General features: G+C 37.7%; 1 protein-coding gene, 1 long non-coding RNA gene and 1 pseudogene across 3 annotated transcripts; 1 reads left to right on the top strand and 2 right to left on the bottom strand.

Annotated features, from left to right (window-relative positions):
• Nucleotides 1–12,911: 12,911 nt before the first annotated feature.
• On the bottom strand, nucleotides 12,912–15,009 carry LOC118492368. The gene is made up of 3 exons (XR_004893375.1): nucleotides 14,457–15,009; nucleotides 13,525–13,599; nucleotides 12,912–13,081 (listed from the first exon to the last, which is right to left on the bottom strand). It is a non-coding gene; the product is annotated as an uncharacterized LOC118492368 (long non-coding RNA).
• Nucleotides 15,010–43,931: 28,922 nt separating this feature from the next.
• On the top strand, nucleotides 43,932–50,190 carry LOC110941747 (U5 small nuclear ribonucleoprotein 40 kDa protein). Of its 2 annotated transcripts, none has more exons than XM_022183409.2 (7): nucleotides 43,932–44,139; nucleotides 45,168–45,540; nucleotides 45,775–45,931; nucleotides 46,639–46,683; nucleotides 47,720–47,885; nucleotides 48,375–48,745; nucleotides 49,733–50,190. In XM_022183409.2, exons 1-7 carry the CDS (start codon nucleotides 44,011–44,013, stop codon nucleotides 50,049–50,051), a joined length of 1,560 nt encoding a protein of 519 aa, XP_022039101.1. In that variant the 5' UTR covers nucleotides 43,932–44,010; the 3' UTR covers nucleotides 50,052–50,190. The 2 variants fall into 2 exon arrangements, with proteins under 2 accessions (XP_022039101.1, XP_022039100.1); XM_022183408.2 differs by having other exon boundaries at nucleotides 43,933–44,139; nucleotides 47,714–47,885.
• On the bottom strand, nucleotides 50,159–54,058 carry LOC110943878 (annotated as a pseudogene).
• Nucleotides 54,059–72,089: the final 18,031 nt, after the last annotated feature.

Here is a 72,089-nt window from a genome sequence, read left to right as displayed (position 1 = left end):
AACCAAATGAGGAACAACTTGAAAAAACAGTCAATATAAAGCTAAAAACCGACACAACTGATGAATTACCAGATAACATTGATGTCACGTTTACCTCGTCTGACACTGATCATGAGTCTGAGTTAATCAAAAAGTGTAGGATCGTTAGACGACCTGACGAGTCAATCAGAAGAGTGCTTAGACAGAATCAGAGGCGGAATTCATTGATTCGGTCTTCGTTTAGCTTGATTTCACTAATTTGTCTCTGTTTATTGCACTTTCTAACAAGTTATAAGCTCTGGAGATGATTTGGCATGGCTTCGCCGTACCATACAAGACCACACACACCACTACCTAGGTTCGCTTATCAGTCACCTATTTATAGGCTGATGGGTTCGCTTATACGGACATGTCCATATAAGCGGACCTATATCATTGTCATATAAGCGGACCTACATGCTTTGTCCATATAAGCGGACCTATCATGATGACACATAAGCGGACCTATGACCAATGACATATAAGCGGACCTATCTAACTCATGTGTTTCTTGATTTCCGTTCACTGTACAATCAGCCCTAACCTAAGACTCGAACTAAGATGTAGTCGACAGACAACTGCACCAACAGACTCCCCCTTGAATGTTGACGGAATCTTCAGTGAGAGTCTTCAAACATTAACAGCTCTTCACTCTTAATCGGTCTTCTTCAGGAACTCTTCCTGGAATTATGTACCCGGATCTTTCTCTGGCTCTAACTCTCATCAGACTCCCCCTATCATCAAGCTGGGATCGCCGTCTGGAATTCGTTATCACCATTGAAATCAACTCCTGGCTTTATCAGTATAAACTTCTTCTCAGGTTCTGATGTATCTCCTGGCTCTCCGTAGCAACAGGATCAGAAACCTGCACAACTTAAATACGCTATCACAAACAAACACAATTGTGATTCAACTTAATGAATCAACTAATCATTTAAGAATATTCAAGAATTTTTCACATTTAACAATTTATTAAACTTTCCAAAATCTGATTAACCATTTCAAATCAATTTAACCAAAACTTTGATCATCATGTTTAGCCTTTGAGATTTTGAATTTCAGCTCTCCAACATCAGTTGTCAAAAATCTTTTTGAATTTTTCAAATATGAAACACAAATGCAATAACAACAATTAAAATGCAGAAATGAAATATATACAAACATATTTTTGTGAGTTCGTGCAAGAGGATCATATCAGCTGTTGACAAGACACTAGCACCGTTAAGCTGTTATTTCATTTTAAGCTTTTAAACAGTTCGCGTTGATTGTCGATATTTTGATCCACTTAAATTCTCACAAAATGTTCAACCTGTTCGGGATACAGATTTAGTGTTTTAGAACTTAAACGTCTACATGTGTTCCACCTCAGTATATACTCCCGTATCGAGACCCCAGTATTCAGTCTTACAGGTGAGTATACCACAGCTGATATCTGTTAAAGGGGTAGGTGCGAGGGCCGTGAGAGCTCAGGTCGATACTTCCGTATACGCAGAGAGATGACGGCTTCGACTTTAAGGTGTGTCCCCTTTAGAGGATCTTTTGTTTTCAACAGCAGCGACTATCAATTTTATTGTTTCATTAGCATGCTGAGGGCGAGCTTATATTTCAAAGCTTTTTGCAGAAAATATTATCCGGGGACTAGGTCAGTACTTCCATACATCAGAAGTCCCGGGATAATACCCCAGATATCACTGAGCATAAAGACCTAGTATCTCAGAATACGGGACCCTTCAAACAGGATTTCAGGGGTTACCTATATATCCTGGAGGTGTTCCCCACGTAGACGCAAGTGAAATTTATGTTTATATCCCAAACTGATACTGATCTACTAATTCTGAGAAAACCTACCGGCACATCTTTAGCGAGACTGCTTAATTGCATTTATACATTACAAATCTTTAGCGTACTGTGCCAGTCTAGCTGATGTACTATCATTTCCCCTATTCGCACTTAAAACTCATTTTTTAATTTTTCGATGTTTTTGACATTTTCAAATTTTCTAATTTTTTTAAAATTTTACTCCCCCTAAAATCAAAATATGTTTCAATTTTGATTTTCTGGGAAAATTTGAAACAAACTGTACAAAATTTGACAACTTGATGAGAATCGCATCAATTCTCCATCCACATGGCGTAAACAATCAGAACTTCCCCTCTCAACAAACTATTTTCCCATTGTGATTTCACAACACTTAAGTTTGTTTTAATCAAAATGGTTTTTCCGAAAAATTCGTTTTGTTTACCAAACATTTTATAGGTTCGGGGTTACTTCATCACATTGTTTTCTTCATACACATGATAGATTTTACAACTTCAGTTTTAGATCTCAATCATCACTTGTAGAAAATCAAGTACAACTTAATGTCCCTGATTTACCACATGTAAGTCGAAAAATCACCAAAGTGAAATTTCTCAAGAAATGTGCCGATTCATGTTCCACGCTTACCAACCTGGGAACTCCAGCAAGTCAGATTTTTCATTTAAACAGATTCACCCAAGCCTGGCGGTCCTTGGGTGATTTCGAATTCTTGTTCAACAATGGTGGAAAGTTTGCATCATCCATTGTTAAACCAGAATTCTCCTTTTTTACCTCAACCAATGGCTCCTCTGGCTTTGACGGACCAGAATCATTGCCTGAGTGTGGCTTGTCTGACTTAGATGAGCCAGATTCATTGCCAACACCTTTCATCTTCTTCTTTTCTACTTTCGTCCTCAGATTTGTATCTAATGAATTCGTCTTGTTTGACTTTACCATCGAGGGAGTCGATTCATTAGAACTCTTAATCGATCTGTTCAGTGAACCCGAGGACAATATCTTCTCGAGATACTCTCTTGCCTTCTTCCCCTTTTTCCTCAGTCTGTCTTTCTGCCCCTGTGAAAGTTTAACTTTCTATTCTTGACTTGTCTGATATTGAATTTAGGTTTTAGAACCTTCTGTTCATGGGGCTTGACAATGACTTGAATTTTTGCCAATTTCTGAGACTTAGCCCTCAATCTTTCATTCGATCTCCTTGGGCAATCTCTGGCAATGTGACCTTTGATTTGACAGTTATAGGATCTTCTCATCTCAAAACTCCAACTCTGGCAGTTAACAGCAATGTGTCCTTGATAACCGCATCGGTAACACACCCTGTTATCATACCAATCACCATTTTCAGCCCAAATACTCAGATCAAAGCATTGTTTGGCTTGGTGATATTCCTTTCTCCTGTTGATTGCTGGATTTGACTTTTGAGCACTGTGGTCCGACTTGCACAACTTATTACCAACAATTTTTGAGTTTTCATTTTTTACTTTTTGTAATTTTTGATTTTGATTGGATGATTGATCTGATGAGCTATTATTTTCTTTTTGAACCTTTTTCTTCTTTTTAATTTTTTGTTTCTGTTCCACTTTCTTCTTCAAAGGTTTTTGCTTAGAGCATTCTCCCTTTTCAGTCGATTGTAGAACAGTTTTCTGAAATTTTTCTTTTAATTTCAAAAACAATTTTTGTTTTTCAATTTTTTCATCTTCATCATCAGATTTCTCATCACAATCTTCAACTTTGACATTGTCAAAGTTTGTGACATCGTCACTTATTGGAATAGAATTGATCAGTTTTGGACAGGGAAAGTTCAAACTATCTGATGAAGTCACAAAACCTTTCAATTTCTTTTCAAGTACATCAATTTTGCTTCTGGAATTCTCAGCTTCTTTTTCAAGCTGAGATATTCTTTCAAGATGAGACTTGATTGAATTTTCATTCTCATTTTTCATGTTTTCAAGAATAGACTTTTCATTTTCCAAAACTTTTATCTGTTCTTGAAATTTCGTTTCATTTGCTTTCAGATTCTTGTTTTCCAGCTTAATCCAGAAATCCTCATCTTCTGAAGATTTCTTTTTGCTTTCAAAATCTTTTTCTAACTCTTCGATTTTCTTTCGAGCACATTCACCTTCTTTTTCAAGTTTAATAATTTTCTGAAGATGGGAATTTATCATTTTTTGTTTTTCAATGTTGTTTTTGCTAAACACATTTCTCCCATCTTCAAGAATTTTCATTTGATTTTGAAATTATTTTTCAATTTCTAAATTTTTAATCTTTTCTTCAAAGACTTTTGCCTTTTCTTTCTCACTTTTGTTTTCAGATTTCAAACTGTTCAAACCATCCAACAGTTTGTCATTTTCAGCTTTCAGTTTCTCACAATTTCCCTGCAACATAAGAATCTGTTTAAAATCAGCTTGCTTCTCGTCTTCTAACTTTTTGACTTTCGATATCAAACTTTCCGCATCCTTCAAGAGTTTGTCATTCTCAGTCTTGAAGTTGTCACATTTGAAGCACACTGATGCAGAACTTGAAGTTTCATACTTCACAGATTCTTCAACCTTTGGCACTTGTTCTTTCTCTATCTTATATGTACCTGCACCAAAGATTGTAACAAAATCAATAGGATTTTCATTATCATCAATATAACAACCTTGTTTCATATCATATATCAAATTTCTTTTTTGCTGCCCAACAAACATTGATTCTTTTGTTTATTTCTTTTATCACATCTAGATTTAAATCTTCCAAATTCATTTTTATCTTATCCAACACATCTCTCTTCTTTTGATAATTTTCATAATCATGATTTTTATGTTTTCTAATGAATTTATTCAGAGATAATTGTGAAAAATTATAATTTTCTCTCAAATTTTTCAAGCAATCATCCCATTCAGCTGATAATCCATTAGCAAACTTTGATATCATGTCAGCTTCTGTTATTACTATTTGATTTTCCTTCAGATAATCAATCAAACGATCAAAACGTTTCTCCAAATCATCCAATTTTTCATCTTTCTTGCTCAGAAAACATTCAAAACGTTTACTCCAAACCTCTTTGGGACATTTCTGATAAGAACCACTAAGATATCCTCGATACCAATCATTCAACCTTTTAAGATCATTGTTTTCCTGCTCATCAAACCTTTCTGCCATTGTTCAAATAAATCCGACAAATCTTCCGCTCAAAATGTCACAAAAGCGAAACAAGTAGTGTCCAAATGAGCGAAACTAATCAGGTTCACAAGAGCGAGACTAGTCAAGTCCTCAAGAGCAGAACTAGTTATGTTCACAAGAGCGGACCACCTGTAATGTTCACAAAAGCGGACCTAGTTATGTTCACAAGAGCGGACCACCTGTAATGTTCACAAAAGCGGACCCAACTGATTGTTACAATGAGCGAACCACAAGAGCGGACCTCAACTAAATATAACTACAAGCGGACCTCTTGAGCGAACCTACAACAATCAAGTCCCTAAAAGCGAACCTCTTGAGCGGACCTACAAATAAAGTGTCTTTGGAGCGGACCTGTGATGCAATTTGGAGCGAACCTTCTAAAAGATGTCCGAATAAGCGGACTTGAACTTGTCAAATAAGCGAAACTATCAAATGTCCGAAAAAGCAGACCTAAGTTCGAAGATGATTTCACCCATTTTTAGTCCGTATTTCAGTCTGAAATTTTCAAGGGTTTATCATTGTCCAATAACACGCAATCTGTGCAATTTTGACCCAATTCTGACCGGTAAAACACCCTGAACTGATGAAAGAAGGTGTAGAATCAGAATTTTTGAGCGAAAACAAGCTAAACTGTAAGAACTCTTCCTCCTGAGCTCTGATACCACATGTAGGATCGTTAGACGACCTGACGAGTCGATCAGAAGAGTGCTTAGACAGAATCAGAGGCGGAATTCATTGATTCGGTCTTCGTTTAGCTTGATTTCACTAATTTGTCTCTGTTTATTGCACTTTCTAACAAGTTACAAGCTCTGGAGACGATTTGGCAGGGCTTCGCCGTACCATACAAGACCACACACACCACTACCTAGGTTCGCTTATCAGTCACCTATTTATAGGCTGATGGGTTCGCTTATACGGACATGTCCGTATAAGCGGACCTATATCATTGTCATATAAGCGGACCTACATGCTTTGTCCATATAAGCGGACCTATCATGATGACACATAAGCGGACCTATGACCAATGACATATAAGAGGACCTATCTAACTCATGTGTTTCTTGATTTCCGTTCACTGTACAATCAGCCCTAACCTAAGACTCGAACTAAGATGTAGTCGACAGACAACTGCACCAACAAAAAGGTGGTCGATCAGGTGTTGGATACTGATGAGGATGAGTCAAAGTCAGAGTATGGAGGGTCAAATTCGTCAGTCAACAGTTCAAAATCGTCGGTCAAACGGTCTTACAGTAAAGAATTTTTGTTATCAAAAGCAAATTTGGATGATGATACATTTGAAGTAGCATACACTTTAAATGATTCGGACAAATTATACTATGATAAAGAGTTTCCAATAAGAAGTGTTCATTTTGACTTGATCAAAAAGGTTTTCAAAATGACAGAAATTAACATTTCTGAAATAAAAAATTTAAATCTTACTGGAAAACCTAAAAAGTACACTTCAAGAGTTCAACAACGTCTAAACAAGAAAAAGGGTTACAATTCTGGTTCTGGTTTTCAAAAGAAATCTAACCAAAATCGTAGCTACAAAAAGAAAGGTCTTGGATTTATTCCACCAGAAAATCATAAAAATATAAAAAATTCTAAAACAAAAACAGAATTTGTGTCAGGAGGAAGTTCAGAAGATGAGCAGAAGAAACCGTTCTGGAGACAGTCAAATCAAGAGTTTCTTGCTGATAAAAGAAAGAATGGGACTGAAGTGTGGCAACCAAAAGAAACTCGTACCTGTTGCAGATGCAATGAAGTTGGTCATATTGCATGGAATTGCAAGAAAAATGCTAAAACAAAACAGGAAGTTTCTCAGAAGTTGAAAGAAAAGGTTGTTGATGTTGAATCACCGATCGAAAAACTTAAAGTTTTTGAAAACTCAACTTATGAGGTCGGTGAGTGTTCTAAAAAGAATATTATCAAACAGAAAGCTGAGAACAACCAAGTGTGGGTTGTAAAAAGGTTAGTGAGAAAGTCGGCGATGAATCTGGTTCCACAAAGCCAGAGGAGCCACAAGGTGAGAAGAAAATTTCAGTGAATGATGAAGAATTTCCATCACTGAAGTTTGAAGAGGTTAAAAAGAAAGTTGGTAAAATTGAAATCTCGAATCAGTTTTACAAAGAGAAAAATGAATTTGATGTCGAGAAAACATTTAATGGAAGTGTAAAGAAAATTTTTGGGAAAATGTTGAGTGGGAAAGCAAAGGGGGTTAAAGATTTTTATGCAACTAAAAAAGCAACGTACAACCTTACTGCGCAAGAATTGAAAGCCATCAAGTCTGAGAAGACTTGGATGGAAGTCTGTTTCCCATAATAGTCTTAGGACTATGCCGGAGATCCCAAGTTTATATCGTGGATCAGGAATCGGCATCATTCTAGTGATTGTAAAGTTTGCATGAAAGATTTTGAAAATGTTTAAATTTTACAGGGGAAAGGACTACGCCGGAGCTTCCAGGTTGGTAATTGAGAATCAGGAATCGGCATCTTTGTGGATAATCTTACAAGTGGTAAAGAAGTTAATTTAGATGACTCATTCCTACAAGTGGTTTTTGATTGGTCATACCTACTAGTGGTATTGATTGTGATCTTACAAGTGATTTTTTTAAGTGGTACAGTAATTACTTGAGTACAAAACGGTAAATCAGGGACATTAAGTTGTACTTGATTTACTAACATAAAAACTGACAAGATGATGAACCATAACCCCGATTTTAATCCATGTGTAATCTACAAGTGGTAAAAACAAACTCATTTTCCTGAAAAATCATTTTGATTAAAACAAACTTAAGTGTTTTGAGATCTAAATGAGAAAATGGTTTGTGAAAGGGGGAGTTCTGATTGTTTATGCCTTAGTGGATGGCGAATTGATGCAATTCGATGTCAGTTGTCAAGTTTTTGTACAGTTTGTTTTGTGTTCTAGTGGGTCTAGAGCTTAGTGTGTTTTCAAGTTTTCTTTAATGTGTTTGTATTTTAGGGAGAGTAGTATATTTTCAGAAAATCCAAAAACATTAGAAAAATTTGAAAAATACAAAAACATGATAAAATTCAAAAATGAGTTTAGTTATGAAAAGAGGAAATGATAGTACATTAGTGGACTGTCACAACATGCTAAAGAATTGAAAAGTTAAAATGTGATAAACAATCTCACTGCGGATATGCCAGTAGGTTTTTACACATTTAGTAGATTGTGACGAGATATAAATATAAAAACTTCAAACCTGCTTGTTCTGTGGGTTAACGACGACTTGAATATATAGGTAACCCCTGAAATCTTGTTTGAAAGGTCCCTTATTCTGAGATACTAGGTCTTTATGCTCAGTGATATCTGGGGTATTATCCCGGGACTTCTGCTGTATGGAAATACTGACCTAGTCCCCGGAAAATGCTTTCCGCAAATGCTTGAAACATAGCATCGCCCTCAGCAAGCTGATGAAACAATAAAATTGATAGTCGCTGCTGTTATAATCAAAAGATCCTCTAAAGGGGACACACCGAAAAGTCGAAGCCGTTATCTCTCTGCGTATACGGAAGTATCGACCTGAGCTCTCACGGCCCTCGCATCTAAACCCTAAACAGATATCAGCTGTGGTATACTCAACTGTAAGACTGAATATTGGGATCTGGATACGGGAGTATATTCAAGAAGTGAGACACACGAATAAGTTAGTATCTAAGACATTAATATCGTATCTCGAAGCAGTTGAAATTTGTGTGAAAATTTAAGTGGACAAACATACTGACAATCTAGGTGAATTGTTTAGAGCTTAAAATGTAATCAAGCTTAACGGTGTTAGTGACATGTCTCATAAACTGATATGATCCTCTTACACGAACTCACAAAAATATTGTCTGTAAATATTTTAGATTCTGCTTTATTCTGATTCAACAAATAGTGTTTACTTTCTTTCAGAAAATCCAAAAAGATTTTGTGTGTGTTTTAGCATAAACTTTTGAAACAGTCAAAAAGATTTTCAACAAACTGATATTGGAAAGCTGATTTTCAAAGTTCCTAGTGCTAAACATGATGACATTGTTGTGAGGGGGAGCGTGTTTTGTTGGTCAAAATATGTTTTAAATCAACAAGTGGTTCATCATGTGTGTGTAATCTGAGAGAGAGTAGGTGTTGATGAATATGTTATGAGAGAATGTTATCTGACTATGTCAGGAGTTGGTGCACTACAAATTGTTAAATTTAGAAGATTTACTTCTGGGTAAAGTATGTGCAGGTTTATCCAAGTTTCGATTCTGGAAATTGAAGTCTCTATAGTTTAAGCCAGGTCTCGATCTTAGAACATGAAGAAGCAGACAACGATCCTGTATCAGATATTGCTGAAGAACAAAAGAATGCCAGCAAATCGAGAAGGGGAGTCTGAAGATAGAGAGAAAAGCCCAGAGACTGATCAAGACTGAAGATGTGAAGACACAGCGTTGTCGTGACTCGATGGACGACTCCGTCAACATCTGAGGGGGAGTCTGTTGGTGCACTACATCTGTCGACTTCGTCTTGGATCGAGTCATACATTGTATTGTATAGATTAGGACACGTTTTACGAGAAAACATGAGATTGTATGTGTTTAGGAAGTTAGTTTCGCTCATATGGTCATAAGCATGTAGTTTCGCTTATGTGTCATATGAGGTTTCGCTTATATGGACATGTCCATATAAGCGAAACCATCTGGCCTATAAATAGAGGTCTTTTGAGCGAAACCAAACAGAACGATCACCTTGTATTCCACGCCGAAGTGCTGCCGGTGTGAAGAACTGCATGTAATCAAGTGTTAATCAATACAATCAGCAGTTTTAGTGAAGATTCAGTTGTTTCTACCTACATTTCTTGTAATTCCGCACCTGAAACGTAGTTGAACATCTCTGAACGACTCAATCGGGTCAGAACACGATCCTACATTATTAAAAACCTTCGTTCCAGATTAGGAGCCCAGTAAAAGCTACATGCACTTGCTGTATTTGATTTATACTTTGCTCAGGTAAATACTCTTAACTTATTTTCCCTATACGGGCTTGGGATACGGTACTATAAGAGAACTGCTTGGTCGGGTGTGTGTAGTTATTTAAATCGGAATGTGATTAATGTATTTGCATGACCCGTTTAATATGTATTATTTGGTGTATGGCTTTTGGGGGTTAAATGACCATGTCCCGGATATCCTTGGCATCATTCAAAGAAATGGCCACGAACTAAGCACGGGGTGTAGGCGTACACCTGACAGATGCATTATGTAAAAACTGCTATCCCACTTAAAGGAATCAACCTTGTGGGCATTATACCTGTGGCGTGTCAGTTAACTTAAGTCCGGCCCTACAAACCGGCCCTAATGGACGATAAATGAGTAAAACTGTATACAGGATTATTTTTAAATAATTGTCCCAAGTTATAAAAATATTTTTGCCGAAGTGCATTCAAATCAATTTTCAAACCATTTTCAAAATGAGTCAGTTAAGTTGTATTTACCAGTGTAAACTGACGTATTTTTCAAAAAAAAGGCTAAGTGCAGGTACTAGACGAAATAGGTTGGTTACTCCAGGCATCATTACTCAAGTCTCGCAAGCTTTAGATGCCTTTAAATTTGTTGAACAGTTTCCTCTTTATTTTGATCCTCCTGTGGATATTACGCAACCATGATGTGATACTTAATATTACACTTTTATTCGGTTGAAATAAAATCTATCTTTTGCTTTCGCTGTGCATTTAAATATTGTGTTGTTTGACTATGATGATATCAACTACGTCACGATACTCCCCACCGGGCCCACCGGTAATACGTGGAAATATCAGGGTGTGACAGGTTGATATCAGAGCCAACACTGAGTGAATTAAACACTAGCCTTTTGTGTTTAATCTCAGTTACACAGTTGCACATTCTTGAGTCTAGACAAGAACATAGGACTAATCCTAATTCGTTTTATTTTGCTCTTATTTGGTTCCTTTGTTATTTTCTGATTAGCCCTTGCATGGGCAAATCATTTTCAGTTAGAAGTCCCATTTAGGGCAACCATTCCTATTATAATATCATTCCTTATTATAAGATCTACCATTATAATAAAGTGACAAAATCTAAAAAAGGACAAGACCTAGCCATATGTCACCTTAAGACAGGGCCAAGATGGTAGTTCCACAATTAGATTCAGATCCTTGTTAACATTTCAATTTAGGATTGTTCTGCGTTAAATATTAAAAAGAATCTTAAAGGTAAAACCTAGCCTAAATGTCGTTGCAGACATGGCCAAGATGGTAAAACCTATTCAAAAGATTCAAATCCTTGTTAAACATCTGAAAGCATATTAACATGCTTGACAAATGTGATTCGATAAAATCACATAAGTCATTCTTAGATTGGGTTATTCTAAATCCCCTTATTTATATAATCATCCCTTAAAGATGAAGTGCCCACGGGCTATAATTAACGTCCTCTGGGACTAAAGACAGTGGTAGCCTACAACTCTCTATCAAGAAAAGGTAATGAACTTTGATTCAAACCTTAATGCCTCGATCCCATAAAAATCAGGGCTTATAAATTAAACTTGTCTACGTGACTAGGCCTTTTGTGCTATTATTAACTTATAATTTAGGATTATGATAAAGATCCTGAACAATTATATATTTAACAAATTAACTAAAATGTGTATTAAAAACCATTGTTAATAAATCGTTTAAAACGATAAAACTGTATAAGCTTCCGTATAAACCATGTCCTTGTTTGATTTTATGTAGCAATTAAAGCTACATGGCTAGGTCAGAGGAAGTGAACAATCATCCTTTGGAAAACCACGATGATGATTGGATTAATATAACCAGAGGAGAGCTCCGTACACTGATTGATACAGCTGTATCAAAAGCTGTAGAGGAGCAATTCAGGGAGTTTAGTGGGACGCATAGTAGAACTTCTTCAGTACCCCACTCTAAGTCTGTTCCTAAGACTCATTCAGAAGCTCACATCAAGCCACCCTCTAAGAAAAATGAACCCAAGAAAGAGGATGTTGAACATTCCTCAAACCAACACAGTGTTCCATCCAAGAGGATAGTGTTCTATGATGGAGCGCGTACCAAGTCCTGTACTTATAAGTACTTTGTTTCCTGCAAACCCCGGGATTTCACTGGGGAGAAAGGGGCAATAGATTGTAAGACTTGGTTAGATGAAATGGACACTGTTGTTGATATCAGCGGTTGTGCTGAAAGGGATATAGTGAAGTATGTATCCCAATCATTCAAGGGAGAGGCATTAGCTTGGTGGAAGTCTCTCATTCAAGCTGCTGGGAAGATCCCACTCTACAATATGTCATGGGATCAGTTCGTTGTCCTCATCAAAGAGAATTATTTCCCACAGCATGAGGTTGAAAGGATTGAGTCTGATTTCCTATCATTGGTTATGAAAAACCTAGATTGCCAAGCTTACCTCACCAGTTTCAATACCATGTCTAGATTGGTTCCTTACCTGGTGACACCAGAACCCAAAAGGATTGCTCGCTTCATTGGGGGTTTAGCCCCAGAAATCAAAGCCAGTGTTAAGGCTTCAAGACCTGCTACGTTTAGGTCAGCAGCTGATCTCTCTCCGTCCCTTACTTTAGATGCGGTCAGGTTGAAATCGCTAAAGAATTCTGAAGAAAGTAAGAGGAAGCGTGAGGATGATAACTCACGAGGGTCAGAGAAGAAGCACAAGGGAAACACTGATTCTAAGAAGTTTGGGTCTGGAAAGAATAGTCAGGAAACAGAGGAGAAGCCAAAGTGCACGACTTGCCAAAAACGCCACTTTGGGAAATGCAGGCTTGAGACCAAGTCTCAATCAGGACCACCTGCATGTGGGTTGTCACACCCCAACCGATGGCGGAAACATCGGAGTGAGACGAAGAAAGATTGCTCATCACTCATAACGCTAATTGTGACAATAGAATTAAAGATAAATTGGTTTCATTCATGAATAAATGTTACAATACATTAAAAATACAAGAGAACAATACAACAACAAATATGAAATTCATACAATATATTTGACCTAAGACGTCTAAGTGAGTATCTAGGCATCTTTGCTAGTCCGTTTTCATAGCATCATCAAACCTCAACCTGCAACATGTTTAATATACAATTCAATGCAAAAGCAAAGGCGAGTATACAAGTTTAAGCATAAGTATAAGTATAAAAGTTTAAAACGAATCCACATGGCAACTTAGTTCATACGAGATCAACCTAACGTGGCATGCAATATTTCTAGCCAACCTCTGTTTACGCAAGAAAGTTTAATTAATTCAACCTGACCCAAGTTTAAGGGGGGCGGTGCGTTACTCCTATATCGCTATACATGTCGAAGGGAGGCTCGTGAGAGCTAATGACTAAAACATATCACATAAGTATGGTCCACGTAAGCATCAAGTATCATAACATAGTATTCATGTATAAGGATTGTTTTGTGCATTGCATAAAGAATAAGTTTAAGTGTAGTTTAATAGTAAAACATGTTACACCCCAAAAAGGGGAAAACATAAAAAGGGGGTTGCGAGTATACTCACTTCATTGCTAAGCCTTCCGATTATCCAAGCGTTGATGAGTGTAAAAGATTAGGAGGTTGGAACAACGAGGTCACCCTATACGGGCAAACGATGGCGTATGAGTAAACGAAATTTCAAAAGAGTGAACGAGAGTGTTTAGCCTAGATATTTAAAATAGCACATAACGAGCTCGTCATTGTTTATTGGTTAAAAGTAATTCCTAATATATATAAATTTGTCACATTTATTAGTTTGTTTTGTTATAAAAGAATTCCTTTTTGTAAAAGGTTGGTGTTATTATCTAAATGTTAAAGGTTTTATTATAAAAGATAGAATACATAAAAAAAAAAATAATGTAAACAGTTGAGGCTTAATGGTTCTATTAAAGAAAAGAATTTAAATTAGATTCCTAATATTTATTATTTTATAAACTAATTTTTTTGTATAATATGGTTTGTCTTATGATAAAGAATTATAATAAAACGTTGGTTAGTTAAGTTATTAACGAAATCCTACAAGTTTTATTATTGACGAATTAAAGTATTCATTTATTTATTAGTTTTCTTAAACACCAGTAAATAGGTTCGTAACTTTGATTGCATCTTTCTTATCTATTATAATAATTATTATTAAAAGTAATTATTAATGTATTATTCTTACCATCCTAATTCTCTTATTCATACTAACCTGTATTATTTCCATAAAAACAAGTTTGATCGACAATTAAAAAAAAAAGGTAACATACATGTAATAGGAGAATTCTAGCTTTTTTTTTCTATGAAATGATACTTGACCACTGTAGGAGTGGTGTGTATATAACATGAATTCTTTTTACTCTTCTTTATAAAATAAACAATCAACAGAAACCGTTTGTATATCTATATTTTCTTTTTGTTTCCAGAGAAGATCATCAATTAATTAAACGAGGGAATGAAATAGGAAACAAGGTGTACCGAACACGATGAAGGACAGTTTTTGTCGACCTCCGTACCGAGTCTGAACAGGAACGGATGATGACCGGAGTAGACTGAAGTCGAACAGGACCCGAACCCGAGGCCGGAAGCTAAACCAAGTCGGAACATGACTGAAATCGACACATAATCTGAATCGGAACCCGAACCGACTGGAACCCAACTCGAGACTCGAACCGGAATCCCTGAACCAGATCGGTGAAACCCGTCGGAGCAACGAAATCACGCATCACCGCCGCTGCAGACGGCGGCGCTGCCGTCTGCCGCCGCCGCGGCTCTCCAGAACTCAACGTCGGCCACCGTTTCCTCTCGCTCTCTAGTTCAGCTTTTCTTTTCTTGGTAATGGTAATACCCTTCTCTCACAAGCTTAGGTGGGTGTGATGCTTGTGTGTTGGATGATATTGCAGAGGGGATGGGGAAACGAGAGGGTGATTAGCTTGTGTTATGTATGAGTGCCTCAAATGGTTTTTGTGTATGTGTGTGTATGCTTGGATTAGCAGCAAACAAAAGAAAACAATGGGGAAGCAGTATGTGCGGCTGACTAAAAGGAAGGATAGGGTTTTCACAAGTTATTTATACATAGGGTATCTAATTAGTGGGTTTGGGCTTGGGCCAAAGGCCCACAAGCTCAGTCCCCGTGTTTAGTGGCCCGAATTCTCTTATCAGCCCGTTTACAAAATCTGAACACTTTGTAACGTCGTAAAATAATATTTTAGTATTTAAAACACCTAACATACGGTCGATTGTCGTTTGTCATGTTTGTTCGCCGATCACAGTAAACCTCACGAAAAATTACGTTATCGCCGTTTTAAATCCGTTTCTCAATCTGATTTCGACTGCGATTCCAAAAATAGAAAACAGACACGAATTCTCTAAAAGTATAGAAATACGAAAATGCAGGGCGTTACATGGGTTATGCAAGTCTAAAGAGCATAAGACTATTGACTGCAAGAGGATTAAAGATGCTACCTGCTACAGCTGCAACGAGAAAGGGCACATTAAGACTAACTGCCCCAAATACGCCAAGAAGCCTGAGGAAGCCAAGAAGACCAATGCTAGGGTCTTCCAGATGAACGCACAGGAGGCAATTCAGGACGACAATGTGATAACAGGTACCTTCCTCATAAATGATGTCTATGCAAGAGTACTTTTTGATTCTGGAGCTGATAAGTCTTTCGTAGATAATAAGTTTTGTAAGTTGCTGAATTTACCTGTTAAAACCTTAAGTGTGAAATATGAGGTGGAGCTAGCTGATGGAACCTTAGAAACCGCCTCAACCATGTTAGTTGGATGTGTTATATCTTTTAGGAACCACTCTTTTCCTTTGTCCTTGCTTCCTTTGAAGTTAGCCGGATTTGATATAGTATTAGGCATGGATTGGTTATCGCATAACCAAGCCCAGATCATCTGTAACAAGAAGCAAGTGGTGATTAAGACTCCGTCTGGTGAGTCGCTTACCATTCAAGGAGATACCCAGTATGGATTGCCTGAGCAAGTGTCTATACTCAAGGCATCTAGGTGCTTGAAGAAGGGTTGTGTCATTTATATGGCACAGGTGACTATTGATGAGCAGAAGCCCAAGATTGAAGATATTCCAGTCATTTCTGAATACCCTGAAGTTTTCCCTGAAGAACTACCTGGTTTACCACCAGATAGGCAAGTAGAATTCAGAATTGACATCATTCATGGAGCAGCACCGGTTGCGAGAACACCTTATAGGTTAGCATCAACAGAGATGAAGGAATTGAGGACGCAGCTAGATGATTTACTAGCCAAAGGTTCCATTAGACCTAATTCGTCTCTATGGGGAGCGCCAATCTTGTTTGTCAAGAAGAAGAATGGATCGATGTGTTTATGTATCGATTACCGTGAGCTTAATAAGGTCACTATCAAGAATAGGTATCCTTTGCCCAGGATCGATGATCTGTTCGATCAATTGCAAGGGGCAAGCTACTTTTCTAAGATTGATTTGAGATCAGGCTATCATCAACTGAAGGTGAAAGATGAAGATGTACACAAGACTGCATTTAGGACTCGTTATGGTCATTACGAGTTCCTAGTGATGCCTTTTGGACTCACCAATGCATCAGCCGCATTCATGGATCTTATGAATCGCATCTGCAAGCCTTATCTGGATAAATTTGTCATCGTCTTCATCGATGACATCCTCATTTACTCAAAGAGTCAAGTCGACCACGAGAAGCATCTCCGTTGCATTCTGGTTAGCATCAACAGAGATGAAGGAATTGAGGACGCAGCTAGATGATTTACTAGCCAAAGGTTTCATTAGACCTAGTTCGTCTCCATGGGGAGCGCCAATCTTGTTTGTCAAGAAGAAGAATGGATCGATGCGTTTATGTATCGATTACCGTGAGCTTAATAAGGTCACTATCAAGAATAGGTATCCTTTGCCCAGGATTGATGATCTGTTCGATCAATTGCAAGGGGCAAGCTACTTTTCTAAGATTGATTTGAGATCAGGCTATCATCAACTGAAGGTTAAAGATGAAGATGTACACAAGACTGCATTTAGGACTCGTTATGGTCATTACGAGTTCCTAGTGATGCCTTTTGGACTCACCAATGCATCAGCCGCATTCATGGATCTTATGAATCGCGTCTGCAAGCCTTATCTGGATAAATTTGTCATCGTCTTCATCGATGACATCCTCATTTACTCAAAGAGTCAAGCCGACCACGAGAAGCATCTCCGTTGCATTCTGAAACTGCTTCAACAGGAAAAGCTCTATGCCAAGTTTTCAAAGTGTGAATTCTGGCTTTGTGAAGTCCAATTTATTGGACATGTTGTTTGTGAGCGTGGTATCCAAGTAGATCTCGCTAAGGTTGAAGCTGTCATGAACTGGCAAGAGCCGAAGACGCCTACAGAGATTCGTAGCTTCCTAGGTTTAGCAGGATACTATAGGCGATTTATAGAAAACTTCTCAAGGATTGCTGCGCCCCTAACTTCGCTGACACGTAAGAATATTAAGTTTGACTGGGGGCCCAAGCAGCAGGAATCCTTTGACATTCTTAAACAGAAGTTGAGCAATGCACCTGTGTTGACATTGCCAGATGGAATTGACGAGTTTGTAGTATATTGTGATGCATCACACACTGGCATAGGATGTGTGCTTATGCAGAAAGGCAAAGTTATTGCCTATGCTTCGCGACAATTAAAGATACATGAGAAGAATTACACCACCCATGACTTGGAGCTGGGTGCTGTTGTATTCGCACTGAAACTGTGGAGGCATTACTTATATGGAACTAAGTGTGTGATCTATTCTGATCACAAAAGCCTTCAACATCTGTTCAATCAGAAGGATTTGAACATGAGGCAGTGACGATGAATGGAAACTTTAAATGATTATGATTGTGAGATAAGATACCATCCAGGCAAGGCAAATGTAGTCGCTGATGCCTTAAGTAGGAAGGAGAGAGTGAAGCCTATAAGAATCAATGCCAAGAGCATTGAGATAAAGAATAGCTTGAACGAAAGGTTGTTAGCTGCACAGAAGGAAGCTGTTTTGGAAGCTAACTATCCTTATGAAAAGCTAGGAGTAACTGAAGAACAGTTATCCTATGGCAAGGATGGAATCCTGAGATTAAATGGACGAATATGGGTTCCAGTTTATGGAGGACTTCGGGATGTTATCCTCCAGGAAGCCCATAGTTCTAAATATTCCGTTCATCCTGGAGCAGATAAGATGTACCAGGATCTAAAGGCAAACTATTGGTGGATAGGCTTAAAGAAGTCTATAGCTGCCTATGTAGCTAAATGCTTGACATGTGCACAAGTCAAAGCTGAACATCAGAAGCCGTCAGGTTTGCTGCAACAGCCTGAAATTCCCACTTGGAAATGGGAAATGGTGACAATGGAGTTCATCACCAAGTTGCCAAAGACAAAGAAAGGAAATGATACTATATGGGTGATAGTAGATAGACTGACTAAGTCAGCACATTTCCTACCCATTAAGGAAACTTATAGTTCCGACATGTTAGCCCAATTGTACGTAGATAAGATTGTATCTCTGCATGCCGTGCCAGTGACTATTATTTCTGACAGAGATACCAGATATACGTCACACTTTTGGAAAAGTTTCCAACAGTCTTTGGGCACGCGCTTAAACTTCAGTACGGCTTACCACCCTCAGAAGGACGGGCAGAGTGAACGTACCATCCAAACTTTGGAAGACATGCTACGTGCATGTGTAATTGATCTAGGTGGTAGTTGGGATAAGCACCTGCCTTTGACCGAGTTCTCCTATAACAATAGCTACCATACAAGCATTCAGGCTGCGCCTTTTGAGGCATTATATGGTAGAAAGTGCATAACGCCTATTTGTTGGGCAGAAGTAGGAGAAGCTCAGTTATCAGGACCTGATATAGTCCTTGAAACGACGGACAAGATTGTCCAGATTCGTGACCGCCTAAAAGCTGCCAGGGATAGGCAGAAAAGTTATGCTGATAAAAGGCGAAAACCTCTAAAGTTTGAGGTTGGTGATAAAGTGTTGCTTAAAGTATCACCCTAGAAGGGGGTGATGCGATTTGGTAAGAAAGGTAAATTAAGCCCAAGGTATATAGGACCATTCGAAATCATCGAATGTATCGAATCAGTGGCTTACAAGTTGAACTTTCCTGAAGAGCTCAGTGGTATTCACAATGTATTCCACATCTGCAATCTGAAGAAATGCCTAGCTGATGAATCGCTAGTCAAACCACATACGGATGTGCACATAGATGAGAGCTTGAAATTTGTGGAAAAACCTTTGTTGATTGAGGATCGACAGGTTAAGAAGCTTCGGAGGAAGCATGTGCCTATTGTAAAGGTTAAATGGGATGCCCGCAGAGGTCCCCAATATACGTGGGAGTTAGAGTCCACTATGAAAGAAAAGTACCCTCAATTGTTTCAGTAAATCTCGAGGTCGAGATTTCTTTTAAGGGGGTGAGGATGTAACACCTCGTAAAATCGTACCCAATAAAATAAAGACACGTGTTATGTAAGATAAACGTGTCAGGAATCCCGGATCAAGTAAAAGATGTATGGTAGGAGTTAAAATGTCGACATGTTATTAAAATACCTCTGAGCGACAAAATTTTAAGTCCCGAGACCTGAAATCATTTATGATAAACATCTGATATACTAAACCGGTTATTCCTAAATGAATAAATTCAATCTATAAAGGAATTGGGTTCTTTAAAATGTTACTACAAGGTTCATAATTAAAATTCTTGTTCAAAGAATTAAACCTCATTTAAAAGCATGGCCAACCCTTCCATAAGGATCCAAGTTGTATAAGTGCATGGCTCACATGCAAGGGCATGCAAAGTATGGTCAAGTGGTCCCATTCTGTTGCTAAAAGACACAAGATTCGGACTAGGAAAGTTACATGGTCAAAACCTTAAAGTTTTGCAAAGATTTTGCCTTCTGATGAAGGCTTACGGACCGCAAAGACAAGAGCTTATGGTCCGTAAGAAGGTGCTTACGGTCCGCAAGAGATCTGCTTACGGTCCGTAAGGCAGTCGCTGGCAGCAGAAAATGGCAGTTGCCTGTTATATCCGGTTACACCGCCTTAGATGGATGGTTTTCGAATTCAGGGGCTCTTGCAAGTGGTTTTGGCATTATAGGGACACCTGGGATGATCTTGCAACACTTGTAGAGTGAGTTGGCATGATCTTGTGCATTTGGGTTCACTATATATATGAACTTGAAGTTGCAACATTTTTGTTCATCACTTCAAGCTGGTCTCTGGAGCTCCCCTGGTCAGCAAGCAAGTTCCTTTAAGTCCCTAATCATAATTAGGACTCTTGTAAGTGTCCTTAATCCTTTTTAATTCAGTTTAGCTTAGTTATTTAGCTAAAAGTCAAACCGTCGTAATTAAGGTTTGACTTCGAGATTAATCAATAATTGTCCAGTCAAATCTCGAATTAAAAATACCTATGAGTTGGTAATTGTGTGGATAACAAACCCTTAAAAGGGTACCCCCTGATTCCCAGTCTAACTAGGTCAATTGTCGGGTCAAAGCTAACTGTAAAAAGTCAACAGAATACTTATTTTCAAAGTAATGCATAATTAGCAATGTAGGATCCATACAACCTATTTTATCATTAATATAACTTGGTAACTAATGTAAGAACATGTCTAAACATGTTCACCCCGCCAATTTTCAGTTTAGGCCCGGTTCGGGACCGAAAGTCGCATAGTTTGACTTCTACTTTGACTTTCAGTTCTGACCCGTTTAAGCCTAGTTTAGGATTTCCTTAGAGCCTCTTTTGGACCTAGTTTCATGTTAGTATAACCCTATGTGATTATACAACTTGGTTCATTAGATATCCAATTCATATGCATATTTCCGTTAATTGCCTAAATGTTGACTATTATGCCCTTTTCATCTTAAAACATGATTTTTGAAAAAGTGAAAGAATAGAAACCTTCACTACTAATTTATAAACTTGTCCCTAAAATTTGATATCAGTTTGAGGTCTAGATTAGGAGTTATGCTCATTAGCGTAATTAAGAAGCTTTTTAGTAATTAAACCGCATAACTAGCATATAACCTATCTAAACCTGATTTTCAATACCAAACTTTTTACCCACTGATGTAATATAATATTTTGGGATTTTTGGAGATTTTTATTTATTTTTAGGCTGAGCATAACTTAGAGTTCTAAGCTTGATTCGGTAATTGCCGGTTTTGCCCTTTTGGGCTATACAATGAGTTTTACAAACCCTTTTGATACCAAACCTTTTGATACTGATCTAATATGATAAATAAATTATTTTGAGCCTTCTGGAATTATAAAAATATCAGCTTTCCTTTGAAAACCCGGAAATGGCTCCAAATCGCCTTTTTAAGCGTTTTTAACGCATAGTATGTATTAAAACCATTTTATAAATATAAGGTTTGATGCCTACTGATATTTTTAGTAAATATTTGTATTCTAACAGTAAGCAAAAGTTTTAAACTCAGATTACTGTTTAAACTCTTTTATAACCTTTTAAATGACCAAAATACCCTTACGGGGCATAGTTTGAGTTTAAAATCATTTTGGGCATAATAGAAGATATCTTACTGATGTCATGACATATTTATGGCATATTAACTTAGGAAACTTGTATATAATTTATATGGTTACTCGTTACACTTTTCGCGTTCGGATCGGCTTATGTAACTAGTTTACATATATTAGCCGAAGCGGGTCAAACCATATCATTTTTGGTTTCAAATCCAGAATGTGTTCAAGTTACCCATATTAAACAAGCACGCAAGCTTGTCGGGTCAAAACCACATTCTAAACCGGTCTTCGCTTTATTATGCGTTTGAACCGTGTCTTCCTTTTGAAAACTAACCGGTCTAAGTCTAAACTTAATTAAAGACCCGTTAGGATTCTAATAGGTTATTAAAAACCTTCGTTCCATATTAGGAGCCCAGTAAAGCTACGTGCACTTGCTGTATTTGATTTATACTTTGCTCAGGTAAATACTCTTAACTTATTTTCCCTATACGGGCTTGGGATACGGTACTATAAGAGTACCGCTTGGTCGGGTGTGTGTATTCATTTAAATCGGAATGTGATTAATGTATTTGCATGACCCGTTTAATATGTATTATTTGGTGTATGGCTTTTAGGGGTTAAATGACCATGTCCCGGATATCCTTGGCATCATTCAAAGAAATGGCCACGACCTAAGCACGGGGTGTAGGCGTACACCTGACAGATGCATTATATAAAAATTGGAATCCCACTTAAAGGAATCAACCTTGTGGGCATTATACATGTGGCGTGTCAGTTAACTTAAGTCCGGCCCTACAAACCGGCCCTAATGGACGACAAATGAGTAAAACTGTATACAAGATTATTTTTAAATAATTGTCCCAAGTTATAAAAATATTTTTGCCGAAGTGCATTCAAATCAATTTGCAAACCATTTTCAAAATGAGTCAGTTAAGTTGTATTTACCAGTGTAAACTGACGTATTTTCCAAAAAAAGGCTAAGTGCAGGTACTAGACGAAATAGGCTGGTTACTCCAGGCATCATTACTCAAGTCTCGCAAGCTTTAGATGCCTTTAAAGTCTGTTGAACAGTTTCCTCTTTATTTTGATCCTTCTGTGGATATTACGCAACCATGATGTGATACTTAATATTACACTTTTATTCGGTTGAAATAAAATCTATCTTTTGCTTCCGCCGTGCATTTAAATATTGTGTTGTTTGACTATGATGATATCAACTACGTCACGATACTCCCCACCGGGCCCACCGGTAATACGTGGAAATATCAGGGTGTGACATGTTGTGAATGTGAACTACGTGATTTACTTGCATACAAGCTAACTGTCTTTGGTAACCGCGGTAGGATTTGGTTGGCCAACTTGGACGTGTAACATAGCATAGCACACCGAGCACTCTAAGGTGAGTTCATTTCTCTTGAGCATGCGTCCCGGTGGTTGGGACAGTCATTGGGTATCCCGGGGAGGGATAGTTTTTGGGTAAATCAACTGGGTATTCCGGAGAGGAGTACGTCTTGCATATAAAACTGGTATGTTGGATAATACACTTGTCCTATCACCTTTAAGTCCCATCTTTTTGTGTTACCGGAGAGGTAACGGGTATTAGTTGGTAGCGCTACTTAGGTTTGGCACCCTCACCCCGTACCGGAGAGGACGGGTGTGAACTAATGACCTAGTCATGACCAATGCTTTGATAGGAGCATTGGGGAAAGGGCAAAATAAATCAGGAGCCGTCTTGTATCCGAGGTATTATCAACCTTGTAATCAATGAACTGGATTAAACACTTGGTAACTAACGTTTTCGTAAAACTATGAACTCACAAGCGTTGTCTGGTACACTTGTTGCATACTCGTAGGTCGTTAGATGTCTTGGTTTGGAACTTGCTGTCTGGTGTAGCTGGAGTGGTCATGGGTCGATCTGGATGGATACATGTGATGGAATTATTGATGCTATATATTGGTTTGAAACAGTTTAACTATGGTTTTCTATTTTGCTTCCGCTGAACATGTTGGTTTTCATTTAAACTTATTGATAGTACTTTTCAATATTAATTGGCAATTTCATTTTTAAACTTGTGATTGGTTCAACATGATTAGTGGCTCGTTATTGTTTTGTCACACGCCTAGAAGGGTTCTCCATGGGTGGTATTTTGGGGGTGTGACATGTTTGCTGCTCCCTCCAAGATTACCGACCTTGAGGCTCAGAATGCCACATTAAAAAAGAAGGTTGAGGATGCTGAAGCGGACAAAGGGCATGTTGAGGTTCACCACTTAACCCTTTCTTCATTATATTGTTTTATACTTAATAAAAACGTTGCTTAAGTCGTTTTCATTTTTCGCAGGTTGAGTTGAAGGAACAGGTGGCCAGTAAGGATAAAGACTTAGCCGCTAAGGACGTGGAAATTGCAGAGTTGAAGCGTCGTCTGCATGCACAAATCGACAAGAATGAGTCCTTAGAGATTGACCTTGAGGCTGAGAGGGTGAAACCTACTACCGCTGAGGAGGCCAAACAGAGGGCCGAAGAGGCGCGAGATATTAGCACTTCCGCCCTCAATGTAGCGTATAACAATTACGCCGAGACCCAAGGAATCGTTGACACGCTGATCTCAGAGGCTGAATGGATGCACAGTAGAGGGGTAGCTCTGGTAAGGTTCCCCCTCTCTTAACTTAGGCATTATTTTTGTTGTCTTGATCTCATCCGTTGCCTCTTTGTAGATGACTAACTCTATTCTAAATGCCTCTGAGCTGGATGCGACTGTTGCCGCACTCATAGATGCCTCACGTGCGGCTGGGCATCGTGGAGGTTATCTACAATGTGCTCATCACCTTGAAGAGTTCTTTGGACAAGAGTTCGATATCAGCCATTGTTCGGTGACAGATCAGGCTGATGCTGCGTTAGCCCGCGCTGAAGAAGTTTATGACCATCTATCATTAGCTGTGATGGATTTGGTCACCGAAGCGTTAAAACACGGCGATTGGTGTGTGCGGCTGAAGACTATCCTAGACCCTCCACAGACTGTGGAGTTATCTGACGAGGAAGAAACAGCCGGCGGAGATGGCGATAGTGATGGAGATGGCGAAGGTGGTGATAATGAATAGGTAGTTTTTGTAGGCTGGTGCCTTGTAATTTTTTGCTTTTGACTTATGTAACTGTTGCGCAGGTGCGCTTTTTGAATCGAACTGATGATGTTTGTTACTTTTTATGTAATTATTGCGCGGTCACGCTTTTTCGAATATAACATTTATGTTTGCTTTCTATTTGTCTAGTTACAATTATTGCATTGTTGTTAGAAACTTTGATTAAATTAGCTCGAATAAATGTAAGTGTGGCTCGTGTATAAGTGTAACTGCCCGGTCTCGCGCTATGATCGCGGAGGACCTTGGAGGCATAACTCAAGAGCTCGTAATTTACTGAAGTGTTTTCGTGCTAATCAAAAGTTTAACATGCATTTGTAATGTAGTGTCACACCCCGATTTCCACGTGTATCACCGGTGGGCCCGGTGGGGGATTACCGTGACGATGTTGGCAACAATATAGTCAAACCACACAATTATATAAATGCACAGCGGAAGCTTAAAGATAAATATATACTTCAACCTCTGGTTGTAATATCAAATGTATTACAGAAGTCGAATGTATCCACAGCGGATCAAAAATAATAAAATATTGTTCATTCAGATACGGCATCGAGTTTGCGAGACTATTCGTGATGCTTAGGAAGCTAATACCAGCCAATTTCGTATAGTACCTGCACTTAATCTTTTTGGGGAAAAATACGTCAGTTTACACTGGTAAATACATTCAACTGACACATTTGAAAATGTTTATTAAAATTGATTTGAATGCACAAGGCACAAACTCTTTTATAACTTGGGAAAATTATTAAAATCTTGTGAACGTATTACATGTTCTTTTATGCGTTCAGTAGCCCGGGTCGTGCCGGGTTAAAGATTTATAGACACACCACATTGCGTAAAACCGTAGTATAAAAACCAACGGCTACGTCTTTTAATTCAATGTCGACAATATATACCGGGTGTACGCCTACACCGGGATGTCGATGGTCGTGGCCATTTCGTAAAATGATGCCAAGGATATCCGGGACAACGGTCATTAAACCCCCCAAAGGCTTTTAAGAAACAAAACTGTTTAAATGAGCCGATCATATTATTTAATTAACCACCTAAGCGATGGAAAAATATAATGCTCAATCAAGCGGTACTAACATACCGTAACCCAAGCCCATATAGGGGAAATAAGTTAAAGTATTTACCTTTGCAAGTATTATTCCTTAATTTGATTAAATTGCCGATAGCTTTTACTGGGCTCCTAATCTGGAACGAAGGTTTTAATTAACCTCTTAGAATCCTAACGGGTCTTTATATTGGCCGTAGCCTAGACCGGTTGGTTCCGGAATATAAATATGGTTTAATCGCGCGAAAATGCGAAAACCGAGAATGGAGTGTGATTCTGACCCAACAAGTTCAGAGACTTGTTTTATATGGGTTTATGGTTCACACTCTGGATTTTGGGGTTCAAATAATATAATTTGACCCGTATCGGCTAAATTATGAAAACTAGTTTCATAAGCCGAACCGTGCGCGCAATAGGCGAAACGGTTAACCATGAGAGTCTTACGCTTATTTCCTAAGTCAATATGCCTTAAAGAGGTTGTGGTATCAGTAGGATACCTTCCGTGATGCCCGTAACGAGTTTAAGTTGATATTATGCCCCGTAGGGGGTTTCCGGTCATTTTAAAGACTTTTAAAGGGCTTTTCGAGTTCTACAGGAAATCTGAGTTTCCCGAACAGTTTATAAAGTCTAAAATACTTTATTTATTATTTAAAATCAGTAGCAACTGGAATCGGGTCAAAAGACCTTGTAGAACTCATGTTTTGGCCAAAAAGGGCATATTCGGTATTTACCGAACTGTAGCCATAACCGCAGGTTATGAGCAAGGTAAAAATTATTAAAAATCTCTAAAATTCCCAAAATATTATTTTATAACAGTGGGTAAAAGTTTTGGTGACGAAATCTTGGTTTAGATAGGTGTTATGCTAATTGCGCCTTTTATTACAAAAGTTTATTTTAATCGCGCTATTTAGCATAACTCTCATTCTAGACCTCGGATTGACGTGAAACTTTAAGGACATGCTTATAATTTAATAAGCAAGGTTCTGGTCCGTTCACGTGTCCGAAATACTCGTTTTATTTTCAAAATGGCGTTACGGTCAACTTTTAGGCGATTAACGGAAATGTGCAAAAGACTCGGATAACTCTTGAACCGATCACAGAGGTTTATACCATCATGTAACCTGGTCCTAAGAGAGTCCTAAGGCATATCTATACCTCACTAAAACGGGTCAGAACTGAAGTCAAAACAAAAGTCAAACTTTTGCGACATTCGGCTCCGAACCGGGTCAATATAGCAAATGGTCGATTCAAACGAGCGCAAACAAGTTTACATACTTATTATCATGTTTTATGATTATCAAAACAGGTTTCATAGCATATACATTACAGATTATGTACAAAATGGCAAAACAACTTTCTGTTGACTTTTTAAGTGCGCGTTTGACTCGATATTTGACATAGTTAGAGTGGTGATCAGAGGAAACCCTTTTAGGGGTTTATTACCCACATAAATACCAACTCAAAACTACTTTTGATTCGTCATAAGACTGAACCATTTGTGATTTATCGCTATGACAACCGTTAGTTACGACGGTTGAGTTTATAAGCTAGAACTATGGAAATGTAAGACCAAAATGGGTATGAACGACTTACAGAAGTTATATCTTGCTTAGAGAGCAGAAGAGAATGCTAGAGAGCTTCTTAGAATGATCAGATAGAAGTGTTTGAGTTGTGTGAATGTTATGACCACAACATGGCTATTTATAGTGAAAAATGAGCTCAAGATCAACACACAACAGCCTACAACTGATCATGGATGATGGGCATGTGTCCCCTGGAGCTATGGGTCAAGTATAGGGTGCCCATGCCTCATTTATTGGTGTTTGATCGTTCATAATGCTCAAAAGGCAAGAAACTACAAACATTCTGCATCTGGGCGTCCCACGCGGCCCGCATGGGAGTTCCATGCATGTTTAATGCGGGTCGCCTGAGGTTTAAATATCAGGCGAGTAAAAGAGGTGGCTCGCGGCCCGCCTCAACTTAACCCGAAACTTAATGCGGGTCGCGAGAGGTTGGATTTTCAAGTTTTTAAAATCTTTTATAATCATTACGAAATCCTGGTAATTAATAACGAAATCTTTCGTAATGATTAACCTGACCTTTCGGGTTTTGAAGGGGTAACTTTGCGGTTTGGCCCTCGGTTAATTACAACTAAGGACCTCTTGTTATTTACCCGCGTTGTTAAGTCCCCGGTTAGTTTATTAATTATTCAGAAAGTCTTAACTTTCATTGTTGACGCTTTTAACCCTTCTCATACGAATTCGATCGTAACTTTCTCGTTTCATAACGAAACTTCGCGAATTTTATATATTATATTTTAGTGAGTGTATAATACCGTTACAAAGCCTTGGGAACGTCAAAGGGTCACTCAGAGGTATAATTAAACATGTTGACACGGTTAACCCCTGTAGCTTGTAATCTCTCACTTTCTTTCGCGTTTCGCTTCTGTACGATCTATGATTTATTCGTTTGAAGGTTCAAGCATTATTTAGGGTTACTATACAGTATATTTACCCTTTGTTGACATTTATAACCCTCGAATTTACATACTTTCAAGGTTTGTCAAAATTAGTCCTTTATTTAATATCAATGCCACGTGTAAACTAATGACACGTGTTAACACATTATTAGACACAAAAATTCGAGGTGTTACATCCTCACCCCCTTAAAATAAATCTCGACCCGAGATTTACTCAAATAAATAGGGTACTTTTCTTTCATTGTGTCTTCGACTTCCCACGTATATTCGGGACCTCTACGAGCATCCCATTTGACCTTTACAATCGGTACGTGCTTTCTTCGAAGTTTCTTCACCTGTCGATCTTCAATCGACAAAGGTTTTTCTATAAACTTTAAGCTCTCATCTATATGCACATCTGTGTGTGGAATCACCAATGATTCATCAGCGAAGCACTTTTTGAGATTGCAGATGTGGAACACATTGTGAATTCCATTGAGCTCTTCAGGCAGGTTCAACTTATAGGCGACTGACCCGATACGTTCAATGACCTCAAAAGGTCCTATGTATCTCGGACTCAGTTTGCCCTTCTTGCCGAAACACATCACCCCCTTCCAGGGTGATACCTTAAGCAACACTTTTTCACCTACTTCGAAGTGAAGATCCTTACGTTTTGGATCAGCGTAGCTTTTCTGCCTATCGCGGGCAGCCTTGAGACGTTCCCGAATCTGGACAATCTTGTCCGTTGTCTGGAAAACTATCTCTGGTCCCGATAATTGGACCTCTCCTACTTCCGCCCAACAAACAGGCGATCTGCATTTCCTACCGTATAATGCCTCGAAAGGCGCAACCTTTATGCTGGTATGGTAGCCATTATTGTAGGAGAACTCGATTAGGGGTAGATTCTTATCCCAGTTACCACCTAAATCGATCGCACACGCACGAAGCATGTCTTCTAACGCCTGTATAGTACGCTCACTTTGACCGTCTGTCTGTGGATGGTAAGCCGTACTGAAGTTCAAACGCGTGCCCAAAGATTGGTGGAAACTCTTCCAGAAGTGAGACGTGTATCTAGTATCCCGGTCGGAGATAATAGACACAGGTATGCCGTGTAAGGCTACAATCTTATCAACATAAAGTTGGGCTAACATATCGGAGCTATACGTCTCCTTGATGGGTAGAAAATGAGCTGATTTAGTCAGCCTATCAACTATGACCCATATTGTATCGTTTCCTTTCCTGGTTTTGGGTAACTTGGTTATGAAGTCCATAGTTACGCATTCCCACTTCCACTCGGGAAGCTCAGGCTGTTGTAGCAAGCCAGATGGCTTTTGGTGCTCGGCTTTGACTTGAGCACAAGTCAAGCACTTTGCTACGTGGGCGGCCACAGACTTTTTCAAGCCTATCCACCAATAATTTGCCTTTAAATCTTGATACATTTTGTCTGCACCAGGATGGACTGAGTATTTGGAACTATGGGCTTCCTGGAGGATAACATCTCGTAGTCCTCCATAAATTGGAACCCATATACGTCCGTTCAATCTAAGGATTCCATCCTTGCTAAGAGTCAACTGCTCCTCAGTTACTCCTAACTTTTCATTAGGATAATTAGCTTCCAACACAGCCTCTCGCTGTGCAGCTAATATCCTCTCAATCAAATTGTTCTTGACTTCAATGCTCTTGGCATTGATTCTAATAGGTTTTACCCTTTCTTTCCTGCTTAAGGCATCAGCGACCACATTCGCTTTGCCGGGATGGTACCTGATCTCGCAATCATAGTCATTCAAGGTTTCCATCCAATGGCGCTGCCTCATGTTCAACTCCTTCTGGTTGAACAGGTGCTGGAGGCTTTTGTGATCAGAGTAAATCACAAATTTAATACCATAAAGGTAATGCCTCCACAATTTTAGTGCAAATACAACGACACCCAACTCCAAATCATGGGTGGTGTAATTCTTTTCATGCACCTTTAATTGCCTTGAAGCGTAGGCAATCACCTTGCCCTTCTGCATAAGCACACACCCCATGCCCGTGTGTGATGCATCGCAGTAAACTACGAATTCTTCTGTACCCTCAGGTAAGGTCAACACAGGTGCGTTGCTCAGCTTTTGCTTCAGGATTTCGAAGGATTCTTGCTGCTTTGGGCCCCAATTGAACTTTTCTTTCTTCTTGGTTAGGGAAGTCAAGGGCGCAGCAATCCTCGAAAAATTCTCAATAAACCTCCGGTAGTATCCTGCTAACCCCAGGAAGCTACGGATTTCGGTAGGCGTCTTTGGCTCTTGCCAGTTCATGACCGCCTCTACCTTAGCGGGATCCACTTGGATACCACGCTCACTCACAACGTGACCTAAAAACTGAACCTCTCGTAGCCAGAATTCACATTTCGAGAATTTGGCGTAGAGTTTCTCACGCTGTAGTAATTCGAGAATGCAACGGAGGTGCTTCTCGTGGTCAGCTTGGTTCTTGGAATATATAAGGATATCGTCGATGAAGACTATGACAAATTTGTCCAAATACGGCTTGCAGACGCGATTCATGAGATCCATGAACGCAGCCGGTGCATTTGTGAGCCCAAAAGGCATCACTAGGAACTCGTAATGACCATAGCGAGTCCTAAATGCTGTCTTATGTACATCCTCATCTCTGACCCTTAGCTGATGATAACCCGACCTTAAGTCGATCTTTGAGAAGTAGCTTGCTCCTTGCAGTTGATCGAACAGATCGTCTATCCTTGGCAAAGGATATCTATTCTTTATGGTAACTTTGTTCAGCTCTCGGTAATCGATGCACAACCGCATCGATCCGTCCTTCTTCTTTACAAATAGGACTGGTGCTCCCCAGGGAGACGAACTAGGTCTGATAAAACCTTTTGCCAACAGTTCATCCAACTGGGTCCTTAGTTCCTTCATTTCAGTAGGAGCTAGCCTGTAAGGTGCTCTAGCTATAGGAGCTGCCCCAGGTATGATATCTATTCTGAATTCCACCTGTCTATCTGGTGGCAATCCAGGTAGTTCTTCAGGAAAAACCTCGGGATATTCAGAAATGACAGGAAGATCCTCGATCTTCGGCTTAGGTTCTTCAATTATCACCTGAGCCATGTAAATTACACAGCCTCTGTTCAAACACCTAGAAGCTTTGAGCATAGATACGTCCTCGGGCAATCCGTACTGCGTATCTCCTCGAATGGTAAGCGATTCACCACTCGGCGTCTTTAATACTATATGCCTTTTGCCGCAAATGATTTGGGCCTGATTACGGGATAACCAGTCCATGCCTAGAACAATGTCGAAACCCGCTAGTTTGAAAGGAAGTAGAGATAGAGGAAAAGAATGGTTCTTAATGGACATTTCACATCCCTCTAGAACAGTGGAGACGGTTTCTATCGTGCCGTCCGCTAACTCTACCTCGTATTTTACATCTAGGGTTTTGATCGGCATGTTCAATAGTTTACAAAACTTTTGGTCTACAAAGGACTTATCAGCGCCAGAATCGAAAAGTACTCTTGCAAATATATTATTTACGAGAAAAGTACCTGTAAGCACATTGTCGTTCTGTACTGCCTCCTTTGCATCCATGCGGAAGACTCTAGCATTTGTCTTCTTGGTCTCCTCCGCCTTCTTGGCGTTCTTAGGGCAGTTACTCTTGATATGCCCCTTTTCATTGCAACCGTAGCAGGTTGCGTCCTTGATTTTCTTACAATCCACCGTCTTATGATCCTTGGACTTGCATAGTCCACAGGAAGGAGTCTTTGGTTGCGACTGTGAATTCGATGCAAACCTGCACTTCCCAGAGTGGGGTTTCTTGCAGATTTTGCAGTTGGGTCTTTCACCAGCTTGCCCATCCTTCTTCGTCTCAGCCCCTTTCTTGCCGCCACCGTTTCCACGGTGCTTCTTTCCAGATCTTCGTGAGGTATCATCCTCACGTTTCCTCTTCTCAGCCTCCTTGCTCCTTAGGGTCCTCAGACGGACCGCGTCTAAAGTGAAAGACAAGGAGAGGTCAGTAACTGACCTGAAGGTCGTCGGCCGGGAGGCCTTTACACTCGCCTTTATCGCAGGCTCCAAGCCCCCAATGAAACGGGCGATTCTTCTAGACTCTGGTGTCACAAGGTACGGAACCAGGCGAGACATCGTATTGAAGCTCGTCAAATAAGCCTGGCAGTCCAGGTTCGTCATCACCAGTGACACAAAGTCAGCCTCGATCTTCTCAACCTCATGCTGAGGGCAGTAGTTTTCCTTAATGAGAGCAATAAATTCCTCCCATGTCATCTTGTATAAGGCAGACTTACCTGATGCCTGCACCAACGCTCTCCACCATGCCAGGGCCTCGCCCTTAAATGACTGGAACACATACTTCACCACATCCCTCTCTGCACACCCGCTGATGTCCACAATAGTGTCCATCTCATCTAGCCAGGTGATACAATCAACAGCACCTTTCTCCCCTGTAAACTCCCGGGGCTTACACGATACAAAGTATTTGTAGGTGCAACCCTTAGCATTGGATGCATCAGTATATTCTCTATCGCGATGAACGCTGTTCTCAGTGGACGAGTGTTTGTCGTCATCTTTCTTGGGTTGAGATGGTGGTTTGGAGTGTGTCTTTGGTTTAGAGGGTGGTTTTGATACGGTTCTGCCTTGGGACTCAGTATATTGACGATCAAGAGCTGCCTGAACAGCATTGTTAATCAGAGCCTTTAGCTGTGCGCCTGTCAGATGCACTGGCGCATTGTCGTAGTCATCTTCGTTTGTATGGCTATTCTCTCCATTGGGATCCGCCATTGTAACTTGAATCTGTTACAGAAGATAACAAAATTTTATTCAGGAGATTATTATATAATTGTCTTTTATGACAATTTGTCAACCATGGTAACAGAGACCATAGTTGGTTAACTTATTACTTCATTAGATATTAGGATTTGAATATATCCTATTTCAGCTATATCAATAATATTGGCGGCATAAAGCCTAATCACGAGGATGTTTTATAATATTAGCCGAGATTTCAGAGAATCAAAGGCATAGAGGTTTGAACCGTAGTTCTCTTACCCCTTTCTGGCAGGGAGTCATAGACCACCACTGTCTTTTGTCTTTATAAGACAATTATTACGGCCCATAGGCACCACACCACTAATGGATGTTTTAATAAGGTTAGCCCGTAGGCACTACATCACTTAATGGATGTTTTAATAAGATTGGCCCGTAGGCACTACATCACTAATGGATGTTTTAATAAGGTTAGCCCGTAGGCACTACATCACTTAATGGATGTTTTAATAAGATTGGCCCGTAGGCACTACATCACTAATGGATGTTTTAATAAGATTGGCCCGTAGGCACTACATCACTAATGGATGTTTTAATAAGATTTGATCGCCTTCATTGGGGATTTAACCCACGATTTATAAATCATTTAGTTGGGTTTTTGAAATCCTTAAAGGATTATTGTATAAGAATGACGCGCGTGATTTTAACGAATCACATCTGCCATGATTGTTAACATGCTTGCAGTGGTTAACAGGGAATCTGAATCTTTTAATTAAGTCCTACCATCTTGGCCGGATCTTAAAAGACACCAGGCTAGGTTTCACTCTTTAAGATTCTTTATTTAGGCAGATCAATTTAAAAGGAATGGTTTTGATTTATTTCATACATATTAAAACAAAACTCATAACATACATTCCATAATCTCAAATACAATCACATATTGCCCTAAACGGGTCTTTCAAATAGTACATACCTCCATAGAGGTTTAAAATAAGTGACAAGTCCACGCAGGGACTAATACAAGATAGGTGTCCATGTAAGGACTAAAAGGTAAGTCCACGTAGGGACTGAAATACGATAAATGTCCACGTAGGGACTTCTTTTAAAGTAGAAATTACATTAGTATAACTATTAAGGGCTAGTGGTCACGTTTCTTCTTTTTGCCCTTTAGTAGGTTCGCCAAGCCTTTGAGAAATCCTCGGTGGCTCTTTTTCTCTTCCTCGAACTCTCTCTCCACACGATCTAGTCGATGGAGTATCTCTTCCTGTTCAGGAGGAGAGAAACGTGGTTGTGGGGCTTGTTGCGGAACTGGAGGTCTGGGAGGTATTGGATACCCATGAGCTGAGTAGTCTGCTGCTCCCATGTTCCCGTGAGCTCCGTCAGGGTAGCGTGCGTTATATCTAGCCGACACCACATATGGGTCGCGCTCATAATTATAGTTGTATTGTGCTTGTGACGGTTTGAACGGGTTGTAAGCCGTTGGACCCGTGTAAGCAGGTATGGGTTGGTCATACCCAAATGGTGGCGAATTTGCTGCAGCTGGTGCGGAGTTCGCCTCCTGTATAGGACTTGAAGGTCCTTCTTCTTGTAGTGGCGGATAGTGGCTACTACTAGAGTGTCGAGGGGTGCTGAAGTGGATACCCCCTCCTCCTCGTGTGGACATACGAGCATTTGTCCTCCTACGCCTCGGCGGATCAGGCATTACTGGTTGCGCCGGTGGCGGAGGTGGTGGCGTAACTGCCTCAAAGCGTGAATCCTCAGAGGGATCCTGTGGATGTCGCGGTTGTTGTGATGTCTGTTGAGGTGGCGTGTAGTACCACTCATGTCGGTCGAACAACGCTTGGAAACTGTCTGGTCCCTGATAGGGTGTGCCATGGAAGGATGACCCATCAGAGACTTCTATCGGATGCGTGGGCGTACCACGAGCAGGTTCAGTTGGATCAGTATCTTCATCCATATGGTCTTCGGAGAAGTGATCTTGTGGCCCTAGTGGAACAAAGCCTAAAGGTTCCTGTATGTAGTCAGCTGGATTAAACTGACCTATGAAGTATGGAGTAGGGTCGTCGAAATTTCGGTGCGATACCGAACGTTGTAGAGGTATGAAGGAAGGTTGTGGGTTGTTGGGATCATTTTCTGAGTTTGGCCCAAAGGAGTGCCGGTATGATGGCGTTGAGCTGTGCGAGGTGGAATGCCTCGCGGGTTCGTAAAGGTCTCTTCGTCGTTGTGGTTCTTCGCTCCTTGTCATCGAAGGAGGTCTTGTACCTGACGGTCCAGCTTCGTGATCGTGATGCGTCACGATATCTCCTCTGCCTCTTCTTCCCCTTCCTCTTCCTCGGAATATAACTGGCGGCATGTTTCCTGCTTTATAAAACTTTAAATTCCAATAACAAAAGAAAAGACAAAATTGAAATAACAATTCGAATTTGTCCTAAGTTCTTGTCTAGACTCAAGTATGTGCAATTGTGTCATTGAGATTAAACACAATAGGATAGTGTTTAATTCACTCAACGTTGGCTCTGATACCAACCTGTCACACCCCGATTTCCACGTGTATCACCGGTGGGCCCGGTGGGGGATTACCGTGACGATGTTGGCAACAATATAGTCAAACCACACAATTATATAAATGCACAGCGGAAGCTTAAAGATAAATATATACTTCAACCTCTGGTTGTAATATCAAATGTATTACAGAAGTCGAATGTATCCACAGCGGATCAAAAATAATAAAATATTGTTCATTCAGATACGGCATCGAGTTTGCGAGACTATTCGTGATGCTTAGGAAGCTAATACCAGCCAATTTCGTATAGTACCTGCACTTAATCTTTTTGGGGAAAAATACGTCAGTTTACACTGGTAAATACATTCAACTGACACATTTGAAAATGTTTATTAAAATTGATTTGAATGCACAAGGCACAAACTCTTTTATAACTTGGGAAAATTATTAAAATCTTGTGAACGTATTACATGTTCTTTTATGCGTTCAGTAGCCCGGGTCGTGCCGGGTTAAAGATTTATAGACACACCACATTGCGTAAAACCGTAGTATAAAAACCAACGGCTACGTCTTTTAATTCAATGTCGACAATATATACCGGGTGTACGCCTACACCGGGATGTCGATGGTCGTGGCCATTTCGTAAAATGATGCCAAGGATATCCGGGACAACGGTCATTAAACCCCCAAAGGCTTTTAAGAAACAAAACTGTTTAAATGAGCCGATCATATTATTTAATTAACCACCTAAGCGATGGAAAAATATAATGCTCAATCAAGCGGTACTAACATACCGTAACCCAAGCCCATATAGGGGAAATAAGTTAAAGTATTTACCTTTGCAAGTATTATTCCTTAATTTGATTAAATCGCCGATAGCTTTTACTGGGCTCCTAATCTGGAACGAAGGTTTTAATTAACCTCTTAGAATCCTAACGGGTCTTTATATTGGCCGTAGCCTAGACCGGTTGGTTCCGGAATATAAATATGGTTTAATCGCGCGAAAAGGCGAAAACCGAGAATGGAGTGTGATTCTGACCCAACAAGTTCAGAGACTTGTTTTATATGGGTTTATGGTTCACACTCTGGATTTTGGGGTTCAAATAATATAATTTGACCCGTATCGGCTAAATTATGAAAACTAGTTTCATAAGCCGAACCGTGTGCGCAATAGGCGAAACGGTTAACCATGAGAGTCTTACGCTTATTTCCTAAGTCAATATGCCTTAAAGAGGTTGTGGTATCAGTAGGATACCTTCCGTGATGCCCGTAACGAGTTTAAGTTGATATTATGCCCCGTAGGGGGTTTCCGGTCATTTTAAAGACTTTTAAAGGGCTTTTCGAGTTCTACAGGAAATCTGAGTTTCCCGAACAGTTTATAAAGTCTAAAATACTTTATTTATTATTTAAAATCAGTAGCAACTGGAATCGGGTCAAAAGACCTTGTAGAACTCATGTTTTGGCCAAAAAGGGCATATTCGGTATTTACCGAACCGTAGCCATAACCGCAGGTTATGAGCAAGGTAAAAATTATTAAAAATCTCTAAAATTCCCAAAATATTATTTTATAATAGTGGGTAAAAGTTTTGGTGACGAAATCTTGGTTTAGATAGGTGTTATGCTAATTGCGCCTTTTATTACAAAAGTTTATTTTAATCGCGCTATTTAGCATAACTCTCATTCTAGACCTCGGATTGACGTGAAACTTTAAGGACATGCTTATAATTTAATAAGCAAGGTTCTGGTCCGTTCACGTGTCCGAAATACTCGTTTTATTTTCAAAATGGCGTTACGGTCAACTTTTAGGCGATTAACGGAAATGTGCAAAAGACTCGGATAACTCATGAACCGATCACAGAGGTTTATACCATCATGTAACCTGGTCCTAAGAGAGTCCTAAGGCATATCTATACCTCACTAAAACGGGTCAGAACTGAAGTCAAAACAAAAGTCAAACTTTTGCGACATTCGGCTCCGAACCGGGTCAATATAGCAAATGGTCGATTCAAACGAGCGCAAACAAGTTTACATACTTATTATCATGTTTTATGATTATCAAAACAGGTTTCATAGCATATACATTACAGATTATGTACAAAATGGCAAAACAACTTTCTGTTGACTTTTTAAGTGCGCGTTTGACTCGATATTTGACATAGTTAGAGTGGTGATCAGAGGAAACCCTTTTAGGGGTTTATTACCCACATAAATACCAACTCAAAACTACTTTTGATTCGTCATAAGACTGAACCATTTGTGATTTATCGCTATGACAACCGTTAGTTACGACGGTTGAGTTTATAAGCTAGAACTATGGAAATGTAAGACCAAAATGGGTATGAACGACTTACAGAAGTTATATCTTGCTTAGAGAGCAGAAGAGAATGCTAGAGAGCTTCTTAGAATGATCAGATAGAAGTGTTTGAGTTGTGTGAATGTTATGACCACAACATGGCTATTTATAGTGAAAAATGAGCTCAAGATCAACACACAACAGCCTACAACTGATCATGGATGATGGGCATGTGTCCCCTGGAGCTATGGGTCAAGTATAGGGTGCCCATGCCTCATTTATTGGTGTTTGATCGTTCATAATGCTCAAAAGGCAAGAAACTACAAACATTCTGCATCTGGGCGTCCCACGCGGCCCGCATGGGAGTTCCATGCATGTTTAATGCGGGTCGCCTGAGGTTTAAATATCAGGCGAGTAAAAGAGGTGGCTCGCGGCCCGCCTCAACTTAACCCGAAACTTAATGCGGGTCGCGAGAGGTTGGATTTTCAAGTTTTTAAAATCTTTTATAATCATTACGAAATCCTGGTAATTAATAACGAAATCTTTCGTAATGATTAACCTGACCTTTCGGGTTTTGAAGGGGTAACTTTGCGGTTTGGCCCTCGGTTAATTACAACTAAGGACCTCTTGTTATTTACCCGCGTTGTTAAGTCCCCGGTTAGTTTATTAATTATTCAGAAAGTCTTAACTTTCATTGTTGACACTTTTAACCCTTCTCATACGAATTCGATCGTAACTTTCTCGTTTCATAACGAAACTTCGCGAAATTTATATATTATATTTTAGTGAGTGTATAATACCGTTACAAAGCCTTGGGAACGTCAAAGGGTCACTCAGAGGTATAATTAAACATGTTGACACGGTTAACCCCTGTAGCTTGTAATCTCTCACTTTCTTTCGCGTTTCGCTTCTGTACGATCTATGATTTATTCGTTTGAAGGTTCAAGCATTATTTAGGGTTACTATACAGTATATTTACCCTTTGTTGACATTTATAACCCTCGAATTTACATACTTTCAAGGTTTGTCAAAATTAGTCCTTTATTTAATATCAATGCCACGTGTAAACTAATGACACGTGTTAACACATTATTGGACACAAAAATTCGAGGTGTTACATCCTCACCCCCTTAAAATAAATCTCGACCCGAGATTTACTCAAATAAATAGGGGTACTTTTCTTTCATTGTGTCTTCGACTTCCCACGTATATTCGGGACCTCTACGAGCATCCCATTTGACCTTTACAATCGGTACGTGCTTTCTTCGAAGTTTCTTCACCTGTCGATCTTCAATCGACAAAGGTTTTTCTATAAACTTTAAGCTCTCATCTATATGCACATCTGTGTGTGGAATCACCAATGATTCATCAGCGAAGCACTTTTTGAGATTGCAGATGTGGAACACATTGTGAATTCCATTGAGCTCTTCAGGCAGGTTCAACTTATAGGCGACTGACCCGATACGTTCAATGACCTCAAAAGGTCCTATGTATCTCGGACTCAGTTTGCCCTTCTTGCCGAAACACATCACCCCCTTCCAGGGTGATACCTTAAGCAACACTTTTTCACCTACTTCGAAGTGAAGATCCTTACGTTTTGGATCAGCGTAGCTTTTCTGCCTATCGCGGGCAGCCTTGAGACGTTCCCGAATCTGGACAATCTTGTCCGTTGTCTGGAAAACTATCTCTGGTCCCGATAATTGGACCTCTCCTACTTCCGCCCAACAAACAGGCGATCTGCATTTCCTACCGTATAATGCCTCGAAAGGCGCAACCTTTATGCTGGTATGGTAGCTATTATTGTAGGAGAACTCGATTAGGGGTAGATTCTTATCCCAGTTACCACCTAAATCGACCGCACACGCACGAAGCATGTCTTCTAACGCCTGTATAGTACGCTCACTTTGACCGTCTGTCTGTGGATGGTAAGCCGTACTGAAGTTCAAACGCGTGCCCAAAGATTGGTGGAAACTCTTCCAGAAGTGAGACGTGTATCTAGTATCCCGGTCGGAGATAATAGACACAGGTATGCCGTGTAAGGCTACAATCTTATCAACATAAAGTTGGGCTAACATATCGGAGCTATACGTCTCCTTGATGGGTAGAAAATGAGCTGATTTAGTCAGCCTATCAACTATGACCCATATTGTATCGTTTCCTTTCCTGGTTTTGGGTAACTTGGTTATGAAGTCCATAGTTACGCATTCCCACTTCCACTCGGGAAGCTCAGGCTGTTGTAGCAAGCCAGATGGCTTTTGGTGCTCGGCTTTGACTTGAGCACAAGTCAAGCACTTTGCTACGTGGGCGGCCACAGACTTTTTCAAGCCTATCCACCAATAATTTGCCTTTAAATCTTGATACATTTTGTCTGCACCAGGATGGACTGAGTATTTGGAACTATGGGCTTCCTGGAGGATAACATCTCGTAGTCCTCCATAAATTGGAACCCATATACGTCCGTTCAATCTAAGGATTCCATCCTTGCTAAGAGTCAACTGCTCCTCAGTTACTCCTAACTTTTCATTAGGATAATTAGCTTCCAACACAGCCTCTCGCTGTGCAGCTAATATCCTCTCAATCAAATTGTTCTTGACTTCAATGCTCTTGGCATTGATTCTAATAGGTTTTACCCTTTCTTTCCTGCTTAAGGCATCAGCGACCACATTCGCTTTGCCGGGATGGTACCTGATCTCGCAATCATAGTCATTCAAGGTTTCCATCCAACGGCGCTGCCTCATGTTCAACTCCTTCTGGTTGAACAGGGGTGTGCAAAAAACCGAATTAACCGAACCATAACCGAATTAACCGACAAAACCGAACCGAAAAAACCGAACTAAATAAAAAACCGGTGGGTCGGTTAATGATTTTTTTGAAAACCGAAAGTAGCGGGTCGGTTATGGTTATCATTTTTTCCATACCCACCATAACCGAACCGAACCGACATGTAATGAATCTTTGTAGGATTTAGGACTTTTCACCATATTTTTAATATTTGATGTTTTTGACTGAAGATTTTTAGTACATATGGGTTTTTCATATCATTTTGTGGTTTTGTTTGAATGTTTATTTGAATTTATGGAATGTATCATATCACTTTATTTGAATATTCGATAATAATTGGTATTAATATTATAGATTATATGTATTCTTTAATACTTTGTAATATACTAATATATACAAATATGCAATAACAATTTATTCCACGTTAAAAAAATAAACTATTTTTAACTAAGCTAAATACACGGTTAACCACCCATAACCGACCCACTGTAACCATCAAAACCAAATAACCTTAACCACCATAACCGATCGGTTATGGTTATCCAATAACCGACATCGCGGTTATGGTTATGGTTTTTGGTCAAAACCGACCCAAACCGACCTATGCACACCCCTAGTATTAAGTATGGGCCTTCCCACTTGGGTGCTAGCTTCCCGGGGCGTTCAGCATTGGAGGCTTCATTGTCTCTGAAGACGTACTCTCCTGGAGTGAAGGTACAAATGCGCACTGTTGCATTGTAGTACCTCTCCAACTGTGTCTTGTACTTGGCCTTTTTGATTCGTGCTATTTCGCGCCTCTCTTCGAGTAGGTCCAAGTCTAGACGCCGCTCCGCCTCGTAATCGATTTTGATGACCGCTGTCAAGCGCGGCGAGGTGAGGCCAATTTCAGTCGGGATAACCGCCTCTGAGCCGTAGACCAGGCTAAAGGGGGTTTTGCCAGTGCTCGTTTTCGGCATGGTTCGATGAGCCCACAGGATGCTTGGGAGCTCATCTACCCAGCCTCTTCTCTTAGTGCCCAGGCGGGCCTTTATCTCTTCAACGATACTTTTGTTGACACTTTCTACTTGGCCGTTGCCCTGCGGGTGCGCAACGGAGGAGAAAGTGTGCTCGATGTTAATCTCTTTCATCCATTCTTGAAGGTCTTCAGAAGCGAAATTGGTGCCATTATCAGTTACAATCTTGAGTGGGAGACCAAATCTGCAAATGATGTGTTCCCATATGAACTTGCGCACCATCATTGCAGTAGTTTAAGCGAGTGCTTTGGCCTCCACCCATTTGGTGAAATAATCAACGGCAACAATTATGAATTTCATAGCTCTAGGGGCTTCAGGGAAAGGTCCCACAATATCGATCCCCCACTGCTGGAAGGGCCAGGCAGTGGACACATGGATGAGATCATTTTTTGAGCGCAAGGTTTTTGGGGCGTGCCTTTGACAGGAGTCGCATTTGCGCAGCTACTTTAGAGCGTCAACGTGCATCCCTGGTCAACGTGCATCCCTGGCCAATTGCAGAGTTGAAGCGTCAACGTGATCGTTTGACTCAACCCAATTATGTCTTGACTAGCCTTAAAACATGGAATAGAAAAGAATATAAAAAGTGATTGGAAGAACGAAAATTCCGAACTCCTTCAATATCTCGTCATTTCCTAATGGCCACTTCTAAATGAAGCGTATTCATGTGGTTCCAGAAGGTTCAAAGTGTTTACGAGGGGTTTTTGGGCAGTGGGTTGGTCGAAACGAATTTGATTATATTAGATGAAAAAACAACTCGCCGAATTTTAAATCAATGTGGACGGGAAGAGCATATGCATGTTAAGGATTTTTGTGAGGTTGAATGATGACTCGGTATGGTGGTGTTGAATGATGACTATTTAAGAGGTATATTATAAACAATTAAAAAAGATGAGAATAAATATAAGATAAGTGATATCATGTATTAGTTATTAATTAAACATTACTATTACTATTAAATAATATATAATAATATATAATAATTATCAGGGTGAGAAGATAATGCTATGTGAGTTTTTTTTATTATAAATTAGATTAGATTGATTATATGTGATTAAAAATAAAGTGTTACATGTATGTCTTAAAAAATAGAGTGAATTTCAAGAATTGTCCTTTATCTTTATACCTATTTTCAGGCATTCTCCTTTATGTTTAAAATTGACGAGTTTTGTACTTTATGTTTTCAAATCATACACGTTTTGTCCTTTAGCCCTAACCCAGTTAGATTTTTCTGTCAAATCTGGTCATTTGCAATACACATGAGGGTAAAATTGTCTTTTCACCATATTCTTTAAAAATACATATAAAAGAAAAAAAATATTATATATCATAACAATAACCCTCTTCTTCCCCAAATCAATCACATTTCAAAACCCTAATTTCTCTTCAACAACCTGCAACATGACTGCCAGATGAATTCATGACTGCCAGATCTTGAATTCATTGAGTTACTCTTGATTCCGATGGGGTTTTTACTCAATACTTCTACCCCAAGAATTCCACGGATGCTACAAGCTCGGAAATTACATGGTTTGTGCCAGAAGACATATGGAGTACAAATAGCAAAGCTTGTGGGCTAGGTGTTTGCATTCTTGACAACAATAGACCAAAATGTGAATGCCCACAAGGATTCTCATTGGTTGATCCCAGTACTCCAAATGGTGACTGCAAGCCTAATTTTACTCCGAGCTGTTAATATTCTTTGAAACCAATACTCCAATGTTGATAAGATACTGTTAATATTCTTTGAAACCAAAACTCTATACAATCAAGAAGTGAAATAAAATGATTAACAAATTAATTGGCATTTGTGTTCTTTAATAGCTAACAATATACTGTACAAAAGGAAGTGTGTATGTGGAGTAAGGTCAAAGCTCTGACCATTTCTTCTTAACATATACATGTACCCCATCATATAGAAGATCAACAACTCATCATAGTTTGTTGAATTGGAGGAATCAGGAGTTGCACATGCAGTCATGAATTCAAGATCTGGCAGTCATGTTGCATGTTGTTGGAGAGAAATTAGGGTTTCGAAATGAGATTGATTTGAGGAAAAAGATGGTTTTTGTTATGATATATAATATTTTTTCTTTTATATGTATTTTTAAAGAATAGGGTGAAAAGACAATTTTACCCTCATGTGCATTGCACATGACCAGTTTTGACAGAAAAATCTAACTGGGTTAGGGCTAAAGGACAAAACATGCATGATTTGAAAACATAAAGTACAAAACTCGTCAATTTTAAACATAAAGAACAACGCCTGAAAATGAGTATAAAGATAAAGGACAATCCTTGAAATTTACTCTAAAAATATATGTATTTTTAATACTCAGAAAAAATACATAAAAATCCTTTTTAATCCTCTTTTATGTTTATTTTTATGTTTTGTTAATTAATTAATAATTAATTAATTAATAGTTATGACACCAGATAAGTTACCCCTTTCCTACACAAGGCGTGAAAGACGGTTTGGTCACCAATAAAACCCAAAATCACCACCGCCGTCGGAATCTATGGCGTCAAGCTCCGGTGACGAGAAGACCGAGAGAGAGGAGCAAGAAGAGGCTCTGATCGCTTTGATCGAACACCGCGCCAAAGAAGTCGATCATCTCCGTACACGTGTCACCTATTACAAATCTCAGGTTTTGTTACTCATTCTTCTCCTCAATATTCACTCATATTACTCTTTCGTTGTTGTTATTGATCTATCCAATCACTTTTGTTGAAAATTAGTTTCCGTTGTAGGTTTTTTTTTTGTTTTGTGATTGATTGTTATAACGTAATATGTTGGTTGTAGTTATTTGATTTAGGTCTTATGACGAAAAAGTTCAAATTGATGACGTTCTGGATGGCTGAAGTAGTGTAATTATCACATCTATGAATATTTTAGTTTGATATTCATGTGTTTATTTTACATAGTGCCCCGCTTGCGGTGTGCTCGGCGGCAAAAGTGAAATGGTACTAACTTTAACGTTATTTTACTAATTTAGTGAAAATAACGTTAAAAGCGGTGGATGGTTAATCATGCATCATGTGGTGACGTTGATAGCTGAAAGACACGAGGGTACATGCACCAATCAGTCTCTGTCCCGATTGTTTGAGTGTTATGTGTCTTAGGTCCAAGGCTTGATACAAAACTACAATCGAGTCGGGGTCTCACTGGAAGCAGCCTCTCTATTCCTACGGGGTAGAGGTAAGGCTGTCTACATCTACCCTCCTCACACCCTACCTTAGCTTTGCTATTGGTGGGATTTACCCAGTATGATGATGATGATGTGTTTATGTTACATGGTTTCATTATGAGATAATAATTGATAACCATTTTACTGAATTTTAGTTTGTGTGTAAGAAGATTTCTCCTTTTGTTATATTTGACTATTCATTGCCATGTTGGGGATTTGACTCAGCTATGTATAGCCAGCCTATAGGCATACCAAGTGCGACGATAATATAAGTTGTGCCGAGTGAGGTGATTGTTGGAGTGAAATAAGGTGCTTTTGCTAGTGATTAATCAGCTGTAGTGTAGTTCCTTGGAAAGGATATGTCTTATTTATTTGATGCAAGTTTTTTTCTTGTGGTACTTGCAAAAATTTATATGGTAACAGATGATGATAATTTATATATTAAACTGGGAAATAAATGCTAATATCATTTTGGAGAAGGTACGCAGCTTGAAGAAGCTGAAAAGAGGTTAGGAGAAACCGAACGTAAACTGGCACACCTCAGAAGTCGAGGCAACGCTGTACCATCTACAAAGGTTTCTGAAAACGGTGTAAAAGTAAAAGTAAAAGAAGAGAGAAGATCATGTAGTCCTACACCTACAAAGACCGGTGAACATTCTAGAAACGGGAAACATGAACAAAGACCGCAACTTGTTATCCCTGCAGTGAATCCCAAACCGTTTGTTCCTGTCAAGATGGAAGAAACTGACAGTAGATCAATTCCGTCACATAGCAAAAGCGCTGTGAAAGAAAAGGGTCATAGAATCTCACGTGAACATGAAGGCAGTGAGACTCAATCCAAAGGGACAAAAAGGAAATTCGGTAATATTTGCCACTTTCTTTATAGTTAATTACCATCAAAGATAATATCGGTCATTATCGCCGATAATATCGGTGCCGATATTTTACATGGGGACCGATAACCGATATATCACCGATGTTAACTGCAAAGTGTGCATGAGATATGTGTGTCACCGATCCATCATATTTTTGCGTACTTGTTTCGTTAATCTGGATGCTCACCTTTTGCAAAAAAAAAAAAAAATGAAATTGCAGAGCAGCGAGAACATAAGGATTTAATTCAGATGGTGTGCAGTTCATCTTCACCTCGCACAGTCAATTGCCAAACATCCAATCACATTCCATCTCAGCATAAGAGAAAGTTGAGAAGTCTTGCTTTGTGTCCGACAAATGATCAGCTTTTTGTTACTAGGTATCCAAGTGTTTTTAAGTTTTTATGCCTAGGAAACTGTTAGAATAATTTAAGATATTTTGTTCGTCAAAACTTTAATACAAAGGAACAAAATGGTAGCGATAACAATTTTAAATAATCATTTTCTCTAGTTTATTTTATCATGGGCATAGACTATTTGCAACAATTTTAAGATACTCATGGATTTTTATTTTGGAAACCAAATTATAGTAATGATTCATGTTCAGTTTTTTCTCTCTGATAAATGTAAGGCCACTCGTGTATTGAACGTTTTTCGTTAAGGCCACCCTTGTTATAAAATACTCTATAGGCGACGAAAGTATGTATCATGTTTCATTTATACCAGTTTCAACAAATAACATATCACACAATGAAATGGCCTTCTGAAAAGCAAAAAAAAATATCTTGCATGAGGTGTTAACATGTTATAGGCTATAATTATTGTCTTCTCTAATGATTCAAGGGCGTTTTTGTCACCGACATGTTTTTGTCTGGAATCTGCATAGATGAAGCCAGGTACATACTGGTGGTCTTATACATTAGTTAAGAGTCTTTTTTTTTCGGGTTCATTTTGATAAACTGATATTGGTTACGACAGCAGCACCACTCACTGAAAATCTTGTTTCCATTCCTATTTTGATATATGCATATATTTTTCCTGTACTTTATTTTTGTTATGTTAGTGATTGCTTTGAAATGTTTTGCAGTGCTCTTGATGGACTTGTAAATCTATGGCAAATTCAGGCCAGAGGGTATGTTTTATATATAATGCTCCGCTCCAATATCGCTACATGTATCATGCTGCTATATAGATTTCTTAGAACCTTATAAGAAATATAAACTATCTAATACTTGCTTACGATGATTTAACAAATGTTAAATACGTTTTCGTGCTTATTTTTATGTACGTTTTTAGTTGGTCTACGTTTTGCCATAAATTTTGTTTGGAGATTGTGGTAAATTTTGTTTGGAAATGAGTCGGGTCCAATATAATATGTTTTCATTAGACGGGAAGATGTTTTCGTGCTTATTTTTATGCACATTTTCAGTTGGTCTACGTTTTGATGTAATTTTTGTTCTGAAATGATTCGGGTCAAATATAATATGTTTTCATTAGATGGTATAAATTCAAGTTACTTTACGTTTTCAACGCCACCACAATGTGTGGTGGGTGAAATCACTAGTTTACTTAATTATGGGATAAAGATATATATTATTATAATATGTTTATTTTCTAATTTACTTAGTTACTGGATAAAGATTGATATTATTATTATTATCTTGGTTTAAAAAAGTGCGCCTTAAGCGTGCTTAAGCGCAAAGCGACCCTACGCAAAGAGTTGCGCCTTGTGTGACATAAAGCGAGCTCTGTACAAAAAGCACACAAAAAGCAAGCTTTTTTGGAAAAAAAATCCCACTGAGGCGCGCACTTTTTGTACAGAAGGTGTTTTTGTGCTTTAAATTGTTATACATGCAGCTAAAATGGTTGTACGTTATATGATTTATACATTAAATCATATATAAACCTTATTTATCACTATATTTTGGGTAAGGGATGCTAAAAGCCTATAGGATATATATAAAAAAATATACAAGCACCTTGCGCCTCACGTACGAAAAGCCCACCGCTTTCGCGATTTGATTTTAGACCTTGTCGCTTTTGTGCGCTTCACGCTTTTTTAAACCAAGATTATTATTATAAACAAACTAAATTTGTGTGACTAAACTTGTTACTTTTACGCATTTACATAACCTGTAGAGATTTTAACATATTTATTGCAGTGACAGATCAAGTGCATCTCATCTTAGCACAGCTGATTGTGCATCAACCAAGAATCGAAGATGGCCTGAAGATATAGCGTGGCACCCACATGGTGGCAGCGTATTCACCGTCTACAGTGCCGATGGCGGTGACTCTCAGATAGCTGTCCTTAATTTAAATAAACCAAAAGAGGTAAATAAAATTTTGAGTAAAGTGCACAGATAGTCCCTGTGGTTTTCCAAATTTTTGGATTTGGTCCCTAGCATTTCAAAAGTACACGGATGGTCCCGGTGGTTTGTACTTTGTAACACATTTAGTCCCTAACTTTTGCCAAAAGTACATGGATGATCCCTGTGGTTTGCACTTTGTAACCCATTTAGTCCCTAACTTTTGCCAAAAGTACATGGATGATCCCTGTGGTTTGCACTTTGTAACACATTTAGTCCCTCACTTAGACTTCCTAAAACCTTTAGTTTTGTTGGTTGCTTGGTTGGGGACTAAATGCGTTACAAAGTGCAAACCACAGAGCATTTGTGTACTTTTGGAAAAAGCTAGGGACCAAATCCAAAATTTTAGAAAACCACAGGGACTATCCAAGTACTTTACTTATATGATTGTTACAAGCAATGTTATATGCATTTTCTACGTGAATTTCAAAACAGTTGCTAAATCTTATTACAGAAAAAACGTGTAACTTTCTTTGAAGATAAGCCGCACGTTAAGGGTATTATCAACAGCATAACGTTCATGCCATGGGAAGATGTTTGTTTTATGACCGGTGGAAGTGATCATGCGGTTGTTCATTGGACTGAGAGAAACGGTGAGGATTGTTGGAAACCGAAAGTACTGCATAGAAGTATGCATTCGTCAGCTGTAATGGGCGTTGCTGGAATGCAACAAAAGCAGATGGTGGTTTCGGTTGGTGCAGATAAACGGATTATTGGATTCGATTTACAAACAGGGCGAGCTGATTACAAGCATCAGATAGAAAGCAAGTGTATGAGTGTTCTACCGAATCCGTGTGACTTCAATCTCTTTATGGTTCAAACCAGGTGAAACACTAAACTCTGTTGACTCGAACATAATTTGTTAACACTTACAGTCGTCAAGATATGTCTTATATTTTGTTAAGTTAATTTTTATAACATTGTTTTTTTATTTTCAACTGGATATTAACTTTTCATCGTAATTGATAAATGTTAATTCAGTTAAAGTGTACTTAGTTCAATAAGAATCTTTTTGGCGTGGGTAAGTTATTTGAATTACAATTATAAGTATATAAATATCTTAATACATATAAAAGATTAAGAACTAAAACTTGGATTTTTTAATACTACCCTTTTTTTAAAATTTAACATATTGTATTTTTACCATTCAAACAATCTAAGCACATCAAATAATTTAAAATTTCTAGAAATCACTCGTAAAAAATTATTATCACTATTCTTCTTAGTTTAATACTTTAAGTTTTTAAACAAACATAATTTTGAACTTGGTGATATTTGGAGACCTTTATGAGTAAAAAAAAGTAAGTTTGTTTAGAAAATTCAAAATAAAATTTTAAATTCTTTTGGTTAATGATATAATAACTATCCATAATTAAATAATATTTATTCATAATTAAATATTTGTTAGTTATAGAGATAGAGATTTGTGTATATATGTTTATATTTATAATTATTTTTTATTTGTAACAACAGATATATATTATTTAGTTATTTTATCATAGTTTTATATATATAATAATATTCATTATGTAATTGTATAATATTTTTTTATTATATAAATATATATATAGTAGGCTTGTTTAGGCTCAACCTTTTCAAGCTCAGAATGTGAAGCTCAAGCTCGAGCTCGCTTCAAGCTTTTAGCAATCCTATCTCGAGTAGCTCATGAACTGTTGGGCTCGTTTACGCCCCTAACTAGATTATTTCATATTTTGGTCTAAGAACCAAGACACAGACCATATATATAACCGTTAGTTCCATTCGGGTCCACAAACTCCACTAATATTTTGAAACTTTACGTCTTAATTGCAGTACTCCAGAGAGGCAGCTACGACTATTTGACATCAGACTACGACGAACAGAAATCCACGAGTTCGGTTGGAAACAAGAAAGCAGCGAGTCTCAATCCGCCTTGATCAACCAAGCATGGTCACCGGATGGTTTTTACTTAACCTCGGGTTCCGCAGACCCAATAATTCACATATTTGATATCAGGTTCAACTCTAAGAAACCCTCACAGTCCATCAAAGCTCACCAAAAACGCGTGTTTAAAGCCGCATGGCACCACTCACTCCCTCTCCTCATTTCCATATCCTCGGATCTCAACATCGGTATACACAAGATTGTATAAAACCCGAAACCCGACACTCCTGGGAGAACAAAATTTTGTGATGTGAGGTAGTATAACATTTTCCTGCGCAATGTTGTTTGTTATACATTTTAATATATGTTATTTTATTAGTTAATATCATCCTAAAAGTTTTATATTAGAGTTAACTGCCATTTTCGTCCCTGTGGTTTGGTCACTTTGGCCATTTCAGTCCATTTTTCAAAAATGCGCCATTTTCGTCCCCCACGTTCTGGAAAGGTGCCATTTCAGTCCAAAAATCATAACCCAGTTAAGTCAGTTAGTAAATAAGGACTGATTGTGTAAATTTGTAACATAAAGGACCATTTAAGTAAATATTAAACGCCACCACCACTAGCCCTGCCACCACCACCACTCCGCTGCCACCACCGCCACCACCACAAATAAGTATAAAATTTTATCAAGATAAAAAAGATCAGATTAGTCATTTCACAAACCTGCTTTCTTAGCTGAACATCTTTCGATTGTATCTCATCTAGAGTTAGGTTTGACTGCAGAGACTTAATCTCTGCAACAATAAGGATTATCAAGTTAACATATAGCAATGTAGTGATTAGAAAGGTTTCGTAATTTCAAAACCGATATAATAAACAGTTTCAGAAAGGGTACCTCCCTCAAGTTGACTGTTTGACTTTTTTTTGTTCTTCCAGCATCTCTTGTAATCTGCCATTTTCTTCCTTCATTTGATTAAGCTCTTCGGTGTTTGGAATCTCGAATTGATCTTGTCTAGCAAGATATATCTTCTGTTTACCATATTCTTTGAAGGTTATTTTTCCACCCTCAGCAAGATTATCGAGAGCCTTCTGTACAGTGGTCTTTTTCAAGTTAAATTTTTGCAAGAAATCAGCAACAACTTGAGAATTCAGAGGTCTGTTTTGCTGTAAAATGCAACACCGCAAAAAAGAGATCAGAGACGAAATGATAAACAGTAAATAGTTTAAAATAAAGTAATACTGCGTACGAATAAGAGATTTTGTTTATAAAAATTCGTTGCAACTCAAATTACATTCCAAAACAATAGCTCTAGAACTCAGTTGTTCTTCATGAGAGCTGTTAAATGTTTGATAAACAGAAGAAAAGGTAGCAGTATCTTTTATTCTATTCTATTATTGTTCGCTATTAAAAGCCGCTATGACAAGAGAGGAATCCAAAATTTATATAGGATGCGTGGCGGTGGTGGTGGTGGTGGTGGTGGTGGTGGCAGCGGAGTGGTGGTGGTGGCAGGGCTAGTGGTGGTGGTGTTTAATATTTACTTAAATGGTCCTTTATGTTACAAATTTACACAATCAGTCCTTATTTACTAACTGACTTAACTGGGTTATGATTTTTGGACTGAAATGACACCTTTCCAGAACGTGGGGGACGAAAATGACGCATTTTTGAAAAATGGACTGAAATGGCCAAAGTGACCAAACCACAGGGACGAAAATGGCAGTTAACTCTTTATATTAATTGTAAATGGACTTGCAATGTCATCCTCCTGTTGGATAATTTTCCAATTAATATTAATTAATATGGGTATTTAATATTGCTTTTTTTTATTTTTTTTTATTTTTGACTGTTAAATTGTTTCCAGAGTAGTTAAAATGAAACTAAAAAAATAAATGTTACTATGGGACCCATTCTGCAACATGAGACCAGTTATTTGTTATATTTATTTTTTTTACATACTTATCTCTGTATGTAACACAGTAGTTGAAATTGGCTTGAAATGTATCCGAGTGGAGTTGGCTTGGTTTTTAAACGAGTGGAGCTCGAGCAGGTCAACTCATTGTTTGGTTTGCTTGGTAGCTCAAATAAGGCGCGCGCATTTGGGAGGTTACATGTTCGAAACCAGGCCTACACATTTATTTTCCGCAAGCTCTTGTCCCACGCCCCTTTGTTGCGAGCTCGCATCGCCCATTGTTGCAATCCCACAACTTTATTATTAAAAACCTTGTCTCACATTGTCTATTTTCCAATATCATACCATCTATTTTCTCTTTAAAACCTAGTGTCACCATCTCTTCACAGCTAAAACTCAACTCTTTGATCCAGTCATGGTATTCGAGCTAATTTGAGATGAGACGAGATGTCGCATTTAAAATACGCGATGTAGCATCTTAAATATGAGCCAAGTTTTTGAGCTTAAAGTTGTAGCTTAGTTAATATCAAAACACCCATTATCTGTGTTTTGATATTCAAATCCGAGCTGCCACAACGCGCATTCTTGACCCTTTAGTTAGTTAATTAATTAAGTTGGTGTCATGCAAAACATGTGTGCTTGCTAACTAGTGTGGTACATGTGATCAGAAGATGGAAAATAAAATGACGTTTAATTAATTAATCAATTAAGGTGGTGCCATGCAAGACGTGTGTGCTTGCTAACTAGGGTGATACATGTGATTGAAAGATATAAAATAAATCATGTAATAGAAGGAATAACGATTAATTACTTAATTAAGGTGGTGCAATGGAAAACATTTTTGCTTGCTAACCAGGGAGGTACATGGTACATGTGATCGAAAGATAGAAGATAAATCATGTGATTGAAGGTACAAATGTAATGTCAGGTTTCTTTTTAATCCAAAAAAAAAAAAAAAAAAAAAACCTGAACACTACATCGTGGGTCATGGGAAGATTGTTATATAAATTTTAAATCCGAGTATCGTCTCTATCTATTAATATATTTTGCTAGCAAAAAAATAAAAATAAAGGTCGAAATATCAAGTGGCCCAAGGTCATGCAAGCTCTAATCTATTTACTCATTTTATTTGCAACTCAAGATCACTAAACGACTCGCACATCAAGAGTCGTAAAGATCGTGTCTAATACTAGTAATCATCAAGTTAATTGAGCAAGGTTTTCCGCCAGTGGCTTATGGGCTACACAAAAGCGGCCCATCTCCTCCCGGTTAAGGGCCTCACAAAGACGGTCCATCTCCTCCTGGTCAAGGACGTTATCGTTTATATGATCCACGTCACCCATCTACCTCAAATAATGAAATCTAAATAAAATTATGTATTGATAGTTAATTAAGCTATGTATAGATGGTTCTGTTGTCTCATCACGTTATCTATTTGTCTATCTAAATAAACCTTTATATATAGTTTTTTTTTTTTTTTTTTTTTTTTTTTTTTTTTTTTTTCATATCCTTTTTAGCTACACATATTCCAATTAGTCCCAATACACCAACTTCGAAAGAATTTAATTTTATTTCCAATCATTCTTTCTACCATATAGTATTTTTTAGTTTCTTCCCGGTTATCGAATACCCAAATCCCTGATAAAGTTCAAAGGGTCTTTGCTTACGTCGGAATATCCCAGCTCTCGTTGCTACAAAAAAGTAAACCGTTAGCCTCGTTACGGAGGGCCTGGGGGGATCCGTAACCAAGCTCCGGCGTGAGAATAAGTAACTTGCCGGAGAATATGAGAAGCTTATCCCGATGAAGGTGATCACCAGAATGTCTCTCTATGGTGTGAATCTAATAAATATGTGTGTGTATTCAATGTAGGAGAATTATGGTCGGAATAAATGTGAGAGCATTTAGTGATACCTTGGGCCTGCCTCTTTGATCGTCTCTTTTCTTCCTTATATAACCGAGAGACCTTATCTCACATGTGGGATATTAAGTTATTAACGAGATGATCCAACGGATTCTATCGGTCTTCGGGGGGGCTCAGACACGTGTCTGACCCCCAACGGTAAGATTACCTTCTCATCTAATGTTTCCGGCTTAGAAGTACGATGCCAGCCAAAAATCCTCTTCATGTCATGCATTAAATGCATCCTATTTTTTCGTAAAATCTCGTCTAATAACCAAATCCAATCTTGGATTCCCGGACCAACCAAATGTGTTCTCTGATCTTTTCCTTCCCGCCCGTTTTCATATAAGAGAAACCTTAGTGGGCAAGTATTACCGCTTTTTGGGCCTTATCTGTTGGGCCCTCATGACAACAGCCCAAAACGGATAAATGGGGTACCCTATTGGCCCGTCGTCACCAGTCATTTAACATGCCATCTTAACGGTAAAATAGCTTAAATATATGTATTTCTCTTATAACAAATAACGTATAATGTTCAATGAAAATCTAAATACACTATTGTCCCCATTTTATTCTCTAACATCAAACGATATGCGTGATAAGTTAACAAACAGAAACTAAATTATATGTTTGATAACTAAATATATTGTTCTAATGCTAGATAGGTTGTCGTAATTAATTTTATTATATCATTGTAACCAGTTTAGATACACTATTATAAACAATAGTACATCAACTTTGTTTATATAAAAAACCGTTTATTTTTTTTATCATAATAATATACTATAATTCTCGTTTTTAAGACATCTAAAAATAATAAAGGATACAAAAGTTATTTATATAAGACATTTTGTACGCTTTGTGTGCAACAAATACTATATAATATACTATAATTCTCGCTTGTAATATATATAATATACAACCTTAACCCATTTAATTTTTAGTTAACTAATTTGATTTTTTTTTTCAATAAATTTTGTTCGTTAGCTTTTGTAAAAAAAAATATAGATTAAAATGTCATTTTCGTCCTTAAGGTTTGACCAATTTTGCGACTTTCATCCAAATGTTTGTTTTTTTCGCATCCGCACCAAAAAAGTTTGAAATCTTTTCGTTTTCATCCGGCTCGTTAACTCTGTTCCACTAGTACAAAAATGAACAAAGGATGCTATGGGTGTTTTCAAAAGATGCGGTTGGCAGGTTGCAACCGCATCTTTTGATTCATCTGATAAAATCATGTATTTATTTTGAAAAAAAAACATCGCCCAAAAATGCGGTTCTAATGTAACCGCATCTTTTGCATCTTTCAATTTCGCAAAAGATGCGGTCAGGGCCGTCTCCGAAAATTCTTAATAATTTTTGGGCCCCGTGCGATTAGAAAAAAATGGGCCCCTGAATAATAATAAAAATAATAATAATAATAATAAAAAGCTAATGTAGCAAAATGATCTGTGTTAAATAGTTAAACGAATCATGAGGTTCTCCATTTGTATCCGACCAATGAATTAGTTGTCAGGATCCAACCACATTTTCTATATCTCAAATTCCATAATCAACAACCAAAATTTTAATATGCACATCACATGCTTTAATCAAAATATAGGTTTCGAGTATTATCCAAAAAATTGGTATGAAATTAAGCACAATTAGTTTCAAAATTGTTAAGAAAACTTACCAGTTAACACAATTATCCATGTCAAAGAGTGAATACATAACTCAAATTAGCATGAATTAAAAAACAATAAATTCAAATTTTTGTGTAACAATTTCAAACACCCTCTACACAAACAAAAATAACTAACATTTAAATCCTTTCAGCAAAAATAACTTTAATGTGTAAACATATCCAAGTTAGTTTGGTGACACAAATATGTTCAAATGCAAATAAAAAAATAAAACTAGAAATTGGATTGTAATACTTTAAACTATAAATGGTTAAATGAGAAATAATAATTGGAATAAAAAAAAAGACTTACAAACTTAAACAAGAAAATGTGTAAAGCATTTATGTGAATGATTAAATGAAGAAAAAAAACCTTACAGATTTAGATTTATAAAGGGCCAAATTTAAATGTGAAGAAATAGTATATTCAAAGACTAAAAATAAAGCTTGCAAGAAGCATATGGGGCTTTTCCGTCTCCTCCATGCTAAATGCTAAATGAGTAAGCTGAACCAGCCCCTTAGGCCCAAACAATACATGAAGGAAACCAAAAAAAAAAAAAAAAAAAAATAGAAATCCAAACTGCAATTAATTAGAATCGAACTGCAGACCTATAGTAACAACGTCCAGCAAGGAATCCAGTGAGCCAAAGAATCCTTTTGTTTAACATTTTCTACTATAAATTTATATATAAAATATAAACATATTTTTAAACAATTTTGGGCCCCCAATATATTTGGGCCCTGTGCGGTAGCACCTCCCGCACAGGCCCAAGGCCGGCCCTGGATGCGGTTCTAATGTAATCACATTTTTAGCATCTTTCAATTTCGCCAATAAAATGCGGTTCTAATATAACCGCATTTTTTACATTCTAGTGAATGAATCTACATGACCCATTCAATAATTAATTCACTCTATAAAGTCTGCATGACAACGTGACTTTTATATACATAAAGGAAACTCGAAGTCTCGAACTACCATTTTAACCTTTATATAAACTTAAACTATTTATAATATATACAAATCGAGTGACATATATCTTAAATATTTATTTTTAAAAAATAAGATATTGATAATATTTTGGCTACACACATAGTCAAAGGAATAGGAGAAAGAATTCTAAATTTAGATTATCATCTTCTTATCTTGAGATTTCAAAATTTGATAATCATCTTCTTCCTTTTCTTCTTCTTCCTCAAACAAAGATTTCATATTTTTCATATCATTTTCCTTTAATACTTGAAGAAACAAAGGTTCGTCAAATTTTTATCATCTTCTTCGTTTTATCTTATCTATCTATACATATAATAAAAGAAACCATTTTGAGGACACTTGTCATCATATCAGGCCATGTCTTAAAGATAATTATAATTTTATTTAATCTCTTCGAATTAATTATAGATAATCCTCCTACTAAATATTATTTAGTTTAATTATTACTTTTTAACGTGGTTTTTTATAGATATACTTTTTTTATTATTCACTATACAAAATTACATTTATTCGACCCGTGTAATAGATGAGGTTTTTTAAGATATAACTTTTTATTATTTGATATATAAAATTAGATTTATTCAATTCGTACAATACATGGGGTTTTTTTAAGGATATATGTTTTTTATTATTTAGTGACGGAAATTACATTTATTCAACCCGTGTAATACACCTATTTTTAAGATGTAACTTTTTTATTATTTGGTATATAAAATTACATTTATTCAATCCGTGTAATAAACCAGGTTTCTTAAAGATGTATTATTTTATTATTTGGTAAACAATATTACATTTATTCAAGTAGTGTAAAACAAGCGGTTTTAAAGATATAACTTTTTTATTTGGTATATAAAATAATATTTATTCAACCCGTACAATATGGTTCTTATAGATATAAGTTTTTTATTATTTAATATATAAAATTATATTTATTCAACCCGTGCAATAAAAGAGGTTTTTAAAGATATATTGTTTTATTATTTAGTATATAAAATTCATTTATTCGACCCGTGTAATACACGGGGTTATAACCTAGTGTATACATTAAACTAAAGGTATTATTTCATTTATTGAATTTTTATTTTAGTTTTATTGAATATTGAATATATTTCGTTTTATCTTATGTATACATTAAACCACTTCAAGCGCATTCATTGTTGATTCAATAAAAAAGGGAAAGTCGGAGGAAAGTTACCTTGTTTCAAAGCTAATTCCCAGTGGTTTCGAGAGAAATTTTACATGGACAGTTATCAATGTAAGTTTTCTTTTTTTTATTGTTTTTTTTTCTAGTGTTTAAAATAATTAATTGTGGATTAACTGTAGTGCTACCAACAACCGGGCTCATGGGAATGCAGTTATATGTTGATAAAACATATGTGGGAGTTTGTTGAGACAATTCAACATGACTTTATTAATCGCGTAAGTGTATTTCATATATTTAAGATATATCAGCCTTTTAATTTATTTGAATACATTTAGATACTGTGTTTTGTTTGTTTTTCAGAAATGGAATACACAAGAGAAGACTTCGATCGTGTGAGGAAATTGAATCTATGGCCGTAGACTTGATGGAGCGTTGGATTAAGGAGGTGTTTGGGGTTCAGACATGAACTCCATAAAGGTGTCTCAAGGTTAGCTCAAATTCCACCATTTAATGTTCATTTATATCTAACGGATAACAAAAAATTTGCTTTTAGTATAAAGATATGTATTAATACACAATGATCTTTACAGTTTTTATATCCATTTAAGTTAAATTTTAAATCTTAACATTGTTGGATGTAGCAAATTCGACAAGTTTACTTGAAAATTGCAATGGGGTCAAATTTCGGCTAGTTATTCCGAAACAAAATGTACAGGTCACTTAGGGTCAAAAGTATTTCGAAGTGTTTTCAAATGCTTACCTCCTAATCGCTTTATAATAAAAGGATCATTTTTTTAAATCCTATATAATGTGTTGCGTATTTGTAAAGTCTAAAGAAAAATGAATGTAAAGTGTTTTGTGCGTTGGTCCAAGCCGATTCGAACGGGCTCTGTTTGGCACCCTAAAGTATATTGTATTGTGCAGTGTCCAGGTTGCAAATGAATTAGGGAGAGGAAATGCCAAAGCAGCAAAATTCTCAATTAAAGTCTTGTTGGGGACTTCTATTACAGTTGGATTGTTTTTCTTTGTTCTCTTTTTGATTTTTGGAAGAAAACTTGCTACGCGTTCACCACTAATGAAAGAGTTGCAGATACAGTATCAGACCTTTCTTTGCTCCTTTCTTTTTCGGTCGGTTCAGGAAGTTATTGTATGTCAATTTCATCTTTAGAGTTATATGTATTGTTGAAGTTCTGGAAAACTTTTGTAATATTGTGTTACTTTGAAACCTTAGTATTTTATGTTCTTGGGTTGTATTATATTTGTTCTAATTAATTTTGTTTTTTTATATATTTTATTTTAATTTTTAGACAATTGGTTAATCATAGGAATTTATTGGAAAATTTTAATAAAATTTCCTGAAGATTATATATATATATATATATATATATATAATATTATTTTACTCTAAACGCCAACATATGTGGTTCTAGAACCCCATCTTTTGATTATATTAGGAATGGCTTTTTTGTTAATATATCAAAAGATGCGGTTCTAGAACCGCATCTCTAAAGCATGTTATGGAAAAGTAGTTTTTTGTTAATATACCAAAAGATGCGGTTCTATAAAAAAATGCGGTTCTAGAACCACATCTCTTGGAACCTATTATCTTGTCATATAGATGCCTTGCCATAAGATGCGGTTTGTTTGGCACCCTAAAGTATATTGTATTGTGCATCTCATAGCCAATTTAACCGCATCTTTTGATCAAATCTGTACTAGTGTTCATTTTTCTCCGTTAAATAAAGGGCATTTCAGTCTTTTTTGCTAACTTAAAGAGCAATTCAGTCTTTTTCACTTTATGTAATTAGACCGAATACCCCTGCAAAAAACCGAATTGCCTTTTTGGTTAACAAAAAAGAAGGAAATACCACTGACTTAATGGAGAAATATGGATGACGTTAACGAGATGGATTAAAAAAATAACAAGATTTCAAACCTTTTAAATCCAGATGCGAAAAAACAAACCTTTGGACGAAAGTCGCAAAACTGGTAAAACCTCATAGACGGAAATGACATTTTACTCAAAAATATAATATGTGACCGTGTTTAATATTTTATTTCGACATTACAATGTAAATTTGCTGGAAACCGGTTTGTAGTCGAAATATGATACTTTTTGGTATCGTAAGCTATATTGAGTGCCACTATCGTGATGAACTGAATCGATACTAACCAAGCAACAAACAACAACGGTACTGTTAGGTATTACCAGAAACAGTTATGATATTCGTTTTTAGGGTTTTTGATCGATGTAAGACACAACTTTATTTTTTTCGTTACATCAGACGACTTTTGTGTAAGAAAATCGTTGTAAATATTTTTTCTTATATTGTAAACAATACCGAGTATTGTACTCTAACGAACCAAGGTGTGTTCAGAATAATGTATTTTTTGAGTTATAAAGTATACCTATTGTCGATACAGTAACAACATGAACCAAACTGATACCGACCGAACAATGTTGATACTGGTGTCGGTATTCGTTTTTTTATAGTTTTCGATCAGTGTAACATATTTTGTTTCCTTTCAAATATAATGTTTTATAAAATTTCGAATATATCTTTGTGACATTCTTATTTTTTTTATCTATGTCTAGATATAAATTTTATTCAACACCGAACCAACGCAACATGGGAGCGTAACGTTATTTTATGTTAAATAAGCCTCCATATATATGGTTTAATGCTATTAATCAAAATATACGTTTTGACCTCCCGGTTTTATATAAATTTTTGGTATATACGTTTTGTTGGGATTGAACCATATCAGAGGAACAGATAATGAGAGCTAAAACTGGTTCACAACAGTGGATTCATCATAAGCAGCTGTTTGCATTAGACTTTCCCCTTGAAAGTGGTTATAATATCTGATGGCCCTCATCCACTGTTCGTATACTACAACTGTTGTCCATTAAGCACTGCTTGGGTACAACAACTGCTAAAGACAAAGTGTTGCTCATAAATCAACTGCCCTAAGTCAAGTGCTGTTAAAGACCAAAGCTCTGCTTGGAATGAAGCAGTGGTATGAAGAAACAGGTGTTTACTTTGTCTATTGTAATAGTATCAGTGTTTAGCTATCAGTAGTCAGAAGTATCAGTGGTTACAGGTTGTTAGGTTGTTAGATGTCACTTTCATGGTGACGTCAGCTTAGATGCTTCAGTGGTTTGATTTGCCTACAAATGGAACAGTACCCTGTACTATTACATTTGATTGATGGAGTGAGTTCTTCTCCTCTAATCCAATCCTTTCATCTTGTGCAATCAACCATGGAGCATCAGGCTGAGGGGGAGTTTAGTTTGTAAGCATGCTCTGTAATCTTTTGATTTGTATTGTAATCATTCGACTCAATGAAAAGCATGTGTTTATCGAAACTATTTTCCTCCTTGATTGTGTTTACAAAGTTTGTGTTCATTTCGGCTGCATAAATCATTGAATCATGTTTATTCATTGTTCATCTATTACAAACAAACACAATTAAGAGAGCCTCAGATCTTAACAATTGGTATCAGAGCTTGGACAGTCAAATTCGATCCAACAATCAATTTGACATTACAGTTCAGCTCAAAATTCATTGATGCCAAGGTTGATTGTATTTTGTTGAAAAACAGAGTAACGAGTGAGCACGTTCAAAGTGGCTATTCAAAAACTCTGTAAAACAACCAAGATGTCATAAGACACACAAACTTCTTATAACAAGTGATATCATGCATAAACCACCTATAGCTTTCAGATCTAAAGAATGTCTGATAACTATGGTATAATCGTTTTCTTTACAAATATGATTTCAAGTGTTGATATGAAGTTTGTGCTGTTTTCATTATGTTTGATACTAAGGTATGAACCTCTGGTCAACAGAAACCTATGATTCGTAAAAACATTAGTGTTTTTATTAACATTAAAAGAGGGAAACTAAAAATTTAGTCACATAAATCTTATGTATTGAAAAATAGTTTGAGAATCCTCTAAAAGGACCAAAATCAACTCTGTTAAAAATGCATTAAGAAAATCAAGTGTCAAAATAGTCCAAATCATATGCAATGTGAGATTTGATATGAGCAAGTACAAATATTGCCAGATCTCTCAAAACATTGCTGCAAAATGGTTCTCGGTTAAATATTTCTTCAATAAAAACCTCCCAGTGAGTATTTCTACTTATGAATGGGAAGGGTAAAAAAGGGAAGAAGAAAAATCACAAAAACTCTAAAGTGTGTTTATCTCAAAACTTTTGAAGTCAGAAGAAAAGAGTATAAATATAAAACACTTAAGAGTTAAAAATTGGGTAAACAATGGTCGTCAAGCAACTGTGTGCAGTAATTATTTAGGGAAGTTCAGGCAACAATAGTATCACCAGTGATTAAACTTAAAAGAGGACTAGGCAAGTTTTTCAGTGTCATCACATGGTAACAAAGTCTATAACTGGACTTTCAAAACCTATGTGTATATGTCTCCTCATTTTTGCAATCAATTGTCAAGGAAATGGTCTCAAACTATGGTTATTATAATGTATTTCAAATCATTGACTATTTTTCTAAAATTTGAGAATGATGTGACTGTGAGTTTTATTGGAAAGTTTACCAAATTCTTTTTGATGTTGTTTTCAGAATAACCTTAATTATTTTTTCTTGAAAAGGTTTTTCTCAATAAAACAGGATATGTTATTCATTTTTTTTGGAATAATATAATTTGTACTTTTACCTGTTTTTGATAGTAAAAGTTCCTGTCAGGATGTATAACCCGTTTTTTTTGGTAATACTTTCCTTGAAAATAGATCAAAAGGAAATGGTACAAGTGTCAAGGTCATGTCAAATTCAAGTTTGTTTTAACACAGATCAAAGATTGATTGCAAACAGACCTTAAAATACTTGGTTACTCATGTCCTAATTAAAATATTAGGACACAAAATGAGTAGCTAGTGTAAAAGGGCTTTCATCATCTGGGGTACTAAACCACTGTCAGGAATTTATAAAGGCTTCAAAACTGTTTGCATCTAAAATGCATTTTGTTAAAGACAACATCCTTGCAGATATTTCATAAAGACCATCTACAGATGATTGGACATGATATTGTGGTTACATAAGACAAAATCATTCCCCTTCATTAGAACAAGCAGATGCTAAAAACTTTTGTCAAAAGCTTATTCAATGTTGCACTAACAGCTGCTGACTTAATAGTCTTTCAAATCCTTACCATTTCTTTACCCCTAACTACTGTTGTGCTCAAACATTTGCTTCCTAAATACTGACCACTGCTGAAAGTCAACCCTGTTCTCTCATTTTCCACTGATATGCTATCCACTGATAGTAAAAAATCACCCACTGCTTTCATATTGTTACCATTGTAACCACTGATCTTTTTCATCAGTGGTTCCAAAAACAACTGTCCTCCATTATTCATCTTTTCATCAGAAGTTGGCACCTGGTCAGTTTTTAGCCATCAGATTGTTGTAACCGCTGCCACATCAGCATTCACTTTTTCCCTAAACAAAACCCTGACCAAAACCCCAAACAGGGTTTCTCACTATCGAATTGAATTCCAAAATTCTCTTCTCAAAGCAGTTTCCAACTTTCCATCTCAAATCATTCTTCGTTCTTCTTCATCAAAATGACGAAATCAAAATCAAAATCAAAATCAAAATCAAAATCATCCTCATCTTCCAAAGAGGTCACTCAAATGGCCGCTGAATCCATTGAAATCCCATACAAATCCCCTCACAATTACTTCGGTCTACTCTCAAAACCCACTACCACCCACACCTTCGATTCCATCATCGACATCATGTCTGCTTCAAAGTACAAAACTTTGCTAACAGCAGATGCTCCAATTTACCAACAAACCCAGAGAGAGTTTTGGAAAAATGCTACCCTTGACAAACAAGGCGAGAATGTGATAGCCATCAACTCTTCCATACAGGGTAAACGATTCAAATTACTCCACAATCCATCTCAGAAGTATTTAAACTCGATGATCAGCAAGGTAAAACTTCTTTTCCTAAAAACGAGTTGAAAACTGATTTTCTGGGAAGGGGGTATGCAGAACAAACCAAGAGAGATACCTTACAAAAAGGTTTCTTTCCTTCTGCACCTAGGTTTTTACTCCACACACTTTTGATGTGTGTTTCAAATAAAACAACGGCTTTTAACGAAATACCATTAAAGATCCAATGTCTGGGTTATTGTAATGTCACAACCCCCGGTCCCTAGTTTCCGGGAATGGGCGGCCGTGAGCCAGTTTCGGTGGTATCACATTTATTTATCCAATTTGGCAGCGGAAATTTTCATCAGGACCGTAGTTAGGAAATATTTAATCAGAGTAAACCACCATGTTTTATAACATTAGACATATGGGTAAAAACCCAAGTTTTCAATACACACGTTTCATAGGAATAAATCCTATTTATTTAATAAAAACATCCATTTTATTATTAGGTAACTTTATTGCCACTTTTCCAAGCCTCCAGTGCTGTCCAGCTGGCTTCTATTTGGCTTTCACATTTTGTTACCTGAAACGCATTTTAAAAACATTTTTGTCAGTGGGAAATACTGGTGAGTGAATCCCAGTTTAATCAAGTTTAAATAAAATTCACAGTGAACAGTATTGAGGGCGATCCCGCAATTACATTTGTTTCCAAGTTATATCAATTATCACCCGTTGGTACTGTCGACACCCGACTTGTGGAAATGTTACTCCTTAACCAGGTTGTAACAAATTTTGTATACAAAACCCCAACATACCCACGATAATTGTATTCTTACAAATACTCAATAACTGTCATTCGCATGGAAAAGTATGTAAGGTTTTGTAAAAACAGTTTACAAAAAGGAGATTACTCACATCGCTGTTTTAGGTTATTCTTTAGGGTTTCCTGGTGAATATCTATAATTTACACAAATGCACGTGTGTTAGTATAATAACCCATTTTAACATTAGTAATACCCTCCCCGAGACGGCATTCCAACGACTACGTCGGGCAGAACCACGACAGCCGTTACGGAACCCTAGATCAATCGGGCAACGTATCTAATACGTCTCCAGGGGTTATAATACTTACATCGTAGCAGAACCTCGCTATTTTAGGGGGTATAATGCCCGGGTATAGTAACTCCACTACAGAAAATTAAGAAAGAAAGAAAGAAGTTGAGCGAGACGGACTGAAGGCCGTTGCCTTCTATTTATAGGGCTGAATTCGGACTTCCTCGCGGCCCGTGTGGGATATGGGCAGGGCTTACGCGGCCCGCGTTGACTCCGGTCAACTGCGTAGCTTGGCTGGGTCAGCGTGTAGGTCCGCCACGATGATGACACGTGTCATCACCGGGCTGCGCCACCATTTGAGACACTCGCGGCCCGCATGAACTTAGGCTATCTTATACGCGGCCCGCATGAACTTAAGATTTTAGCGAAGTCTGGTTACATCCTTACACGGACCGCGTTAAGTTGAGGTGAGGCCCTACGCGGCCCGCCTCAGCTTAATAATTATTGTTTTTAATTTATTTTTATATATTATATTCTAATTTGGGCTCGGTTTTCACATACAGGGTGCATATAAAGACATATTGATATTTTAAAGATATATTAAGGTGTCAGAAATATTATGAGGGTGTCGGTTTTACCGAGGGTTGTTATATCCTCCCCACCTTGTTTTAGAGTTCGTCCTCGAGATCTACTGGAACAAGTGTGGATATTTCTTTTGCATTTCTGATTCAAGTTCCCATGTGTATTCAGGTCCTCTTTTGGAGTCCCACTTTACTTTGACCAGAACTAATCTCTTATGGTTGAGATTTTTAATTTTTCTATCTTCAATCTGTAGAGGCCTCTCTACAAATTTGAGTTGTTCATTAACCTCTATATCTTTGAGAGGTACTACGAGTGATTCATCAGCTAAACACTTTTTGAGATTAGATACATGAAACACATCATGTATTCCTGCCATTTCCTCTGGCAGTTGTAGTTGATAAGCAACAGGTCCTATTCTTTTAAGAATTTTGAAAGGTCCAATATACCTGGGACTAAGTTTTCCTCTCTTGATGAATCTTACCACTCCTTTCCAGGGAGAGACTTTTAATAATACTTTATCTTCTACTTGAAATTCTAATGGTTTGCGTCTGTTATCGGCATAGCTCTTTTGTCGATCACGTGCTGTTTCAGTCGTTCTTTGACTTGAATGATTTTATCAGTTGTTTCCTGTACTATCTCGGGTCCAGATAATTGTTTTTCCCCAATTTCTGCCCAACAGACTGGGGTTCTGCACTTTCGTCCATAAAGTGCTTCGAATGGTGCAGCATTGATACTTGTGTGATAACTGTTATTATAATAAAATTCTATTAAAGGTAAGTGTTCGTCCCAATTACCTCCAAAATCAATTACACAAGCTCTAAGCATGTCCTCCATTGTCTGAATTATCCTTTCGCTTTGTCCGTCCGTTTGAGGATGATAAGCTGTGCTTAGATTTATCCTGGTTCCCATTGCTTTTTGGAAACTTGACCAAAAAAGAGAGGTAAAATGGCTATCCCTATCAGAAACAATTGATAAAGGAATTCCATGTAATGAAACAATTTCATTTACATATAATTTGGCTAATTGTTCCATACTAAAGGTTTCCTTCATTGGTAAGAAATGAGCTGACTTGGTTAACCTATCTACAATCACCTAGATTGTATCATTACCTTTCCTTGTTTTAGGTAATTTGGTAACAAAATCCATTGTTATCAATTCCCATTTCCAAACTGGTATTTCTAATTGTTGTAATAAACCTGAGGGTTTCTGATGTTCAGCTTTAACTTGTGAGCAAGTTAAACATTTAGAAACATAAGCTGCTACATCCTTTTTCATTCCTATCCACCAGAAATTTTTCCTTAAATCCTGGTACATTTTATCACTTCCTGGATGCATCGTATATTTAGACTTATGAGCTTCTTCTAATATACGGTGACGTAAATTTCCTAATTTAGGTATCCACATTCTCTTTTTATGGAACCTCCAAATTCCATCTGTTCCTTGTTCTAATTCCTTAATCATTCCTTTTAATTTTTCAGTATCCTCCTTGATTACTGTTTCTTGTGCTTTTCTAACCTGATTGTTTAAATCTACTTGTAGATTTAATTTAAGAGAACGTACCCTTTTTGGCTTTTCATGATACTTTCGACTTAAAGCATCAGCCACCACATTGGCTTTTCCTGCATGATACTGGATATCACAATCATAATCACTAAGTAACTCCATCCAGCGTCTCTGTCTCATATTCAATTCTTTTTGCCCGAAGACATATCTTAAACTTTTATGATCTGTGAATATGGTAAACTTACTACCATAAAGATAATGTCTCCAAATCTTAAGGGCAAAAATTATAGCTCCTAATTCCAAGTCATGGTTTGAATAATTTTCTTCATGACTCTTAAGCTGTCTAGATGCGTAAGCTATAACCTTTTTACGTTGCATTAACACACATCCATATCCTAACTTAGAAGCGTCACAAAAGACTACAAAGTCTTCAGTTCCTTCTGGTAACGCTAGTATGGGTGTATGGGTTAATCTTTGCTTAAGAATTCTAAAGGCTTCTTCTTGTTTTGGTCCCCATTCAAACTTAACAGATTTACATGTTAACTTAGTTAAAGGAATGGCTATTCTAGAAAAATCTCGAATAAATCTTCTATAATAACCGGCCAATCCTAAGAAACTTCTAACCTCAGTTGGTGACTCTGGGGTTTTCCATTTGGTAATTGCCTCGATTTTTGTTGGATCTACATGAATTCCTTCATGGTTAACTAAATGTCCGAGAAATTGTACTTGTTCTAACCAAAACTCACATTTTGAAAATTTGGCATAAAGCTTTTCCTTTCTCAATAAACTTAAAAGTAAGTGCAAGTGCTTTGCATGCTCTTCTTTACTTTTAGAGTAAATTAGAATATCATCTATGAAAACAATTATGAATTTATCTAAATATGGCTTACATATTCGGTTCATCATGTCCATAAATGCGGCTGGGGCATTGGTTAAACCAAATGGCATGACAGTAAATTCATAATGACCATACCTTGTTCTGAATGCGGTTTTAGGAATGTCCTCTTCCTGTACCTTTAGTTGATGATATCCTGATCTTAAATCGATTTTATAGAAAAATCGAGCTCCTTGAAGTTGATCAAACAAATCATCGATTCTCGGTAATGGATACCGATTCTTAATCGTGACTTTGTTCAATTCACGGTAGTCAATGCACATACGCATTGATCCGTCCTTCTTCTTGACAAATAAAATCGGTGCTCCCCACGACGATGAGCTTGGCTGTATAAATCCTTTCTCCAACAATTCGTCTAATTGTTTCTTTAGTTCCTGCATTTCAGCGGGTGCTAAACGATAAGGTGCTTTAGCAATTGGTGTTGTCCCTGGTAACAGGTGAATTCTGAATTCAACTTCCCTGTCTGGTGGTAGTCCTGGCAATTCTTCTGGAAAGACATCTGAAAATTGGGACACTACTGGAATGTCTTTTAATTCTTTTCCTTTTGTTTTAGTGATTATAGAAATCAAATACACTATAGATCCTTTCCTTATACAACTTGCAATTTTCATCACAGAGATGAATTTAGTGGATCTAGATGGCTTATCTCCTTTAATTGTGATCTTTTCACCTCTTGGTGATTTTACCTGAATTGACTTTTGATCACATAGGATATTGGCTTTATTGGCTATTAACCAATCCATTCCTAACACGACATCAAATCCTACCAGATTCATTGGGTAAAGGTTTGCAATAAACTTTTGATTAAAAATTTCTATTCTTGCTCCCTGCAAGATTTCAGAAATTCTAACGGTTTCTCCATTTGCGGTTTCTACTAAACATTCTTGTGGTAGTTTAGTTAATGATTGATTTAGGAGTTTGCAAAATGAAGTATTAATAAAACTTTGGTTTGCACCAGAGTCAAATAATACTTTCGCAAAAATATCATTAACTAAAAACGTACCAGCAATTACGTCTGGAATTATCCTGGCTTCATCTGTAGTTAAAACGAATGCTCTAGCATTTTTAGTATTCTTGTTGTTTGCAGCTGGAGTCAATATTGGGCAGTTGGTCTTAATATGACCTTTTTCTCCACAGTTGTAGCACATTCCATTACTGGCTTTTCTTCTGCAATTTTCTTCCTTATGTCCTGGCGCCTTACAGTAATTGCAGTAAGTAGAGCATCTTCCAGAATGCTTCTTCTTGCAGTTCCTGCAGTATGGTACAGAGGTAGAACCTATATTTCTACGGTTGGAATTCCCAGAACGGAATTCTTGGGTAAGCCTTTGGGTTAGGTTTCTCCTCTGGTCTTCTTCTCTAGTACGGATTAACTCATCTGTCAAGGTATTGGCTAGTTCTACAGCTTCTTCTATAGTTTGGGGTCTAGCTGCCTTGGCTACATGTCTAATCTCTCCAATTAATCCCCAGATATAACGGGAGATTAATACCGGTTCAGGTGATGCAAGGGTAGGTACTATCCTAGCATATTCAAAGAATGTGGTAGTGTAACCCTTACTGTCTACCCCGGTCATTCTAAGATTCAGAAACTTATTTGCTATCTGTTCTTTTTCATTGGGAGGGCAGAACTTTCTTTCTACCATATTTTTAAATTCCTCCCATTCCATGCTATAAATTCTATCACTTCCTCTTGACTGGAGGATAGTGTTCCACCATTCTAAGGCTGCGTTTTTAAACAGATTTGAAGCAAACATTATCTTATCTTCTTCAGCACATTTGCTTATTTTTAGAACAGCCTCAGTTTTCTCTATCCAGCGTAAGGCTGCAATGGGTCCTTCATTGCCCGAGAATGCTATTGGTTTACAGGACCAGAATTCTTTGTAAGAACAACCATATGGCATGGTTCTTCTTCTTTTGGGAATGGGCGCTTGAAGTACGGGTCCATTGTTCACGCTGTGTTCCGGTTCACTTGGTCGCTTACTACTATGCTTACTTTTATTATTCGCTTCTTGAACTGTTTGAATAATAAATGGCATTGCATCTATAATTCCTTGTGCCACTATATGTTGAACGACACTATTATCCATTTGGTTTCCATTGTTATTGTTGTACGGATTCTCATTAACCACGTTAATGTTACTCTGGTTATCGTTATTCAGATTATCCTGATTTTCCTCGTCGGCCATCTGAATTTTAAACAATTTACCAAATATTAATATCACAATTAATATTTGAATATAGCCAATCACATGACACGCACTTTTAACCAAAAGCGTCGAGCATTGCAACTTTTACTCTATTTATATAGTATGCATCATTACACACTAGTACTGAAATTTGAATTACAATACTGACTGAAATGTAAAGCTACAATACTAATAGTAGGCATCCATATTGTTTTTTTTTTCTAACACATACACACATATATTTTATTATTATTATTATTATTATTATTATTATTATTATTATTATTATTATTATTACTACTACCGTTTCTGCCATCACCTTCACTGATATGGATTCATCCAAAAATCCATATTACGCTCATCGTATTTCCATACGAGGCGTTCTCCCATCTGTCGCATTCGATCACTGCTTTCTAAAATTTCCTCCCCAAAAGTCCTAAGTTCTTGGACATTTTCTGCACTCATTGGGGGTGCAGGTTCTAGGACTGGGTTTGGAAACTGGGGTATGGGTTCCTGATACGGAGGCATAGGGCCTGGTACGGGTATGGATTCTCTAAAATTTCCCTAACATATGCATCACTAATGTTGTAGGGATCTTGAGGATCTAACCCTGGGTAAGTTCCTAAGTTGGGCATTGGCACATTTTCCTGTATTGGGTTTTGTTGCACGTAGTCCCTAACATCGTCCCACCAGGGGTCGTAATTGTTTGGGTCTAGAGGATCTGGTGCAGGTACCCTAGGTATCTCCTCCGGGTTGTAATCAGGCATTTCTATCTGGTTTTCTATTTCCATGGGTTGGTCAGGATTTTGTGGTTGGGGTGCTAGCATTTGTTCCAGGTTTGGGTCAGCAGCAGTGGTTGCTAAAATATAGATATTAGCGATACCCCTATTGAGCATGTCCTGATTATAAGCATCAGTTTCTCTTTTTGCTGCGGCTAACACTCGCTGTTCCTGCAACTTTTTCATTCTTTTCCTACGCTCGTGCGCTCCCCTACTGAACCATCCCCTCTTTTTCCGAGGAAATGGCTCTTCAGACTGAGCCTTAAACACAAAGATTCCTTCTTCTGTGTCAGCAGAATACCCCGAAAGGGCAGGCTGAGAAGAGGAGGTGCCTTCGCTCCTAGGCGAACCAGACAGTTGACGATAGGCGTTAGAAGGTCCTTGGTCGCTCATACTGTAAACTAACAAATAGTCAGATAACACATAGCAAGAAATACAATTATACACGTGTTTCCATAATTTATTTCCTAACACTTTGAATTTTGATGTCAGCAGAACACTTCTGTGGCTGAATCAGTGGCATAGCTCTGATACCACCTTCTGTCACAACCCCCGGTCCCTAGTTTCCGAGAATGGGCGGCCGTGAGCCAGTTTCGGTGGTATCACATTTATTTATCCAATTTGGCAGCGGAAATTTTCATCAGGACCGTAGTTAGGAAATATTTAATCAGAGTAGACCACCATGTTTTATAACATTAGACATATGGGTAAAAACCCAAGTTTTCAATACACACGTTTCATAGGAATAAATCCTATTTATTTAATAAAAACATCCATTTTATTATTAGGTAACTTTATTGCCACTTTTCCAAGCCTCCAGTGCTGTCCAGCTGGCTTCTATTTGGCTTTCACATTTTGTTACCTGAAACGCGTTTTAAAAACATTTTTGTCAGTGGGAAATACTGGTGAGTGAATCCCAGTTTAATCAAGTTTAAATAAAATTCACAGTGAACAGTATTGAGGGCGATCCCGCAATTACATTTGTTTCCAAGTTATATCAATTATCACCCGTTGGTACTGTCGACACCCGACTTGTGGAAATGTTACTCCTTAACCAGGTTGTAACAAATTTTGTATAGAAAACCCCAACATACCCACGATAATTGTATTCTTACAAATACTCAATAACTGTCATTCGCATGGAAAAGTATGTAAGGTTTTGTAAAAACAGTTTACAAAAAGGAGATTACTCACATCGCTGTTTTAGGTTATTCTTTAGGGTTTCCTGGTGAATATCTATAATTTACACAAATGCATGTGTGTTAGTATAATAACCCATTTTAACATTAGTAATACCCTCCCTGAGACGGCATTCCAACGACTACGTCGGGCAGAACCACGACAGTCGTTACGGAACCCTAGATCAATCGGGCAGCGTATCTAATACGTCTCCAGGGGTTATAATACTTACATCGTAGCAGAACCTCGCTATTTTAGGGGGTATAATGCCCGGGTATAGTAACGCCACTACAGAAAATTAAGAAAGAAAGAAAGAAGTTGAGCGAGACGGACTGAAGGCCGTTGCCTTCTATTTATAGGGCTGAATTCGGACTTCCTCGCGACCCGCGTGGGATATGGGCAGGGCTTACGCGGCCCGCGTTGACTCCGGTCAACTGCGTAGCTTGGCTGGGTCAGTGTGTAGGTCCGCCACGATGATGACACGTGTCATCACCGGGCTGCGCCACCATTTGAGACACTCGCGGCCCGCATGAACTTAGGCTATCTTATACGCGGCCCGCATGAACTTAAGATTTTAGCGAAGTCTGGTTACATCGTTACACGGCCCGCGT

Source organism: Helianthus annuus, chromosome 5, assembly GCF_002127325.2.
Source record: "Helianthus annuus cultivar XRQ/B chromosome 5, HanXRQr2.0-SUNRISE, whole genome shotgun sequence".
In the NCBI taxonomy this organism is placed as follows: Eukaryota; Viridiplantae; Streptophyta; class Magnoliopsida; order Asterales; family Asteraceae; genus Helianthus; species Helianthus annuus.
This window is presented reverse-complemented; position numbering and strand designations above follow the sequence as displayed.

Bases quoted from the DNA above. Each gene is read 5' to 3' on its own strand.
- LOC110941747 (XM_022183408.2), top strand. From the start codon at position 44,011: ATGGCGTCAAGCTCCGGTGACGAGAAGACCGAGAGAGAGGAGCAAGAA. The intron at 44,140-45,167 runs GTTTTGTTACTC...GAAGGTACGCAG, and splicing joins TCACCTATTACAAATCTCAG to CTTGAAGAAGCTGAAAAGAG. The intron at 45,932-46,638 runs GTATCCAAGTGT...AATGTTTTGCAG, and splicing joins GATCAGCTTTTTGTTACTAG to TGCTCTTGATGGACTTGTAA.